General features: G+C 37.2%; 5 protein-coding genes across 5 annotated transcripts; 2 read left to right on the plus strand and 3 right to left on the minus strand.

The window, feature by feature from the left end:
• Positions 1 to 15,118: 15,118 nt before the first annotated feature.
• On the plus strand, positions 15,119 to 16,084 carry LOC107822298 (uncharacterized). The gene has a single exon (XM_016648831.1). It carries the CDS (start codon positions 15,119 to 15,121, stop codon positions 16,082 to 16,084), a length of 966 nt encoding a protein of 321 aa, XP_016504317.1.
• A 5,160-nt stretch (positions 16,085 to 21,244) lies between these two features.
• LOC107822299 (uncharacterized) lies at positions 21,245 to 22,418 on the plus strand. Its single transcript, XM_016648832.2, has 2 exons — positions 21,245 to 21,723; positions 22,105 to 22,418. The coding sequence occupies exons 1-2, from the start codon at positions 21,288 to 21,290 to the stop codon at positions 22,194 to 22,196; spliced, it is 528 nt and encodes a 175-aa protein (XP_016504318.1). The 5' UTR covers positions 21,245 to 21,287; the 3' UTR covers positions 22,197 to 22,418.
• Positions 22,419 to 25,331: 2,913 nt separating this feature from the next.
• Positions 25,332 to 26,969, minus strand: LOC107822300 (transcription factor DYT1-like). The gene is made up of 4 exons (XM_016648833.2): positions 26,403 to 26,969; positions 26,120 to 26,296; positions 25,829 to 26,005; positions 25,332 to 25,650 (listed from the first exon to the last, which is right to left on the minus strand). Exons 1-4 carry the CDS (start codon positions 26,622 to 26,624, stop codon positions 25,579 to 25,581), a joined length of 648 nt encoding a protein of 215 aa, XP_016504319.2. The 5' UTR covers positions 26,625 to 26,969; the 3' UTR covers positions 25,332 to 25,578.
• A 6,695-nt stretch (positions 26,970 to 33,664) lies between these two features.
• Positions 33,665 to 36,321, minus strand: LOC142178490 (uncharacterized). Its single transcript, XM_075248100.1, has 3 exons — positions 36,261 to 36,321; positions 34,041 to 35,834; positions 33,665 to 33,987 (listed from the first exon to the last, which is right to left on the minus strand). Exons 1-3 carry the CDS (start codon positions 36,319 to 36,321, stop codon positions 33,665 to 33,667), a joined length of 2,178 nt encoding a protein of 725 aa, XP_075104201.1.
• A 5,061-nt stretch (positions 36,322 to 41,382) lies between these two features.
• On the minus strand, positions 41,383 to 47,752 carry LOC107784146 (cytochrome P450 87A3-like). Its single transcript, XM_075250346.1, has 9 exons — positions 47,487 to 47,752; positions 47,000 to 47,324; positions 46,730 to 46,876; positions 46,293 to 46,544; positions 46,094 to 46,183; positions 42,780 to 42,858; positions 42,149 to 42,255; positions 41,916 to 42,043; positions 41,383 to 41,816 (listed from the first exon to the last, which is right to left on the minus strand). The coding sequence occupies exons 1-9, from the start codon at positions 47,684 to 47,686 to the stop codon at positions 41,693 to 41,695; spliced, it is 1,452 nt and encodes a 483-aa protein (XP_075106447.1). The 5' UTR covers positions 47,687 to 47,752; the 3' UTR covers positions 41,383 to 41,692.
• Between the last annotated feature and the right edge of the window lie 24,337 nt (positions 47,753 to 72,089).

Below are 72,089 nucleotides of genomic sequence, written 5' to 3' on the forward strand. Positions count from 1 at the left end.
ATACAATTTGGTTGCATTTGTCGAACTGAGAAAGGGAGCTAGCCCTTTGTTTCTAAGTTTATAAATCTCTGGATTAGAATATGTGGGTTGTTTGATTTTCGAGTTTGTAGGTCATCTTTAAACCTTTGAAACTCAGTTTGTTTTACTATGAAAATTGAAAAAAGGGTGTTTAGTATTGTTTCTCTTTTATTGGTCCGAACTACGCAAGGTCTGATTCATGCGGGGTCATGATACGTAGTCAATCTCCATAAGATTCGACCACAACAAAAAAAAAATTTGAAAAAAAGAGAAAAAAGAGAAAAGAAAAAAAAATGAAAAATCGAAAGAAAAAGAAAATACAAAATAGAATAAAATACAGGGGTTCCCAAAGTACTTCAAAGGGGCAAATAAGCAAGCCGGGATGACGCATGTTGTTTGAAGCAAAGCATGTTAGAAACGGTTAACTGCCTAAGAGCATTGCATCCTCAATGTGTTGTTATCAAATCTGTTAAACTCTAAACGCTAACAAGTTTGTTGTTTTCCGAATCTCAAACAGTTAGTTGTTAAAGAATTCTGGCAACACACCCTTACCAAACTATATCCAAAGGACCGATAACAACAAGCATGACTACTTCAGAGAATAGTACCGAGGAAGAAAGGCCGATGAGCCAGTTGTTAAAGGAAGCGATGGAAAAGATAGAAAGGATGGGACTAGAGATGAATGCAATGCAGCTAGCTCTAGCCAAAGCACAAAAGAGCCCTGAGCCATTGGGGCACATGCCGGAATACCCTCACTTCGGCCCTTCAACAAGCCTCCCGAATCACCGTTATCATCAGGAGAGAAGAACCCATGATTTCCAAGCTCCACCACCCCATCAACCTCTCCCAACACCAAATGTTCCCACTTTTGTGGGACCCACATCAGCCACCCTGCAAAGAACGACCAGCGAGCCATTATTTCAGTCTCCTGATACGCAATACTATCCCCCTGAGCCCACATTTCATGCACCAGAACCCCATACCTACAACCCGCACTTAGAGGTACCGGCAGAGATTGAAAAGCCGGTTAAAATCCCCGAACAAGATGAGGTGACGAGGAAGTTCAAGAGCCTGGAGCAGTCCTTCAGGAACCTGCACGGATTGGGCAACCATGTCAGCGTGGCCTACAAGGATCTATGCCCTTTCCCGTACGTCCAACTCCCGGTTGGGTTCAAGATGCCTAAGTTTGATTTATATGAAGGGCACGGTGATCCCATGGCGCATTTGCGGGGATTCTGTAGCAAAATGAGAGGGACATGTGGCAAAGATGAGCTGCTGATAGCTTATTTCGGCCAAAGTCTGAGTGGATCGGCACTAGAATGGTATACCAGGCAGGATTCTAGCAGATGGTACACTTGGGATGATCTGGCGCAGGCTTTCGCAGGTCATTTTCAATACAATCTCGAGATATTCCCTGACCGTCTCACATTGTTGAGGACTGGAAAGAAGCCTGGAGAAAGTTTTCGTGAGTTTGGTTTCCGTTGGAGAGAACAAGCGGCCAGAGTTGATCCTCCCATGAAAGAGGGAGAAATGGTGGACTACTTCTTGCAAACACTGGATCCAACTTACTTTGGTCACTTGGTGACAACGGTTGTGAAATCCTTCAATGAAGTGGTAAAGATAGGGGCCATGATAGAGGAGGGTCTAAGGTCTGACAAAATCCTAAATTACTCAGCGCTCAAGGCAACGACCCAGGCTATTCAGAGTGGTGCGGGAGGTGCGCTCGAGGTCGCATCAGTCGAAGCAGGTACTGGGTCCAAATTCAGAGGTCCTTCCCCTCACTACCAGCCCAGGCCCAGTCATCCAAATTATCCACACACTCCATACAACCTTCCACAACCCTACTACCCACCATCAGAGCCACTCTTTTCAGACCATCATGCCCAAGCCTGCCCCCGAGCTCCATATAATCCGCCTCAATATTATCCTCCGAACAAGGTCCGGTCGCAGGGTCAACCATCAGGTCTCACACGCTGGCGAGAGCCAGCACCACGTAATGCATTCTTGCCTTCACAACATTTCCAAGCACCCAACGACTCTAGAAAATAGGGGCATGGGGGAAAACAAAGGCAAGGAAACAATTTCACGCCAATTGGGGAGTCCTACGCAAGTTTGTTTGAAAAGCTAAAGCTTTCAGGACTGATTGAGCCGCTCCTTGGCTATACTCCATACCCATATGCAAAAGGATTCGATCCTGCTGTACGATGCATGTATCACTCTAATGTCCAAGGACATAGCATTGAAGACTATCGTTCTTTGAAAAAGGAAATAGAAAGAATGATTCAGGAAGGGACAATTGTGATCGATGACAGTGACAGGGAGCACGCGAATCCTCTTGAGAACTTGTTGACCGATGTTGATGATATTGAAGCTGGTAATGGTCTTGGCAGTATCGATGCAAAGCTCAGTGGCTAAGATGCCAGTCTTGATAAAGTGGAAGGACGCTCTGTTCCTTGGTTAACAAGAGAGAAGCTTGTGGTGGCTTATTCTATTGTCATTTCTGTTGTTCGGATCATTAGGATTGTAATTCAGATTGTTTTGTGTCAATATCTTACCGCTTATCTTTCCGTTTTGTCATAGCGGTCTGTTTACGTTTTGTCAGGGTTGTTTAGGATTTTGTTCTGGTTTGTTTTGTTTTGTTATTCAAACCATTTCACCGGTAGTCTAATGCAAAATCCGGTCTTTTATTATTTCCAATTTTCTTTTGTTTAGTCCTTTTATCATTTTATTCAACGTCGATTCTAGTGACATGACATGCGCACACAGTTTGGGCCTAATCTTAAAAGTTAATCATAAAACCTCGGAAAGGCGATCAAAGCATTTAAAGGAAATAAGTACGGTTTGAGATTATTCGGAGCTCGAGTCATGTGGAACTAGGGCAAGTTAAACACAAAGAAAACCGTTAAAAGCAAAGATTCGCCAAATTGGCATGAGTCATTCATAATAATGAGAATGAGAGTGTCGCCCAACGGTGCTTTAGAAGTGACAAATGAACAAACATATGTTGAATATAATTGTTAAGTCCAGCACCATCAGAAGAGGCTACGAATTTAAATTGTGTTGTTTGCACTTGGCATGTTTTGAAGACTGGAATGACGAAGGCATTTTGTTCTGCTACCTAAACACTTTATCCTTCGTTACCCCTTTTGAGCCTTATTTATTTTTCTTTCATATCCCTCGTTCGGAATCAGTAGCAACGAAAAAAAAGAGAGAAAGAAAACAACAAAACGAAAAAAAGAGAAAAAAAAGAAAAGAAAATGATAACAAAGAAAAAAAGAAAGATGAAAAAGAGGAATTGGGAACTACGTTTGACCTGATTCCTCAAAGAGGATACGTAGGCGCTTCACGGCTCGGTCATAGTTTTGAAAAACGAAAAAAAATCAATTAAAATATCCCCAAGCAAGAAACTGGGGCAAAGGTTGCATTTGTTGTAAATAAATCTAATTCCGAAGGTTGTAATTAATAACCCAAAATCGATGCATTTTTGAGCCTTTAATACCCTTTCTTTCTAACTCTATCCAAAACCCACATTACAGTCCAAAAAAAGACCTTCTGATCAGTCTTCAAAAGATGCCAAGTCAGACAAATGAAGAGTCTTACCGGCGAACATAACATTCTGTTCCACAGCAGAAAGGACTCTAATCTCCAACAAAAAGAGTCATACCGGCAACACTCCAAATCCCCAGCTGGAAAGTGATACAAATGAGAGAGTCTTATTGGTGAAAACCTTCACATGCACCATAAGGCGATGAAAGCTGAGAGAACCAAAATAAGAGAGGCTTGATAGTGAAAACTCTTCGGGCACTACAAGTCGAATAAGATTGGGAATCAGATGGGGAATCATCAAGGGAAGGTCTTGAGAGACGATTGACGGCAGAGGATAGGCCACATGTGCATGTCATGACCAATAGAGTCGGTATCTGCGTTTGATAGATTTTTATTTATAGTTTCTTTTGTTAAAGAGTCATCTTTTCTTTTGTCTTTTATTTTGTTTCTTTTTATCTTTTTCCTTTCATAGAAAAATTCCCGAGTAGAGTCTGTTTGGTCAGAACCAGTGGGAAATGACTTCAAAATAGGCCATCAACTATTACATCCAAGTGGTACAAGAAACAGGCGCAAAACCCGTGTCAAGAAGGGTATCCCCATCAAGATGAGATTGATAAAAGGGATGGGCCAGTGTCAGCAATTAATATCATCCCCAGCAAGTTTGATAGCATAATGGAACACAAAGCTGGGAAAGGAGAAAGAGGAAACCATCCCCAACAAGAGTGGCATGACCGCTTACCATGTTTTTAAACTAACAAAATTTTCTTTGATATAGAAACAGGGAAAATGAACGTTATTGATGGCGGAAAACAGGCCATAAAGAAAATCGCCAAACTGGGGCAGAAAATTTTCCTTCCATTTAGAAAATTTTCTGGAAGTCAGGTACCCATTTGGGGAAGAAGAAAGGTAACACCAGTCTCAAGGGAGCTGATCTTTGAACCAGTGTTATCCTCAAGTTTAATAAAGGAAGCTGAATCCTCAGCAGACCGAACAAAAAGATTGGAACTTATGTTTGGAAAGGCAAAGGGCCAGTGTCGCTCCCAACAGGTTTCAGAAGAGGGGATCACCAATTTTGAAGGAATGCAAATCCCCCAGCAGTGTTATCCTCAACAGCGTTATCCCCAGCTCATAACACTTATCCCCCAGCAGGTAAGTAAATAATCCCCAGCAAGTTTTGAGGTAAGACATTTTCAAGTTTTAAAGGATATGTCGGGTTCATCCGCCCTCGAACAGGATATGTCGGGTTCATCCGCCCTCAAATAGGATATGTTGGGTTCATCCGCCCTCAAATAGGATAGTCCGGGTTCATCCGCCCTCGAATAGGATATGTCGGGTTCATCCTCCCTTGAACAGGATATAGTTCGGGTTCATCCGCCCTCGAATAGGATAGTTCGGGTTCATCCGCCCTCAAATAGGATAGTCGGGGTTCATCCGCCCTCAAATAGGATATGTCGGGTTCATCCGCCCTCGAATAGGATTTTATTTTCAAAATTGTTGTTGAAGACAGGCGCCCACCTGAATAACGAGAGGAATACATTTCTGTCTTTTCATTTCTGTTCTAGGTCACCCACCAGTATAATGTGGGAATACATTTTTGTCTGTTCATTTCATATTCTAGGTCACCCACCAGTATAATGTGGGCCTATCATTTTTCATGTCTTTACCATTAGGCGCCCACCTGTATAACAAGGGAATACATTTCATGTCTTTACCGACAGGCGCCCACCTGAATAACGAGAGGAATACTTTTATGTCTTAGTTTAGACAGGCGCCCACCTGAATAACGAGAGGAATACTTTTTGTCTGTGCATTTCATATTTTAGGTGCCCACCTGTATAACAAGGGAATACATTTTGTGTCTTTACCATTAGGCGCCCACCTGTATAACAAGGGAATACATTCCACGTCTTTACCCATAGGAGATGCATTTCCTCCTAAGTTTGTTTTAGTTTCACCCATAGGAGATGCATTTCCTCCTAGGTTTGTTTTAGTTTCGCCCATAGGAGATGCATTTCCTCCTAAGTTTGTTTTTTACCCATAGGAGATGTATTTCCTCCAAAGTTATTTTTACCCATAGGAGAGGCATTTCCTCCTAAGTTTAGTTTTACCCATAGGAGATGCATTTCCTCCTAAGTTTGTTTTTACCCATAGGAGATGTATTTCCTCCTAAAGTTTATTTTTCCCCATAGGAGATGCATTTCCTCCTAAGTTTGTTTTAGTTTCACCCATAGGAGATGTATTTCCTCCTAAATTTGTCTTTACCCATAGGATATGTATTTCCTCCTAAGTTAGTTTCACCAACAGGAGACGCACATCCTAAGTTAGTTTCACCAAGAGGAGACGCACATCCTAAGTTAGTTTCACCAAGAGGAGACGCACATCCTAAGTAAGTTTCACCAAGAGGAGACGCACATCCTAAGTTAGTTTCACCAACAGGAGACGCACATCCTAAGTAAGTTTCACCAAGAGGAGACGCACATCCTAAGTTAGTTTCACCAAGAGGAGACACACATCCTAAGTTAGTTTCACCAACAGGAGACGCACATCCTAAGTAAGTTTCACCAAGAGGAGACTCACATCCTAAGTTAGTTTCACCAACAGGAGACGCACATCCTAAGTAAGTTTCACCAAGAGGAGACGCACATCCTAAGTTAGTTTCACCAAGAGGAGACGCACATCCTAAGTTAGTTTCACCAACAGGAGACGCACATCCTAAGTAAGTTTCACCAAGAGGAGACGCACATCCTAAGTTAGTTTCACCAAGAGGAGACGCACATCCTAAGTTAGTTTCACCAACAGGAGACGCACATCCTAAGTAAGTTTCACCAAGAGGAGACGCACATCCTAAGTTAGTTTCACCAAGAGGAGACGCACATCCTAAGTTAGTTTCACCAACAGGAGACGCACATCCTAAGTAAGTTTCACCAAGAGGAGACGCACATCCTAAGTTAATTTCACCAAGAGGAGACGCATATCCTAAGTAAGTTTCACCTAGAGGAGACGCACATCCTAAGTTAGTTTCACCAAGAGGAGACGCACATCCTAAGTAAGTTTCACCAAGAGGAGATGCACATCCTAAGTTACTTTCACCAAGAGGAGACGCACATCCTAAGTTAGTTTCACCAAGAGGAGACGCACATCCTAAGTAAGTTTCACCAAGAGGAGACACACTTCCTAAGAATAGTTTCACCAATAGGAGACGCACTTCCTAAGTTAAGTTTCACCAATAGGAGACGCACTTCTTAAGTTTACTTTCACCAATAGGAGACGCACTTCCTAAGATTAAGTTTCACCAATAGGAGACGCACTTCCTAAGTTTAGTTTCACCAATAGGAGACGCACTTCCTAAGATTAAGTTTCACCAATAGGAGACGCACTTCCTAAGTTATTACCCATAGGAGACGCACTTCCTAAGTTTAGTTTTTCCCAATAGGAGACGCACTTCCTAAGTTAGTTTTCCCAATAGGAGACGCACTTCCTAAGTTTATTGTACCCAATAGGAGACGCACATCCTAAGTTAGTTTCATCCATAAGAGACGCACTTCCTAAGTTTACTTTTACCCCATAGGAGACGCACTTCCTAAGTTCATTTTACTCATAGGAGACGCACTTCCTAAGTTTAGTTTTACCAATAAGAGACGCACTTCCTAAATTAAGATTTCACGTATAGGAGACGCACTTCCTAAATTATTTTCATTCATAGGAGACACACTTCCTAGTTCAAAATCATTAAGGTTTCACCCATAGGAGACGCACTTCCTAAGACTATTTTACCCCTAGGAGATGCACTTCCTAAGTTTAATTTCATGCACAGGAAACACACTTCCTGAATTAAGTTTTCATTATTAGGAGACACACTTCCTAGTCTGATTCGCTCAGGTTATACTTTTGCTTTAGGAGACGCACTTCCTAGTTTAACTTTTTCAGGTTATACTTTATTTCAGAAGTCGCACTTCCGGAATTGAGATTTTTATTCATAGTAGACGCACTTCTTCGTTCTAGTCGCTGAAGTTTTCACTCTTAGGAGACGCACTTCCAAGTTTAGCTCATTCCGATTCAACCATAGAAGAAGCACTTTCTAGTTTGAGTCATTGAGGTTTTATTTTAGCAGACGCATTTGCTAGCAAGAGTTTTTGGTTTTACTCGTAGGAGATGCACATCCTAGTCTAGTCTTTAGTTTACTCTCATTATTGCATCAGTAGTGTAAATGAGTTACAATTTTGCTAACGACTCACAAATCTTCCCAGTACAAACTGGTTAGGAAATTTTGTTTGTTTTGTTTGTTTTGGTTGTCAGGGACCCGCCTGTAGAACGGAGGTTGTTGTATGTCGAAGATCGAAGAAGTCAGGAGTCTGCCTATAGAACAGAGGAACATTTTTCAAGATCAAGCAGTGACCCACTGGAAAGCAGAAGGTTGCAACAGAAATCCCCAGCATTCAATCCAAGTTAGAAATAGTAGAAGCTCGCCTCAAGAATGTGGGTCAACAGTCTGGGATGACCAACAAAAGCTGGTCACAAAAAACAAAAACAAAAAGAGAAAAAAAAAAAAGAAAAAAAAGAGAAAAAAGAAAAAGAAAAAGAACCCAAAGTACGGAAGTGGAGAACAGATGTGGTCTGCTCAAGAACTAGCACCTACAACTAGCAAGTGTCAAGGTTCAAATCCAAAGTCTGTATGAAGCACCATTCAAGACTCAAGATCAAGTTTCAGAAGACTTATAGATAGGAATCCTTGTAACTAGCAGCGGATAGGTTTAGTTAGCCTTTCTCATTTTCATTTTTGATGTAATGACAGGACCGCAGACCGGAACCTCAACGGAACGGCACCTCGATCGGCTCTCCACCTCGGTACACTCTACCATCTCTCTCTTTTCTGAATTACACGTGGCCTGATTCCTGTATAACCAAGGATATGTAGGCAGCTCAGATACCAGGGCTCGGTCACATTCCCTTCCTTTCCTTAGTGTAGTCCGTCCAAGTAATGGTCGGGTCAAAAACATGTCTAGTCGTTCTTTGTCGGAAAACTCTTCGTGTTTCCAGTCAAAGAGGGGCAGATGTAGACACCTGATTTTTGACCCTCCCCGAGAATTTTCACATTTTTAGCGTGAATATGTGAAATTGGGTCTAGTATAGCCATTTTAACCATTTTTACTTTATTTCGTCGCAAAAGAAAAAATTACAAAAATATATATATAAATTTTTAGTTTATGTATTTCTCATAAACTTGAAAAAATACAAAAATTGTACTTTATTTTTGTACTTTATATAATTTCGATAATTACCAAAAATATATAGTTCTATTAATGTTTTATAGTCATTTTAATTTTGGAAAAAATACAAAAATATTACTTTATATTTTATCTTTATATAAAAAACAAAAATTACAAAAAATAGTTTTATTAATATTTTGTAGCTATTTTAATCTTGAAAAATATTAAAAAAGATATAGTTTTGTTTAAATATTAGTCTTATTTTGATAGCTATTTCGCTTACGTAGGATTAGTCAAACAACGTCGTGTTCTTATTCTCGGGTCCGGGAAAAAGAATAATATTCGGGTTCAAACTACCCAGTGTTAGGCCTAATTTTCAGACCTAGCCCATAATAATCCGAGTCCACCACACATGGGGGACACGCGTGGGGAACACGGACGGAACACGACACATGGGAAACCCCACCACGCGTGGGGGACACAAGCCTTGAACCCCACCACGCGTGGGGCTCATTTTTCTTGGCAAAAGGCTAATTAATACACGAACACGGATTTTGAAAAGGGAGGACTTTTGGAAAATTTGAAAACGAGCACTGTTGATCTTCTTCAAAGAGAAGAACCAACAGAAAACCCTAGGGGAACTTGGAGAAAATTTTGGAGGGCACTGTTCATTCTCCTTCTTCCTCACCAAAAACCTAACAAAAACCCTACACCAACAAACCACCACCCAAATCGTCTGCAACCCCCCAGCTCTGCCATCGTCGACACTGTCCAAAACCAACGCCGAAAACCATCACCACTCCTCCTACTCCTAGCTCCGTCAAACCATTTTCCGGCGAACCTCCATTAAAGCCGTCGAGCAGCAGCTGTTGCTGCTGTGTCGTCGCTGTCCGTCGACCCTACGTCCAAATGCCATAACCAGCCCCAACTCCATCGTCTTCCTCACGTCGAAAATACCACCACCATTGCTGCCTACCACCTCCAATCTCCATCGCGACCACTCGCAGAACCCATCCCCAGCCCGTCAGCTTCCCCGCCATTGCAGCCTCATCACCTTGCCCAAACGACCCTTCAGCCCCCGTCAAGCAGCAACTATTGCTGCTGCATCGTCCAGTGCACAGTAAACTCCGTTCAGCCCCGTCGACCCTACTGTCGCTTCGTCGATCGGGCAGCAGCTGTAGTCGCGTGCTGCGTTGCCGAGCAGCCGTTGTTGCAGCGGTTCGTTTCATCACCTCCATACCTGCTTCTTTCTCACATCCAAGCGATCCCTTCTGCTTTAACTTCTCATATCAATCTGTGGCGTCGAAAGAATAAAACCAGCAGTCAGCCAACGTCTCGGGTCGTCGACAGTCTTGGTCCGAGTTTTCTGTTTCAGTCCGTTGAGGTCGTCTCTTGTTCGTCGAGGTCCGGTACGTCGAGGTTGTTCGTTGAGGTCGATGTAGAGGGTTGGTCCGTGGCTCTATCCGTTTCTGTTTGTTCAGGTTAGTAAACCTCAAGTATTAGATAAGGAAACGTTACGTTGAATGTTCGAGATGCAATATAAAAATTGGTATGGAAATTTTCTGCCTATGTTTCACTGTCTGCATTTTGGTTCATTTTTATGTTATGTTATTCTTGTTTATTTGATGTCATTTAATTAAGTTGGACTAGTCGTTCTATGACACAAGTTTGACGTTAATCTGTTCGTCCTTTCCTTTGCTTAGGTCATTCGGACAAAAAATTAGTATTAGTGCATGCTGTTACTACTCCCGAAACACTCATTCGCTAAACTCCTTTTATTAAACTTCTAACAAGTTATGGGATTTGAGTTGTAAAGAGGCCGTAAGTTTTAGTATTGTTAAAGGCATAAAAATGGCATCCTTTTAAAAATAATAAGTAAAAAAAACGAGACAAGCTTCACCAAATTAAAAATGTACAGATTTCGGAGCCCTCACAAAATATATGTATTAAATACTTAGATTCCGGGGCGGGCCGTTTAACAAATTTCACGGCCTTACCCAAAATAATAATGCGCTAGTTGCTTTAGGCGCGCCTTTAATAATATTATCTCCTTAAACTCGGGTGCACATTTATGTGACCCAAATCCAAGTCTCAACGAAATCGAAATGTGTCTCTAATCACGGGTACATTGATTGTGACGTGGTCTGAGATGCATTTCCATGACGTTGTAAATCCTTTTAATAATGACTGAGACGTGCCTCGACAAACAAATGCACAAGTTGCGGGGCCCTCTAAATGTATATATATTAAAACACCTAGAATTCGGGACATGCCGTTTAGCAAATTTTACGGCCTTCCCCAAAAATAACAATACGCTAGTGGCGTTAGGCACGCCTTTAATAATTTATTTTCCTTAACTCGGGTGCACGTTTATGTGACCCAAATCTAAATCCCAAACGAGTCGAGATATGTCAATAACCACGGGTGCATTGATGTAACGTGGTTCGAGATATATTTTCACGACGTTGCAATTCTCGTAAAAATAATGATAAAAGTGGTTAAAAGGTAAAGTTGGCACATTAGTTCATATTCGTATAAAATCAGATAATCAAGCCGAATATAACAGTTGAGCGACCGTGCTAGAACCACGGAACTCAGGAATGCCTAACACCTTCTCCCGGGTTAACAGAATTCCTTATCCGGATTTCTGGTACGCAGACTGTAATATGAGTCATTCTTTTCCTCGATTCGGGATTAAAATTGGTGACTTGGGACACCCTAAATCTCCCAAGTGGCGACTCTGAAATAAATAAACCAATCCCGTTTCGATTGTCTTTTAATTGGAAAAAACTTCCCTTGTACCCACGCGGGTGCGGAAAAAGGAGGTGTGACATCGTTATGAGGGATTAATATGCCATTTGTATCTGCATCATTGAATGTAATAATGCCTTCTTCTAGAACATGCCGCACCCGTTTCCCTTGGGTATTAGTTATTTTGGAAGTTTTGTTAGCTGCAGTATATAACACACCATTAATGTCTTCACCCCCACTTATAACGTTAACAGTTATTTTGGGAGAAGGTGATTTTGGAGGCTCCTGCCTGTTCTTCATGTAAGCTTGCTTGCCTTTCTCGCTGAACAACTCTGTAAGATATCCTTGTTTTAATAAATGATCAACTTCACTTTGTAAAAATCTGCAATCTGCTATTTTATGCCCATGATCATTATGGAACTCGCACCAATGGTCAGGGTTGCGCCTGTTTGGATTCGATCTCATTTCCTTTGGCCATCGAACCTTATCTCCCATGCTTTTCAAAACAGCTACGAGCTCGGAAGTGCTGACGTTGAAAGTGCTGACGTTGAAGTTGTAACCTCCGAATCTCGCTTTTAAATTTCTATCATCATCCTATGATTCATAGTTTTTTCGCTCGTTTCTAAATCTTGATGAAGAACCCGATTCTCTGTTTCTTGATCTGTGATCGTGCCTTTGATTATCCTGTTTTGACCGTGAGTCTTTCCCCGCAGGTCCCATTTAGGGCTCGTACCTATTTTTACCGAATCTTTTTTCATTCTCTGCACGTCTTGAACGTATATTTTCTTCTTTTTGAGATCGAGGAACAATATCTTCCTCAATCCTCAACTTCGTGCTATACCTGTTATAAACATCGTTCCACATTGTAGCTGGGAATTCTTGAAGGCTTTCCTTTAATCTCCTCGTAGCTTTCGAGCTTTGTTCATTCAAATTGCTTGTGAAAGCTATAGCTGCCCAGTTATCAGGTACACGCGGTAATGTCATTCTTTCGCGTTGAAATCTGTCCACGAATTCTCTAAGCAATTCTGAATCTCCTTGCTTAATTTTGAAAATATCCTCCATTCTTTTTTCCACTTTTTGGCTCCCGAGTGTGCTTTGATGAAAGAATCTGCAAGCTCAGCAAAAGAATTTATAGAATTTTCAGGTAAAAGGGAATACCACGTTAGTGCTCCTTTGGTGAGTGTTTCACCAAATTTCTTGACTAATACCTATTCGATCTCCTGCTTAGTCAAATCATTGCCTTTTACGCCCGTTGTGAATACAGTCCCGTGGTCCCGTGGGTCTGTTGTTCCATCATACTTTGGAATATCAGGCATTTTGAACTTTTTTGGAATTGGGAGTGGGGCAGCACTCGGCTTCCAGAGTTGTTGCGAATATCTGTCCATGTCTACCCCTTTGATTATGGGCGGCACCCCGAGTATCTGCTCTATGCGTTCACTTTGCTCCTTGAGCTGTTTCTGCAAGGTTAGTACTAAATTTTGTAAATCAAAATTAATTACATTACCTGGTTCTCTCTCCTGCGATTTACTGGGGGTTCCACCGCTGCCTGAGTTAACAAACCCGGAACGAGGGTTTTCTATAGTGTTATTATTTGGAGAAGGTGTGGGTGCTACAACAGGTAACTGGTTAACAAGCGCTTCAACAGCTTTGTTGACCTGAGCAGTAATTAACTTCTGCAGAGCTTCATCAACAGCTTCAGCATTTTCAAATTGAGCATACTCGTTTATTTGAGATCCATCGGGAGTACCCTCACGAGATTGTCGTGGAGAGTCCTGCGGAGTAGGAACTTGAATGTTAATGTTCTGTGGGTCTCCCTGACTTTGTTGGTTCTCTTGGTTTCCTGGGGTGTTGTCATTGTTATTCGACATAATTGATGTAACAAGGAAGGTCAAGTTAAAAGAAAATAGATTATCAGATTCCCGGTAACGGAACCAATTTGTTTAACCAAAAAATAGAATTTCAGTCAAAGCTAGAATTTAGAAGAACGCGGATTACTGATAATCAAAAGAATATGTAGAAGAGAATAATTTGGAGTAACCAGAATGTAATTAGGAGAAAAACAAGTGAATTAGAGTATATTTCAATTGTGTCTGTCTTTACAAGTGACTAGATACCTCCATTTTATCGGTGTCTTGAAGATATGCGTTTCCTTCAAATCATAATGAGGCTATTATGAATAATTAAAAACATTGAATGCTACATTACACAATCATTGTAATCAATACAAATTCTCTAACGTATCCGGTATTTAATGTCTATCGAATTCTGTATCTGCTCTTTATTATGGTCAGATCCGTTCCTTTTGATAAATGATCTAAATAGGTACGGGTGCTGAATCCTTCCCGTGCCTCTTCCTTTGCCTTTGCTCGTTTCTATTGTTGCCCGTGACTCTTCACTAATTATAATTCTTTGACTATTTGACCAGTCCACGTGTCTCAACATATATAAATTCAATTTTTTTCCAATACACTCATCCGCTTCACTAACCGCTAGGCTGTTTTTTCATGTCGATGTTATTAGCAGCCAAAGCAAAGAATGCACATCAATAATAAAAAGCAGTTCACTAGTTTGGGTGGAAGCAGGATGGATCTAGTCATGTTTTCTCATCTGCGTCATTTGGATAACTTATTTGTCTTGACACATTCATGTTGAACATGTGTCTTATAGGTGTTCATACAGTTCTTTGAAATATATCTAAAATTAGAAAAAGACTGCATATTCTTATATATTATATGAAATACTTAAATTAGTTACATATACCCATGTCAGGAAAAGAGAGTTTCTAAAGAGTCTTGATCCGTCTATTTCATAAGGTCCACACATGCTTCCACTGCACAAACGTTTCAACTGTTGCATACCAACGAGCTGATTAGTTCGAAATTTACTGAACACCCTAGGTACATAAATTTCTTAGAAGTTCAATTTTTTTTTTAACTGACAATATATAATTTTGTTCCACCATTATGCTTCATCAATTTTGTTTTTGTTCCACCATTATGTTAAGTTACATGTAAACAATAGGTAACTGTTTAAAACAAGCATGATCTTACAACCTGAAAAGAGTAAATAACTTGCAATAATAAGTCAAATTACACTAAATAATGTTTAAAAGGAAAAGAATTACACTGCTTCCAGTATATATATCTTAGACCGTACTAGTATTATGACCTATCTCGTTCACACTTTCATAGCACTAAATATTATATATATATATATATATATATATATATATATATATATATATATATATATATATATATATATATATTCACACTTTCATAGTACTAAATATTAGTCCAGTATCAATCATGTGAATTTGACGTGCTTGTCTTTGTTCATAGAGTAAGTGCAGAACAGTCACACACTTCCTTTTTCTATTTTCTTATCTGCTTGCATTATTATAGCATCATCCCAACCAACCATTATCCAGTGCCCATGTTCTTCCTTTCTCTATCAGTATCCATTTAGCATATGTGATATGGCTGAAATTATATTACCTTAATAATATGCGTATTCATCAAATACGAAGCAGATAAAACTATCAAAATTTGCAGTCTCCCTAGCAATTGTTCTCAGAAATTTGAAGGGTCCAATAGATGGCTTTCTATGACTACAATGGTGATGCTGGTGAGTGCCACTTGACTCCTTATTTCAGTGCCCTTTATGATTATAATGCTTTTCCAATTCAGTCTTCAATATCATATTCTTACTATGGATATAGCAATTCAGAGCAAATTGAACAGAGTACTAATTACAATTACTACTACACTACTCAAATGCATCCACAATTAAGTTACTCTGTTCACAATTCTACTGAGCCAAAACTTATCCACTATGAAAAGGCTGCTAATTCTTTGGAGACGCGATACATAATCTCTGATTCAACTAAAGAACATGATGACACTCTGTTTGAAGAATATGATCCAACCCCTTATGGTGGTGGCTATGACATGGCTCAAACCTATGGCAAATCCCTTAGCCCCTCCAATAAAATCTGTTATCCTCGATCGGTTCCTAAATCTAATGGACTTAAAGGATTCGAGTCTTTCGACTATGGATCAATTCCTTCACCCTATGTAAGCCACAATAATCAGCCAGAAGAACCTCAGGATCAAAGCAAAGAGATGGATGTCAAAGATGAGCGAATGCCTTTATCTGGTGTCAAAGAAAAACCCATTCTTGAGGATGACATTCTTGAAAAACCAATAGTACCTCTTCAACAAGATAAAGATTTTGTTGCTGGAAATGGAACTATAGGGGAATATGGATATGATTATGGGAGGCAATTGCAGCAAATTCCTTATGGTTCAGGCTTGGAATCTATGGATTTATGTGAAAGCCTATTTGGTTACTGGCCCTGCTTAGCCAAACAAAACCAAAGAAGAAACTTGAACTATATAAACAGTTCTGAAGATAGCAGCAATGAACAATGGCAAAGTACTGCAGATTATCTTTTTGGGAATCCCTTTGGATATGGTGGTAATGAAAGATATGGGAATTCAGCTTATAGCAATCAAAATTACTACAATCAGCAACAACCTTATTTTATGAGTGATTGTTAAGAAATACCTTATCCAATTTGTTCAAGAATAATTGTAGCAAATGGCCACACTTCATTTGCAATTTAGTACTAGTTCCTTTGACAGTTCTGTGCTGTTTGAAACATAAGGCTGAAGTTAATGTGACTCAAGGGCTAGTTTACAAAAACAAAGTATCCAGTAATTTCCATTTTCCTCGCCCCCAGAGCATTTGTTCAGCGGTAATAATGCAGCACGTATGTGTTAGGTCAAGTGTTCGAACCCTGTATCAAACAGAGGCTGGTATTTAAGCCCACAGGATAATGAACAACACTTCATTCTCTCTCCAAATAATAAGATATTTTACAAATTGCTTTCTTGTGTGAATCTTGCTGTAATCTAGTCTCTGTAGTTTATTTATTAATTAATTAATTAATTTATTTTGTTATGCTGTTATTGTCATTTAGTTACTGTTTTATATCCTGATTGGCCAAGCTGGCCAATAGTGCTTTTTTTCTCGAGATCAATTTTTTTCCCCTAACTTTAGTTGTTTGGCCAGGCTTCTCTGGGGGAAAGTACTTCTGGGAAGAAGCAGAAGTAGTTTCTGAGAAGCAGAAAAAAGTAACTTACTCCCAAAAGCAAAAGCAGAAGCAGTTTTGTTTTTTCTTCTTACCTAAAATACCTTAACAAAATATAATATATACCAAAATAACCGTTAAACCTAATACTTAGGATATTAATGTATAAGTATTTCTTCTTATTTTTAGATAACTTTCTAATATAGAATGACTTTAGGGGTGAATGCTTTTGTATTTGTTGAATGAATTTTAATATATTTAATTTATATTAAAAGAATTAAATACTTTTTTATTTTATTTTCATTTTGTACTTAAATAAAATGAAAAGATTTAATTATTGCCTGTAATAACAAATTTTTGAGATTATTTATTTACTTATAATATTAACTATTAAGTAAAACTATTCATATCCTTATTCGTAATTTGTTACTTAAAAGCATTTTCTGAAAATCTTGGTCAAACACAAATTATTGCTCAGAAGTGCTTTTTAAAGTGATTAGCCATATACAAATTATTTCTCTCCAAAATTATTTTTTTCAAAAAAACTTTTGAATTAAGCACTTATCAAAATAAGCTGATTTCTCCACGTTTGCCAAACACGGTATTAGTTATCTTGGTCCAATTTTATTTATCTAGATATAAGGTACGTTTAACTAAAAGGAGATATTCCTTAGGTGAAACCTCTAAGCAGACATGAGATTAACTAATTATGAGATATTAGCAGGACAAATAAAAAGCAAAAACATATAATAGTAGTTTAAATCTAGTGGTTGAGAGCTGGAGCTCATAAGCTCTTAAGCTCACATGAGCTTCACACAATTCCACTTTGGTGGACCTATGTGTAGGCTAACAATTTTTAAATAAAAAAAAAAATATCTAGCCATCTAGGAAAATAAAGTTGGCATAGATTCATAAAAGCAACAATAACAAATTTAGTGTGATCCCACGTAATTTGTCTCTACTTTATGAAGCTAGAGAGATTATTTCCGATAGACCTCGGCTCAAAAAAAAAATGAAAAAGAAGCAAAAATAACAAATAGTAACAACAGTAAAATAGGTGATATAAAGACAGAATAACCGAAGCAAATGAGCCAATATATAGTAAAAGAAACTTACGGATAAGAAGATAAAAACATACAAGACTAATACTAATGTAACCGGCATGAAAAGGAGACACTCACGCATATATACTAACCTTCTACCTTAATCCCCAACCTCCATACTCTCCTATCAAAAGTCATATCCTTAGTAAATTGAAGCTCCGCCATGTCTTGCCTAATCACCTCTTCCGAGACACAGTTAGCATAGAAGAATTACTATTATTTATTGTCCTGCTACAGATTAAAAGAAAATTTAATCATGATTTGCCTGAAAATGCAATGATCAACCTTTCTCTTCTTTCAAACTCAACAGCTGTTAAACTTTCTTTTTTATTTATTTACTTTGACAAACTGTTGCATTTTCTTTGACATGTCCTCTTTGTCTTCCTTTGATAATAGCATGGTTTGCTGACTTGCTGATTGTACTACCACTTAACGTTCTTAGGAAAAAGATTTTAGGGGAAATTTAATGGAATAACTAATTTTGTATTATGAAGCAATTATTATTTCTGAAAAATATAAATGAACGATAATAATTTACCAAGATTTTTTTTCTTCACACAGTCATTGATTTAATAGAAGTGGGCATATTTTTCATGATTCAATATTCTTTGAACGTAAGCTCTTCAACAACCTTATTGGAGACGAAGGGATATAAGGTTCTAAATAAAACCATAGCGAATATAAATATATTGTAACAAGTTTAGAGGTTTGGAAAAGTTAGAGCAATGTCACAAGGATGAAACATTAAGAATAGCTAATTATATTTTTTTATTAATAAAGAATGGAATGAGTGGAAAGGAAAGTCAGGTTTAAGACAAGCACAAGACATTCCAATCACTACATGCACGAAAAATAATTCGGCGAGGCATAAAAAGTCATAAAGAGAAAGAAAGTGGTTGCCTAGAATATCATTACGAATCATATCTTTTATTAATTAAGATTACTAGCCCCTTGAAAAAGCTATTTTTTATACCATGGCATTTTTTCTCTGTCCCATGCTTTGTCTTAATGCCCGCGATTTTGGGTACTTTGTGGCAAAAAAATTTACCCCTTAATACCCCTCCCACGACCTTGACCGTCTATGAATTTGTCTTCTATTTTATTTTATTTGTTATAATAAATAATCGCAAATAAGTATTTGGTTCTTTACAAATTTGATGCCAATAAATATGCAAATCTATGCCGACAGTTTACACAATTTTATACAAATAACATGTATTACTCATGTAAGGTTGATTCAGAGTGAAATTTGAACATTTTTCAAGTGAATTAACTTCAATACGGATTTAGTTTTCTTATTCATTTTTAATACTTTAGAGAGAATATATAATAATAAGAATAAATGAGGAGAAAGATTCAAAGTAGGTGGAACCTCGTAGTTTCCGTCAAAAGAGATTTTGATGAAAATAACAGATAGCAGTTCTAAGTTGTAATTTATGCAATTCTACTTGTGCCCGTGGCAGCTGCAACTGCTTCTTTCTGGCATGATTGGCTATCACACCATGTATTACTAACCTTTAACCCTAAGACAATTGTCTGGTGTCGCCTATACTTCTTATTTTAGTATGTACCTTTTCTGCCCTTTTCATGTCAGCCATCTAAGAATTGGATTTGAGTGTAATTGGGTATAATTACACAGTTTAGTATGTTTATTTGGCCAAGTAATTACTTGGTCAGTATAAAATTGGGTGTAATTGGAGGGGTGTAATTACACTCTCCAATTCTCAAGGGGGACTTGAGAATTGATGGTAATTACAAGGTTGAATTTTAGTTTCTTTCCCTTTTATTTTAATTTTAATTTTTTTTCTCTATAACTTTTTATTTATATTTTTAAAATTTTTAAATTTTATTTTTACTTTTAATTTTTTGTTTTAAATTTTAAAATATATTTTCTTTGTGCATTATTTATATTTTATTTCTCTACCTTTACTTCTTGTGATCCTATGAAATTGCTTATATTTTATTTATTTTATTATTCTATTTTTTGAAATTACACCTCCTAATATTAGAAATAATGAGTCATTAACAAACTTGGATAATGAGTGATGCAATTAAAGTGAAATTTCGTTATTGAATGTGGTTATAAACTTAATATATTTCCTAATCTTAAGTTGTAGTGGAACTTACTATTATTATGTTGGAATTTGACATATGTTAAACTATTTTTTGTATTTTAAAATTATATTATATTCATGGTTCCAATTTACTTGTTTTAGTAGTATTGGCTCATATTGCATGTTGCTCATTTTTTAGTTAGAATTGATAGATTAATTTTGTCAAACATCTGAATAATGTTATGACATTATATTTATAAATATTAATTTAATTTATCAAAAATGAATTCCATGTTATTTTACAAAACGTATGTTTTTAGTTCTTGTAAGTATCTAAATTAAATATTATTAGTTTTGTAAGTACCTAAATTAAATATTATTTATTTAGAATATATATAATAATTATTTTTACAATATTAGTTATAAATATATGATTACTAATTAATGTATATTCACGAAAAATATACATCTTAAATACCAAATATAATATCATTTATACTTACAAAAATTTGTAGGCATATATTTATTGTATTAACTTTTAAGTTTTGATAATTACTCCATTTAAAATTTTATCTAACTGTGTTATTACACTAGTGCAACCAAACAATAAACTTGTAATTACACTGTAATTACACTATGACAAACAAACATGTAATCATAATTACACAACTATGTAATTACTAGGTCATGTAATTACTACCCTAATAATTACACCAATTCCAATTAGCTGGTAGCTTCCCAAACAAACCCATATTATGCCCTCTTGTCATGGCCCCATCTCATTTTTTTTTAACCCTTTTCACTAATTAAATGGTTACCCCACTTGAGTTATTGACCAAAATGACCATAGCCGCCACCTCAGAAGATTGTGAATTCTGATTTAGTACTTCATACTTATATTCTTTTGCCTTGAATACATCATACATGACTGCTTTGAAAGCTGAAGAACATTAAAATGGTGGACAGAAAATTATCCCAAAAATGGTATGACACAAGTTGAGAGATTTATTGAACCTTTTTTAGATTAAATGAGATCCTATTATACTGGATCTTTAACTTTTTACTTGCTTAAACGGGTTGATGAGGAATTCCTTATTTTTGTATTAGATTATTTCGATACTTACAAATAGCACGCAATTGTCCATTTGTGAATGTATGCATTGTAACAATAACATTGATAATGAATCTCAGTTGTCTATTTATCAATGCATTAAAAAAATGTATAGACAAAACCTCTCGAAGTTCAAATTATCCTAGTAAGTATATGTTGCTAACAAATGCCCAAATCATAGTGACCAAGAAGGTACTTTGGGAAATGATTGAATTTATATTCTTTTATAAAATACAACACCACATTTATAGGGACAACATCTTGAATTATTAAAAAGGGTAATATGGTAAATTAGTCAGACATAATTGAGGATATGGCCCACCTTCTCACACCATAAACCTTGTTAAAATCGACCCTTTTTTCTTCCTTCCTTTGAACCATTTTTACACCACTAGCTAATCCATGGCCAACCTTCACAGCCTCCTCAAGATATATACACTTTTTCTATCCATTTTTCTCTTCTCTTTCACCATTTCCTCAGCTTCAATCCATGATCTTCTCAGAAGCAGGGGCCTCCCAGCTGGGCTATTCCCAAAGAATGCTGTAAAATCATATGATCTTGATCAACATGGTCATCTTCAAGTCTACTTAGACAGTCCTTGTGTTGCAAAATTTGAGACAAGGGTGTTCTTTGACAGTGTTGTGAGAGCTAACCTTAGCTATGGTGGATTAATTGGAGTGGAAGGTCTTTCTCAAGAAGAGCTGTTTCTTTGGTTGCCAGTGAAAGATATCATAGTTTATGATCCTTCTTCTGGTTTGATCTTGTTTGACATTGGTTTGGCTCATAAACAAATGTCCCTTTCTCTCTTTGAAGAGCCTCCTATTTGTAGTCCTCAAGGTACCCTCTTTAATTTCTTTCATTCTTTATATAACGTTGTCAAAAATTCATTAATTCTTGATTCATTAGTTTGTCTTCTCTGATCTCCTTTTATCACAACTACTAGTTATTGTTTTTCAAGAACTTGTTTTTACCTTCTATTATGTTTGGCTATATAAGTGGTCGGAGCATCCAGAATTTAAATTTGACGAGTTTAATGTTTATGTTACCACCACTGAATTCACTGCATATGTTCCGTTCAGTTGAATCCCTCGGAACTACGCAACATCCGCCTCTGGAGTGGTGCTAATATAATTGGATCTGAAATTTGTTTGTTCTGAACCTAATAGAAGATGCAAAATATGTGTTCTTTCTAACATCTAAGCTTAAATTTCATTGCAGGAAATGCAGGTGTGTTAATGAAGAAGGAAGGAAGGAAAGAGACTGGATTTCAGATTGAAAGATATAAAGATCTTCCAGTCAGTGGAATCTGATATGCTTCCAGTTTTGGTTCTGTTTTTTAAATTTTGGCTTTGGCTTTGTCTCAATTTGAGGATGGTTGAAGACTTGAAGCTTGATAAAGATAAAGTGCATTGAGGTTCTCATTTAGGTGCTTGTAGGGTTGTATAAAGTGGAAACTAACAGTATAAAGTTTTGGAATGAAACTGAGAATTTTGAAATCTTCATTTTAAATAATACTTGCCTGTTGAAATTGATATATCATGAGTCATGAAATACCCAAAGCAGAAATATATCGTGTGAGCATATATGGTATACTTCTGTCCTAAAATATTCACTTCCAATTCAAATCATTGCCTGCGTTGGCTGCTACAACCATTAAATCCTGGCCTATCTGACTCAAAATGAAGACAAATATAACATGAATAATTAAGGTAATGACATTTATGACAGTTAATTTCGAGAATGACCAGACTTCAAATAAATTTGGTCATAGTCAAATGGAGTATAAAATAACACATGTGATAGGGGCGGATATAGCTTTTGGCGGCCGGAGAAGGTACGCCAGCCAATTGCATATTTTCATTATACTAGAACTGTGTGCATATATGGTTGAAAATCCGAAAAGACTATATTTGATCATGTCATAAATATTCTCCTCCCTTTTCAGTGCCTATGACAGGAGTCCGGTTAAACAACATATTTTTCTGAGTTTTTAGGTATTTTTAAAATAAATTTTACATATTTTAAAATTATATAATAGTATTATAAATCACAATAACTAATTAAAATATAATAAAGTTTAAAAAAAATGTGATCAAGGAAAACTTGCTTTACATGATAGTGTCACAGTATGCAGAGGAAGTGACTAAATTGATACATGGTCCAAGCTATGGTCAAAGATAGAAATACAATTTATCTCTCTATAACAATACTTCACTATAAAAACCAAGTTTTTCCGGAACCAACTATGTTTTATATAACAAAATTTTACTATAACATTAAAAACTATTCGGAACAAACAATAAAAGAGTTCTGTTATAGAACTGTAAATCATGTTAATTATGTTGTAACTCATTGTTATTGTGCATATGTAGAATTACCCGTGAGTTAGACATAACTTGTAGCTAGGTAGGGTCACACTAATGTTTAGGGCACTGGAAGAAGAAATGAAAGAAAATCTGTAGCACCATTTTAATGTGTATCCATTTCTGCAGCAACATGCATGATGAGGTTTATTTGCATTGCTGTAATTGCATGACCTATTATATCAATTATGAGGGGCAATGTGGGCCACAGAAATAATTTGTAATCTTTAAGCTTGAAAAGACCAGGGTGGCCTGTAGATCCATGTGTTAATAGTATCAATTTTAGACTTTATACTAAACTTTTGCTGACCAGCTACTAGCATTGGGTCCACAGGTTTGGTCAGATTATTAATTTTGATTGAATAAGAAAAAATGTTAAGGAAGATAGTAATTATCATAATGGATTTCAAGTTGATTATTAAGCTTCTTGAAGAAAAAAGAGAGATCCTCCTAAATCAGATTTATGCTATTGATTTATGAAAGGAGACAATGAAAATGATATAGGTGGTTAGAATAGCGTCAAGTTTGTTGTGCAATCTTTTTTCATCTTCCTATCTTTGTCCTCTATATCTACAAATATACAATTTCCATTATTGTAGTTTTGGATCTTGTGTAAAATGACTTTGTCTAGAGCTGAAGCTTTGCTGGTTAAGACTATTTTGTTTTTTTATTCGCATTATTGAACTTTAATTTGGATCTTATGTCTCTACGGTTTCCAATATTGAAGTCTTGGATCTTATGTAAAATGCCTTTTAGAGATGAATCCTTCGCAAATCAAGGACTCTTTTGTTTTGTTATTTTTTCATTTCACAAAATAAAAAAGTTCGGGTTAAATTTCATAGACAGTCATTCAATTCTATATTTATTGCATCAAAGTCATAAAACTAAATTTGTTCCATAAATACGAGTAAGAAGTAGAATTCACGAGAGCCATAGGTTCCCCTCATCTTGGCACTTGGGCTTAGGCATGTGGCTTGATGGAAAAAATTTGGTCATAGACAAATATAACCTTTGTTAAAATATCTTCAACAGTTTTACCAAACTAAAATACTATTAGCTAGATATATGTAATTAGATTAGATTACTTAGCCATCTAAAATAAGCAAAAGCTTGTCATATATGTGAGTAACTTAACATTGAACCCTGTAAATGTCTGAATTGGAAACCAAAAGGAGGAACAAAATCAGAATGGTATGTCTCAGCCCTGAGTATGTTCAGTTCTTCTTCGTGTGACTCGAATATAACAAAAAATGGAAGCAATAAGGGCAATGGCAAAGCCTTCCAAGGATCAAGTCTCCACCGGCCATGGACTTGTCAAAAGAGTGATGAGTCCTTATATGTATGATTGTCGAAGCCTGATCACCTTTTCCTCCCTCAAACGGCGCAGGAATTGGGGCTAATATCAAGGTGTCTAATCTACTAAGCGCGTAAGCATTTAGCATAAGCAAGACCAACTGAGCTAAAACTAGGCAAATGTGGAGAAACCTGAGCCTAGCCATAGGAAATATGAAGCTTGGACGTAGGAGATTTTGCCAAGTCCTAGTTGTGCAAGTATTGAATCCTATTAATAGAGGAAGACAGACTGAGAGAGTCTCTTTCGTGTTAATATTATAAAAAGGGTAGGTACACTTTCCATGGTCTTAAATTTTGAAAATTTGACGTCCAATTTGGTTTTCCAAATGGTCTTTGTTGGATTCTTGACCTGTTTGGGGATGATTTTAACAAGGGCAGGTTATGTTTGAGGCAGGTTTGTTTTTTGAGAACGACACTGGTCAGAGAACAGAGAAGAAAATAAGACAGACAGTGTTCACACGTCTAATATTGGTGTCTGTTCAATATTTTATTCCAACCAAGAGCATACTTCACTGGTCTTATTTAACTGTTTCTTGAGCTGGAAGTGACCAAAAATACTAAACATATTTTCATATCTAGAAGCCAAAAAATGTGAAGTCTGGATCCCACCATGGAATATTCAAGTCAAAAGCATATTATATTCAAAGTTGAATTAAGTCAAACTTGACTGCACGAAAAGCTATAGACTTAAGATAGAAGAAAGTGATTAGAAACATATGATATGTTGCTTCAGCAATATTTGGATGAAAAATAAAAGAGTTCACACAAGCTCTTTTCAGACAATTTGGATACAATGGATTTTCATCTTTTAATGATGGAAAACATGATTAAATCCTTTTGACATTCATAACCAAAAGTTAAAGGTACTCTGGCATTTCTCCAAAAAATCTAATTCCTATTAGAATATATGGTAAAAGAGCACTCAAATGAGACTAATATTACTAATAATAAGGAACTTATGCTGCTGCTAGTTTCTCTAGATGCCGCGGATGATTTCCAGCAAGATCTCTCTGATTTGATGAGCATCAATTAGTCCTCCGCGAACCACCTGAAATACATAGAAAGATAAACAAATTGGTTATGTTCTTATATTGCAGGACACAGAGTACAAAATATTAAGCAGGATATCTTTTCTGTGCTATTACAAAATCTTGATATCCTTAGGTAATGGTTGTAAATTGCTACTAAGAATCTTACTTTTTAAACAATATGATATGTTTGCTTACCTCCACAGATGAAGTAACAAGAAAAGCTCCTTTAGATGCAGTGACACTGGTGTCATTGAGATCAAATCCAAGAACATTCATTGCCTCCATCAGTTTAGTAAATCCACCTCTTTTCTTCTGGCAGACTATCTTCATCCAAAGCTTATTTGTACCAATGTGAGCCACTTGAACTTCAGGCTGTTTTATGAAAAAAATAATGTGTTTAAATGTCTGGTACTAGTAGATTAGGAAATTAAAGTTAAACTGAAGAATTAAAGATTGTAACTTTGGTTTATAAATAAAGTTGCCTACCTCTATGCCCCAGTTAGCCATCTCCTCAGCAGTATCAAGAATCTCTTCACTTTTTCTCTCCAATTCCTCTCCATGAGTTGCCTCCATTTCTAAAAGCTGCTCACTTAGGTTGTTTACATTCGTTTGTAGCTCCCTAATGTAAGTGATGGCATCAGTAATTATGGTTTCTTTTGTCATCTGAAATCAGAAAAGAATTTAAGATTTTAGAAAATGGTTTAGATACATTCTTTAAAAAAATGTCACTGGGATTTATATATTAGAATGAAGGGTTTTGATTCATTGCATTTGTAATGTTTGGGACCAAAGAGCGCAATTCAAGAAGCCTTTCACTAAGTTTTTGACGCCGCCTCCTCTCAGCATCAAGGTTCTTGGATTTGTATTCTCTAACTTCTCCCTCAATTTGCTTCCTTTTATCCATTTTCCCTCCTATTTTACTTCCTTCAGATATGTTTGAATCATCAAATGGAGTGTTAGGGAATTCCATTTTATCACACTTAATTATCATTTAATGCAAGTCAAAAAGAGAATTGATCCAGTATGTTAAAATGGATTCCTAAAATTAGAAAGGAAATCTAAAGAGGGAGAGCAGGTGCTAATGATTAATCTTGAGTGCAGCACAAAAAAGAGGCACTGCACTGGTTTTTGTTGAAGGCAGGCAATAGGTTTATATAGGTGCTCCTCACAACAGAAACATTTCTTGGTGGTGGGAATCTTCTTGTTGCAGTTTGTTGGGCATTTCCTAATTGATCATAATGTACTTGGGGTGTTTTGAAAGGACTCATTTTTGGCATGAGAAAGAGTGTGTGTGTGGAGGTTCAGGCACTACAATATTGCTTTTTTGGCCTTAAAACTTTTCAATATTGCTGAACTATTGGAGAAAACTCATATGCTACTTCATAATTAACTAGTGATAACAGTGACTGAATGGAAAGGCCGACATACTGCCGAACAACTATGCCTTGATCCCAAATAGTTGGGGTTGGCTATCCTCATTAGTCACTATTTACGCGCTAATTGTCAACTTATCACAATCCTTTTCCTTTATAAGGACTTATATAATTAGCTACTGCTCCTGGGGGTGTAAGCATACATTTTTAGGTTCGAACCTTTGATCTCCTAAAGCAAAATCGCATGACACCGCTTTATCAAACATGCATCCGTCCTTGACTACTCCCTCCATTTCAATTTATGTGATCCTATTTTCTTTTTAGTTCGTGCCAAAAAGAATGACCACTTTCCTTATTTGGAAACACTTTACCTTTATGTAACAATTTATAACCAAACAAAATATATGTGCCTTATTTTACACCACAAGTTCAAAAATCTTCTTGTTTTTCATAAACTACGTGTCCAGTTAAATAGGTTGACATAAACTGAAATGGAGAGAGTATAATTTTTTAGATCTTTACATAAAGAGGTTAAAGAGTGGCAACTAAAAAAAGAAAGAAGAATGGAAGGGCGGGAGTGTTGTTCGTTATGTTTGTGACTATTATGTGGTTGTTACTAGTATTAATGGCACAAGAAAGTACAAATGAGTGACCAGAGCTGCTTTAAGCAGGAATTTTTATTCTCATTTCACCTTTTCACTACTGACAAGAATAATATTTTAAGTACAACCTGATTTTGTAAAGCATTAGAAAGAGTTTATGTTATTCCAAGCATGTATTCTGTACTTTAACCGGTATATCTTTGAACTTCACTATCCATTTTCAGAATATTTACATGACATGTTCCACTTGGTAATCAAGGTTTATCAGAAAACACGATATCGCTATTTTGTGGGTTAACCAAGAAAATGAGGGATTTTTAGTCCTGATTGTTACTCTTTTTCTTTAAAAATTACAGCTTAATTTGTTCCAAATACTATATGTTATTTTTCCGCTTTTATTCTTTTCACCTTGCATTTATTAGCAAGTCTAAAGGCAAAAGGAGTTCAAATTTAAAATACAAAGAATTTATTTCAAAGAACTGATGGTGTAAAAGAATTTACTCTATCAAGCTATCGAAAAAATAACTACAAATAATTATTGATAATACATAGAATTAGTAATGTGAAAATTAGGCAGGTAACTATTAGACAAGTTAAATTACACTGATATACAAATATTTTTTAGATTGAATGCGAAATTAAATTCATTTCAAAAATCTATTCACATCACAAAAACAAAGAATCGCATGTAAAGTAAAAATTCATTTATGCAAAAATTACATAAAAATACTACATGATGCAATACTTACGTTTGATAACCATAAGGTAAGAAATGGTAACATTGTAGATCAATTTGGCGAAGTGGTACTCAGCGCCAAAATAAGCAAATCAGATGTCTACTTCTTCACCTCTCCGCTGTCTCCTCGCCGGAAACAACAATGCACCCATCACAACAACAAAAGCTACCATTACTTCTTCAAGACCCACCTGTCGCACACCCCAAGCAATTGTAGATTATTTTAAAAGATTATCGGAATGCCCCAAATTCCGACGCCAACGCTTCCATTATGAAATTACCGTTCGCCAACTTGCCGATGCCAACCATTTCTCCGGCATTGAAGATATTATCAACAACGACAACAACAATATCCCAGTATAATCCCACAAGTGGAGTCTGGGGAGGATAATATGTACGCAGACCTTACCCCTACCCCGAGGTGCAGAGAAGTTGTTTCCAGGAGACCCTCGGCTCAAGAAAGCAACAAGAGGCGATATATTAGTACTCTCAATAGACTCATAATAAAATAACATAACATAACATAAAATACATAACATAAAATAACAGAATAACAACAATATAAGAAATATAGAAAATACAAAAAAAAATGGAAGGTATACTAATATCCAACAGATAAAGCCCTGCATCAGTAGCTGATCAGTAGCATCCTAAAAGTAACTCCTAACTGGCTAGTCTCACTCTAGTGCGCTGTAGAAATATTCACAACTTCTCTCTAACCTACAACCTTAATGCTCGAACTCCACAATTCCCTGTCAAGGGTCATGTCCTTACTAATCCTAAGTCGTGTCATGTGATGCCTGATCACCTCTCCCCAATACTTCTTAGGTCTCCTTCTACCTCTCCTCGTGCCCACCACAGCCAGTCGCTCACACCTCCTCACTGGTGCTTCAGTGCTCCTCCTCAGAATATGCCCGAACCATCTGAGTCTTGCTTCCCGCATCTTATCCTCTGTAGCAACCCCTTTGGGAGGGTACTACTTAGGAAAAATCTAATTTCCTACTTACAAAATATTAAAAGAGATATTAATAAAAATATTCAGAATAATTTTAGTAGCGGAAGTAGGCCCATGCGAAAAGGTTCAAAGTGCAATATATATATATTTTTTGAAAATACACCATAATTTTATTTTAGATGAAATACAATGTCAAAATATTAACATATGGTGATATAACCCTTCTGGATTAATCAACAGATTAAAGCAACTTCCTAACATATTTATACAATCATTCAAAATCACTACAAGTTTATATTGTACATAAATTTTAAACTATCGGGTATATATAAAACCAAAGGCAACTAGTTTTCTCCTTTTCTACATATTTACAAGACAAAGTGTAAATTCGACATATTACAAGACTTGAGTTATTAAAACACCCTAATACAATAAAATAGGTTACAAATTCAAGCTACAAGATTTTGGTCTTTAAAATCCAACAAGCCTCCAAATAACATAAGTGTGACATATATATATATATATATATATATATATATATATATATATATATATATATATCCTGTATATCATGTATATCATGTATATCATGTACATGTCCCAAAACTATGCAAACCAAGGTGCATATGCAAATGTGATCTCCATAAATTCTCCCAAAGAGACTACTTCACCCTGGCCATCTTCAGATTTCATCCCGAACATTTCCTACGATAGAAAACAACTATCGCTAAGCATAAAGCTTAGTGGTGTATAAACTTTAGGCTTGGAGTCATTAAATTCTCCAATTCCCCTTTTCAGTCATAGTTAGCTCAATTTAACATAATTTAAAACAAGTGAACAAATATATCAAACATATCAATATCAAACTTTGAAGTGTTTCCAAATATCAATAACAATGTTCAAGAGTCTAGAAAGTGTATACTATCAATTTAAGAGAGTATACCAAATATCCATTTTTCGCCCAATATGTACGTCATGCCATCACACTAAGCATAATCAGATATCAAGATGGACCGAAGCCCCAAATCAAGTAGGGTCAAAACCCAATAGACAAGAGAATCAAGAACCATATTAAAAATGGCTTCCTAGTTCGTACTTAACACGGACAAGTTCCATAATTCAAGACGAACTACAAATCCAAAGTCAAGATGGCAAAAGATCCGAATCAAGAGGCATGCTAAGATGAGTGACAAAGTCACTGCCACAAGAAGGACAAAGTCCCAACAAGAATGCAAAATGATCAAACAATCCGTACGAATGAGCGATTTAGCAAATATCTTACAATACTTGATATAGTACGAATATAACAATATAAATTGAAGCCAAGAAAAATAAAATATCAAGTTATTTCAATATATTCCAGCAAGCAAAAAGAGTACAAGTTTATACACAAACCTTGGTGTTTTACCACGAAACAGTTCAATCACAACTTGGGGACGTTCGAATCGTCTACGCCGTAAACAAACCAAATCTGTCCACTCCCTCAAACACTTCCCCTTTGATTTTTTTTCAAGGGTTTATATACCTTAAATACATAATCAAATATCTAAATAAGTTCAGTGATTTAGCAAGTCAAACTAAATATGATATTGGTGAAAATTACTCAAAAAAGTTTGAAACAGAAATTCTGGAAAGTATCACTGTTCCGAGTTGTGACTCAGTTTTGAAGATCTAGACTTTCTGGTCTTCACAAAAGTTGTAGATCTATGTCTTACTGTTTCAAAATATCTTGCATCACCTCCATATCAATTTTGAACAAAAAGTTATGCTAAAATTACTAACAGCAGTACATGGAGTATTTCTAAAACTGAAAATCTGGACAGCACCTGCCCTGTATTTCTGATCCTTTTTCAGGTAAATACCTACAAACATAGATTTTGGTTCCTTCATAAGAGTTATAGATTTATGAAATACCTTTTCAGAAAGTCCTGGATCACTTAAATTGGAGCTCTGTACAAAAAGATATGTAGATAATTCTAGTAGGTGTCTAGTATAAAAACAAGTTTAGAAACTTACCAAGAGGAGCAACTTGATCTTCACCAAAAATGAAATTTGCTTGTTGATTTAGTAGAACTCCATGGTTTTTTTTTCATGAAACTTCAGATTTTCAAGTTTCTACGGAGGAGAGATATAGAGAGAGATAGAGAGAAGGAGGGATAGATAGAAAGAGAGAGATGTATTCTTTGTCTTGAAGAGTAGAAACAAAATGGTTACCCAACCACTAAATATTCTTAGATAAATACAAAAGGTTGGAAACCAAAACTTAATTATATATTATATTTAATAACAACTAGTCAAAATAATATTAAGTATTACATATAGCATCATGAAACTTCATTGCCAATATTAACACAACCTAAAGTAAGAAATTTTCATATATTGACCATTTCACATTTAGGAAGTGCAAAGTAAAATATTTCCTCGTTATAAAAATGCTCAATCAAGAATGCAAATATTATAAAAAATTTGGGGTGTTACAACTCTCTCTCCCTAAAAAAATTTCGTCTCGAAATTTACCTTGTACTAGTCCCGAAACAAATGTGGATATTGAACTCGCATATCCTCTTCTCGCTCCCAGGTAGCTTCTTCGCCTGAATGATTTCTCCAAAGAACCTTCACTAATGGGATTCTCTTATTTCTAAGCTCTTTTATCTCACGCGCTAAGATTTGGATTGGTTCTTCTTCATATGTCAAATCAGGATTAACCTCAATAGACTCAATAGGAAGAACATGAGATGGATCTGAGCGGTATTTTCGAAGCATAGAAACATGAAAGACGTTGTGGATCTTACCTAATTCAGGTGGCAAAGCTAGCTTATATGCAACCGGACCAATTTTCTCAAGTATTTCATAAGGTCCAATGAATCGAGGACTAAGTTTACCTTTTTGGCCAAATCTCATAATCTTCTTCCATGGAGAAACCTTTAAAAATACCTTATCGCCCACCTGATGCTCAATTTCACGCCTTTTAAGATCAGCATAGGACTTTTGTCTGTCTGAAGAAATTTTCAAACGATCCTTGATGATTTTTACCTTATCTTCAGTTTGTTGCACAATCTCAGGACCCACAAATTTTCTTTCACCAACCTCATTCCAACAAAGAGGCGTTCTACATTTTCTCCCATATAAAGCTTCATAAGGAGGCATGCCTATACTTGATTGGTAGCTATTATTGTAAGCAAATTCTATTAGGGCTAAGTGTTTGTCCCAACTACCCTTAAACTCAATAATGCAGGCTCGAAGCATATCCTCCAAGATTTGTATTACCCTTTCAGACTGGCCGTCCGTTTGTGGATGGAAAGCGGTACTAAAATTCAACCTGGAACCCAAAGCTTCTTGCAAGCTAGACCAAAATCTAGATATAAACCTTGGATCTCTATCAGACACAATACAAACAGGGATTCCATGCAGCTTCACAATTTCATTAATGTACAATTCTGCTAAACGTTCAAGTAAGTAGTCCATTCTGATTGCCAAGAAATGAGCACTCTTAGTTAGTCTATCTACAATGACCCAAATTGCATCATGATTTCTTTGAGTGCGTGGAAGTCCAGAAACAAAGTCCATCGTTATCCTTTCCCATTTCCATTCAGGTATTGACAAAGGTTGTAGGAGACCAGTTGGGACTTGATGTTCAGCCTTTATTTGTTGACATACCAAGCATTTAGAAATGAACTCTGCAATGTCTTTCTTCATACCACTCCACCAATAGTGCTCCTTAATGGTCCAATACATTTTAGTACCTCCAGGATGCATTGCATAAGGTGAACTATGTGCTTCAATTAAGATCTGCTTTCTCAATTCATCATCATTAGGAACACACAACCTAGTTTTATAAAATAAGGTACCATCTTTCCTTAATGAAAAATTTGATTCTCTTCCATTTTGGACTTCTTCAACCCGTTTCACAAGCTTCTCATCTAACTTTTGTGCTTCTTGGACTTGCTCAAGTAAGATTGGCTTGACTTGAAAATTAGCAATGATAGAACCATTAGAATTAAATGAAAGACAAACATTCATGGCTCTTAATTCAAGAAGCAAAGGCAATGGACTTAGAGTTAAACTTGCAAGGGAATTGCGACTCAACGCATCTGCAACCACATTGGCTTTACCAGGATGATAATCAATCGTGCAATCATAATCTTTGATGAGTTCAAGCCATCTACGTTATCGCAAGTTTAACTCTTTTTGTGTACCCAAGTACTTCAAACTCTTATGATCAGTAAATATGTGACACTTCTCTCCGTATAAGTAATGCCTCCAAATTTTTAAGGCAAAAACAATGGCAGCAAGTTCAAGATCGTGAGTGGGATAATTCAACTCATGTGATTTCAACTTTCGAGAGGCATAAGCAATTACTTTCCCTTATTGCATCAAAACACAACCCAAGCCACGATGAGATGCATAACTGTATACCACATAATCTTTTCCTTCAGCTGGCAAAGAAAGTATTGGAGCTTGTGTCAATAAGGATTTGAGCTTTTCAAAGCTCTCTTGACACTTGTCATACCATACAAATTTGGCGTCTTTCCCCAAAAGTTTGGTCAAGGGAGAAGCTATAATAGAGAAGCCCTTCACAAACCTTCTGTAGTATCCTGCTAAACCCAAGAAACTTCTTATCTCAGTTGGAGTTTTAGGGAGTTTCCAATCAGCAATAGCTTGAATCTTACTAGGATCAACCTTCACACCTTCAGATGATACAATGTGCCCTAAAAAGCCACTTCATTCAGCCAGAATTCACATTTGGAAAGCTTCGCGTAGAGTTGTCTCTTTTTCAGAATTTGCATGACAATTCGGACATGCTTATCATGATCTTCTCTATTCTTGGAATAGACTAAAATGTCATCAATAAACACCACCACAAATCGATCGAGATAAGGCTTGAATACACGGTTCATTAGATCCATAAATGCAACAGGAGCATTTGTCAAACCAAATGGCATTACCAAAAATTCATAATGGCCATACCTGGTCCTAAAAGCAGTTTTAGGAACATCTTGCTCCCTCACACGCAACTGATAATATCCAGACCTCATGTCAATTTTTGAGAATAAGCTGACACCCTTTAGTTGGTCAAACAAGTCATCGATTCTAGGCAGTGGGTATTTGTTCTTGATTGTTACCTTGTTCAGCTGTCGGTAATCAATAAAAAGCCTAAGAGTGCCATCTTTCTTTTTCACAAATAAAACAGGAGCTCCCCAAGGTGAAATACTGGGACAGATAAAACCCTTCTCAAGAAGTTCTTGCAATTGAGCCTTCAACTCTTTTAATTCAGCTGGAGCCATTCTATAGGGAGCGATAGAAATAGGAGTAGTTCCAGGGACAAGATCTATAGGAAATTCAATCTCCCTTTCTGGAGGCAACCCAGGAAGATCATCAGGAAATACATCAGGAAAGTCGCACACAGTTGGTATGTCCTTAAGACTTGGACTCCCCAATCGTGTATCGACTATATGAGCAAGATAGGCATCACAACCTTGACAAATCATCTTCCTTGCCAACACCGCAGAAATAATATTAGATGTCAATGATCTTTCTCCTTGAACTACCATGTGTGAATATGCAGGAGTTCTAAATGTCACTTGCTTCAACCTACAATCAACCAATTCATGGTGCCTATGGAGCCAATCCATGCCAACAATAACATCATAGTCTCGGAAGGGCATTTCAAGCAAGTCGACAGGGAATACCAGATTTTGAATCATGAATGGACAATCTCGGTAAATCCTGTTAACAACGGCCTGATGACCTAATGGACTCGTGACCAGCACATCAAAGTCAAGTCTCACAGATTTAACAGTATCGGGAAATGCAAGTGATGAGCAAACATAAGAGTGCGAAGATCCAGGATCAAATAATGTAACAACAGATATGCCAAATAAGTGAAATTTACCAGCAACCACGTCCGGACCATCCTGGTCATTCTTCTGTCTCATAGCATAAACTCGTGCAGCAGCTCTCGACCCACCAGCCTGATTAGCTACACTCGAGCCCGCTGCTTGCATATTTCGAGGTCTAGCACTACCATTAGCTTGAGAATGAGTAGTGATGGGCTTTTGAACTGATCCTTCTGTATGTGTATAAGAAAGAGGATTAGGATTAGGACAATCCTTCACTTTATGATCCATACTTCCACAATTAAAACAAGCACCAGAAGCTCGTCTACATGCACCATAATGATTCTTCCCGCACTGTGCACAAGTAGGTGTATGAGTTTTGCCTTGGCCATAACTTGGAGTACTGGCAGTAGAAAAATTTGACTTATTCTGCTTATGATGTAATGATTTATGTGTACTCTCGGTCTTGGAATAGTCAAACTTTCCCTTTTTGGATGGACCGCCATATTCTGAATTACCCTTCCTAAACTTGTTTTCTCTCCTACTAGCTTCTTCCTTGTCAATTCTTTCCCAAGTAAGTGCAGCTGAAATCAGCTTGGAAAAATCATCAAGTTGTAAGATTGCCACTGATTTTCGAATGTAACCATTCAAACCTTCTTCAAATCTTCTGCACTTGTCTCTTTCACCATCAATAATACCTTTAGTTTAATACATGTTTTAGCCTATGGTTCAATTTTAACTTTATAACCGCTTTATTTAAATATTTTTCAGGAAGATTCAACGTCATGTAAAATACATCTTGAACCACGTCACATAAATGCACTCGCGGTCCACGACACATTTTATTTAACGTTGTTGAGATTTGGATTTGGGTCACATAAATGCACATCCGAGTTTAGGGAAGTAATTTTTAAATAGCGCGCCTAAAATAACTACGCATTTTCAAGTTTGCGAGGGCCATGGAAAATTCAACTAATGGCGCACCTCAAATTTAAAAGAGTTCATATTAATTATCCGAGGGTCATGGGTTATGGAATTATTTGTGGGGAAAATGTTATGAATTAGTAATTGTCTAAATATGGGTCAACTCATGAATTGTATATACGTTGGGTCATTAACATTACTCCTGGACAGTGTAGAAGCTAAAGAAAATGCCAAACACATTTCAACCATAAACGACACCATCAATATAATCATGCTGCAAAGAATTAAAAGAAAAGACAGAAAACTAAAAAGAACATCTCACCAATCACAAAGATAACAACAAAATATTTCACGAAAACATCAAACAATCCATTTGATAATATTGATATTTCCAACAGATCTTCGTAGTAAGAAAATGATAGAAAAACTTAAAAAATAAACCCACCTCTTTGTTCATTAACTCCACAAAGTGCAGTCCACAAAAAAATTGTAAAAAAATCTTTATATTTTCTTTGATAAAAATTAGTGCTAATATCTCATTAAATCCAATTAAAACTAATAATACTGAAAGAAACAAACACATATTGAGAGGAGAAAAATTAAGCTAACATTGTAAAGGCACTCAATCATTCAACCAAATACGTCAAAGCTTCAAAATCATCCGAAAACATACAACGTAATGAGAGAGAGAATGAACCTTTAAAAGCGGGAAATTCCTTTAAACAATGCCGCAACTACAGATGCACGATTGTGCAGCGAAGTGAGAAACAGAACTTCGCCCAAAAAAAAACTCGTTGTGAACTAGAACGGAAATCGAACAAAACACACGACAGGAGCACTCGAACGGAAACCTCGATGATTTTGACGGACTGAGATGCTTTTCATGGCTGGCTTTCGTGGCTTTGTTGTTGCATTTTTCTGTTGAGTTTTGGAGTTGTTTTGGTGATGCAAATGGGAGTTTTCAAAGGCTGGTTTACATGGCTTCAAAAAGAATAAATTGGATCTGATTTTGTGAGGAAGAAGATGACTCAGATCCCTCCTCCTTCACCTTCCTTTCTCTTTTGATCTCTTTTTTATTTTGCTCTCTTTTTGTTTTTGTTTTTTTCGATCTCCTCTGTTTTTTTTTGTTCCTTTTTGTTTTTGCCTCACTTTTCTTCTGCTTTTCTTTGTGAGCTCCCTCCCCAGATTTTTTGGCGTTTTTTTCTTCCTTCCTTCTGTGTGTGCATGTGTTATATATAACGAAAAAAAAACTTAGAAAGGAAAGATTCCCTAGCTCTAATTTTTGTCCTCATTCCCCTTTCCTCATGTGCCAAAAAACATGAATGAAAATTAAAAGGGGTGCATGTCAGTTTGTTATGGGGAGTTGATAAGAAAGCATCTTTTGGCAAGTTGCACAATTTATTATCTCTTGTTCTTTAAATTTTTTTTCTTTTTTTAGATTTTCTTTTATTCTAAAGATGAATTAAAAATAGCTTTATAAAGATACTAGTATATTTAAGATAGTAAAAATATTTAGAGAAGACACATAGCTACTATATTAATGAAATTTAAATACTACTCAATATATACTAAAATGTAAAATATTTTTTGATCTTTTTCTTCTCATCTTTTTTTTTTTTGGAAAATAACATGACAAGACTATTTTGTATTTTTTTTTTTTCAAAATATCAACTAGCTAGGATAAGGAAAAATATTTTTGTAGTTTTTTTTTGATAAAATAAAGTAAAGAGAGCGATACTAAACCTAAACTGAATATTTACGCTAAAATATGAAAAATCTTGGGGAGGGTCAAAAATCACATGTCTACAATTGTCTTTGCTATTTCAGCCCCGTATGCTGAAATTATGCGAAAAAGCGGTATGTTTGCAATTGTTTTTGCAAAGCGGGCACAAGTTAAAACGTGACATAAAAAGCGGGTATAGATGCAAATTTCCCTTAAAATGGTCAGTTCAATCCATCCCTACATGGGTTACCAGGCCCCACGGGCTGGTTTATCATTTTTTAAAATTATTTTAATATTTTTTAAATTTAAGTTTTAACCTAAAATGTAATATATATAAAACATACTAGTTGTTGGATAAAAAGTTTCGGCAAAACTTAATAATTTTGACATTGTTCTACTAGATTACAATAAAACACAAAAATGAGGACATTATTTCATTTATTAAAAGTCAATATTCAAAACAAACTACTCAAAAATATTTTCAAGGTACTCGTGGCATATCCCAACATATCATCTTCATCAAGTACGTTTGAATTCTCTTGTGAAATAAAAATGTCTTAAAATCTTTACTCTTATCTAAATATATAATTATATGCAATGTTAATTAGTTAAACATTATGAAATAATTAAAATTTTAAGAACAAAAAATATTTATATCCGCATAAAAAATATTATAAGTTTGAGATTACATAACTCTTCTTGTTATTTTCAGTTCCCTACATATTTTTAATTAAATACGTTATTAAGCCCACGGACCGGCCTAGTCCAGCCTCGTGGGACACTAGATTACATGGGCGGACTTAAAAGCCTCGTTTTTAAATGGGTTTCAAAAATCTTAACACAACCCTATTAAATTACGAGTTGGGTTGGGCCGGCCCAACGAGGCAAGACTATATTGACGGCTCTAATGTGATTTGCAAAATGTTCTACCTATTAGTAAAAATTGCACGGGGCGCCCTATTCGGTCGCCCTCATTTAACCTATACCCATTTTTAAAAAAAGTTTAAACTTGTACCCATTTTTAAAAAAAGTTTAAATTTGTACCCATTTTTAAACAATTTCAGCCCCTTTTCTCCTTCTCCTCCTCCTCCTCCTCCTTCTTCTTCTTCTTTTGCTGCTGCTATTGTTGGTGCTGCTATGAAACTTCAGTTCATGAGATGATTGCCATAAATATATTTATCAGATTATTTAAAAATAAATTATAAATAATTACATAAGTTAGTAGACAATAATTTGTGAATATTCCACGTACTAAAAGTTTAAGGTCACACTTTAATGATTCTTTTCATGATAATTCTGTTCTTTTCACGTTTATTGTTTTCAAAATTTATGATTTAGATACTGTTGACAATCTGATTATATTAGAAAGCTTTTTCAAAAACTTCAGCTTATATAGTGCTGAAATTTTTACAAATGAACTAAATCAACTTCTTCTTCCTCCTCCTCCTCCTCCCTCTTCTTCTTCTTCTTCTTCTTCTTCATCTTCTTCCTCTTGTTCTTTCACTTCCTCTTCCTTTTCTTCCTCTTCCTCTTCTTTTTCTCCTTATCCTTCTTCTTCTTCTTCTTCTTCTTCTTCTTCTTCTTCTTCTTCTTCCTCTCCCTCTCCCTCTCCCTCTCCCTCTTCCTCTTCCTCTTCGTCTTCTTCTTCTTCTTCTTCTTCTTCTTCTTCTTCTTCTTCTTCTTCTTCTTCTTCTTCTTCTTCTTCTTCTTCTTCCTCCGTCTTCTCCTCTTCCTCTTCCTCTTCTTGTTCTTCTTCCTCTTCTTCTTCTTCTTCTTCTTCTTCTTCTTCTTCTTCTTCTTCTTCTTCTTCTTCTTCTTCTTCTTCTTCTTCTTCTCCTTCTTCTCCTTCTTCTCCGTCTTCCGCTTCTTCCCCTTCCTCTTTCTCCTCCTCTTCCTCCCCCATTCTTCTCCTCATTCTCTTCTTCTTCTTCTTCTTCTTCTTCTTCTTCTTCTTCTTCTTCCTCTCCTCTTCCTCTTCTTCTTATTCTTCTTCTTCTTCTCCTTTTCTTCTTCTTCTTCTCCTTCTTCCGCTTCTTCCTCTTCCTCTTCCTCCTTCTCCTCCCCCTCCTTCTTCTTCTTCTTCTTCTTCTTCTTCTTCTTCTTCTTCTCCTCCTCCTCCTCCTCCTCCTCCTCCTCCTCCTCCTCCTCCTCCTCTTCTTCTTCTTCTTCTCCTTCTTATTCTCCTACTTCCTTCTTCTCCTTCTCCTTCTCCTTCTCCTTCTCCTTCTCCTTCCTCTTCTTCCTCTTCCTCTTCTCCTTCTCCTTCTTCTTCCTCTTCCTTTTCTCCTTCTTCTTCTTCTTCTTCTTCTTCTTCTTCTTCTTCTTCTTCTTCTTCTTCTTCTTCTTCTTCTTCTTCTTTTGCTTTTGTTGGTGCTGCTATGAAACTTCAGTTCATGGGATGATTGCCATAAATATGTTTATCAGATTATTTAAAAATAAATTATAAATAGTTACATAAGTTAGTAGACAATAATTTGTGAATATTCCACGTACTAGAAGTTTAAGGTCACACTTTAGTGATTTTTTTCATGATAATTCTGTTCTTTTCACGTTTATTATTTCCAAAATTTATGATTTAGATACTGTTGACAATCTGATTATATTAGATAGCTTTTTCAAAAACTTCAGCTTATATAGTGTTGAAATATTTACAAATAAACTAAATCAGCATCTTCTGCTGAAATTTTTGAAAAAGCTTTATGACAAAACTAATGAATCCGGGACAAAAAAACTTCAGCTTATTTAGTGCTGAAGTTTTTACAAATGAAATAACTTCAGCATCTCTGCTGAAATTTTTGAAAAAGCTTATCCACGACAAAAAACTTCAGCTTATTTAGTGTAATGAACTAAATAATTTCAGCATCTTCTGTTGAAGTTTTTGAAAAAGCTTAATGACAAAACTAATGAATTTAGGACAAAAGAACTTCAGCTTATTTAGTGCAATTACAAACAAAAACTTCAGCAAATAGAGAACAAAACTTCAGCTACTATGCTTAAGTTAAGCAATTACAAACAAAAACTTCAGCACACTTGCTACTTCAGGCCCATTTACTAGAATACTGAAGTTTTGCGTGATTACCTTTGCTACTTCAGCCCCGTATGATGAAGTTACGCGAAAAAACAGATACGCTGCAATTTTCTTTTATAAAGCGGGCACAAGTTAAAATGTGACCCAAAAAACAGGTAAAGATGCAAATCCCCCTACCTATTGTCATTCGCATAAAGTTGGGGTTAACTAGGCCTCGCTATTACAAAATTGGCACCTATTTGCTCTTATTTTGTAGCTCAGCTAACAGAGAGAGAGAACAACCCTTTTGAGTTAAGTTTATGGCAAGATAAAATGATGATTAATGGTTTCTTCAAAAGGTAAGAAAAGGCCTCAATTATTTCCCTTTTATCAACGACGAAAGGTTGCTCTCGTGAAAAGAGAAATCACAATGCCTCTTTTTTTTCCATTAAGTTTTTGTTTTCAACTTCAGGTCATCTTTTTTTTTCTTCTTTTATGATAGTTTTTTCCCTTTCAAATTCTAGCTGGTAATTATCTTCTTGGTTTGATAATATACATACAAGCATCTTAGAAATATCAAAAAATGACGACGTTTCTTTGTCAACGAGGTATCTCGTAAATAATATATTGCTGAATGAAAATCGGGGAGAGCTGAAAGGCTCTTTACATTAGCTAGCTTAGGAAGACTAAATATATTTTTTTATTACATCGGAAGAGGGAGAGTGGGGATTGGGGATTGGGGATTGGGGAAGAGGAAGCTACGCTATTGATGTGGAAGGCAGGGAGCTCACCAAGTGAGCTAACCCTTCTACTTCATTACATATATCATATTACTGTTCATATTAGAACGATTTATTCATATTTATCAGCGTGAAGTTTTAATGAACATTCATATAGAACATCTATCTTAAACAATAATTTCGAATATTTTTTTCTCCTTGATTCTTGGATATTTCAATGTGTAATCCATTATTGAAGATCAAACCGGGTTTTCGTATAACATTCCCTTCATTTGTCACTTTCCACCTGAAATTTTAAAGAAAATTATACCTTAAATTTTTTACGTCGTGGTAATTAATTATTTTTAAAAGTATGTTATTATAATATGTTTCATCGAATTCATACCTATAGTTTGTCAACAAGTAATGAAGGAAAATGGCCGTTTGCATCTTTGAAAGATCAGCTCCAGCACACAATCTCAGTCCTCCACCAAACGCCATGAATTTTTTGGATCCCTTATGTAGCTCTTCACCCTTTTTAATCCCAATATAGTTGAGAAAAGGACGTTTATATTATGAATATATGAAAGTAGAAACCTAAATGCTTGATTTTTACTAATTAATAAAATATTAACTGACCTTCCATCGCCAAGGATTAAAAGTAAGGGGATCCTCGTACTTGTTTGGATCCAGATGAACCGATGAGGGACATACTACGAAAGTCCATCCGGCAGGAATTGTATATCCTGTGATTATTCTTACTTGAGTACTTCTATGAAAAAAACAAAAACTAAATAAATGGACTGTTATAAAAATAATTATATTGTGGATCCAACATATTTACCCAAGAGTTCTCCACATATACATAGTACACATTTTGACTAATTTTACTTTGAATTTTCCAACTCATGTTAAACCAAATAAAAAATATCTTTATTAATCTAGGAGTATTTCTTAAGCTGCACTATTTGGCAAGCTAAGAGTCTCATATTGCGAGACCATAATTTATTTTTATTTTATTCTTTTTTTACTTTTAAAATTTTAAATTATTAAAATTCTTTTTTTTATATTCCTCACTTCTCATTTCCTAATTATACTTCTGCAACCAAATAATATACTTGTAATTGTATTGTAATTAAGTTAATATGACAAACAAATAGGTAATTAATTACTGAACTGTGTAATTACTACGCTAGTAATTACACTTATTCTATTACATGGTGACTTTCCAAACAAGACTCTTAAAAAGACCTAAAAGTTAGATATTTACCTTTGATTTGCACATCTTTTAGTGTAATTCTGAAAATTCCTGGGGCGATATTGGCAAGCCTTACTGTTTCATTTATAACCTGCACTCAATTATTTTTATTTTAGAAACAATAAAAAAATTACAGTTCAACTAATCTATATAAATATATAAAGCAGGGGCTAAAAAAGGTGATGTGGCACCTTCCTAGGCCAGTATTTATATTTATCTATTCCCCCCCCCCTTTTTTTTTAACTAATTTCTCTTTTATTCTTATTCTACTAAATCGAACAAGCAAAACAGTTTCGATTAATAAACACCCCAAAAGACGCCTTTTCATATTCCACCAGAAAAGAGCCACATTTGCGATTATCTATCTTCCTGATTAAACGATCTCTCTCCATTGAAACTGATGGCTTGACTTTTTTTCCCCATTGTAGAAAACTGATTTTTTACCTATCTCTTAATCCGGCAGAGGACAATCAGCAAAGCCACACTTAATCTTCAACAGAGTAAGCACATAATATCAGTCGACAGTACCTTCTCTCTCTTTGCTACTGCTTCTTCTTCCCCTTTTCCCGTTTTCCTTTTCCATTTGATAGTTCTATCTATTTGCCTTTTCATGTTCTCATTGTTCTGATTACAGTTGCAGATTTTATTCATTTTTTCTTTGTTGTGTAGTACTTAGCTTTTGGGGCTTTCTTTATTTCACAAATCGTTGTTTTTCTGCTTGCAACTTTGCGTGCAGTTTAAATTTGTCTAATTGGTTTGCTTAATAGAACCACTTATTGGTTGATTCTCATGTTGATTTCCTCTTTTAGGTTTCAACATTCGCCCTCTATGATCAAGTTTCATTTATTTACGTCAACGATTTTGAGCAAAGCTATTCTCACCCGTTTGTGTTGTATGATTTTAACTGCTCTTTAAATTTATTTAACTATTTTGGTGAATTACTTCGCTTATTCGTTGTTATTGCATTGATTATTCCCTCTTGTATTTTGATTATTTTTAGTCTTATAGCAGAGATGTGGCAAAGTGCAGAACCAGCCCTACAAAGGTCACTCTTGAAATTTATGGTTCATTTACAAATGATGTACTATATTTCTTTTGCCTTTCGATTTACTTATGTCACAGTTGGGTCTAATGTATGGGTGAAAAAATGAAATTGTCCTTTTAAAGTAGATGTATTACAAGTATGCATCAACAACTTGCCATGATTTCATAGAGCTTGCTTCGAGAGGGTACTATGATATGTCAAATTTCACCGAGTCATAATAGATCTTTATTTATACTATTTTTTGGTAGGATATCTTTTTTGGGTTGGAGATCCATTCGGTACTGGAAGAGTTGGAGAATAATCTATTTATCGCTATATTGTGGTCTAAATGGATTTTTGACTACTTCTAGCAACACCAGTTAGAACTACTGGTGAAAGTTGATTTCCAGGTGCTAAGTTTCATAACAATTCATGTCCTTTGAATGCTGACTTGCTAGAGCGTGTTACGATTTTGTTTTAGATTTTTCTTCTACTGTAGGTCTTCAATGAAGGCATATGACCTTCTGAGAAAAAGTAGCTACTAAAGAATCTAGCCCAAAAAAAAAAGGTGTGTTGATAATGTCTCCCTTTCTTCCTCTTCTTCCTCCCAGGTAACACATACTTTAATTACATGCATTACTTGTGTAATGCTTTTATAGAGTTTAGGTCCTTAATGAGTATGCTTCTTATTGTAAAATTGTAGGGTTAAGCGAGCGTGTTTAACATTCCTAAATTTTAGGACCCAAGTTCAGAGAAATAACAATTCCATTTGCTATACACAAATGGGCTACTTGGAATCCCATTCTCCTTTGGTCATTCTTACATAGGCATAAAGAGCAGGAAAGCAAGAAAGATAGAAATTTCTATCATGATAGCAATTTTGACTAAAGATATTGAATTTGTACTTGTGCATTTGTATTACTTTCTTTTTTTCATGAAAACCTTTTACTACATTGTATAGAGAAATTATTTTTGACGCTTTTAGGGAAAACGACTTTTTATTGTTAGAAGGCAAATTTGTGGTTATCGGCATCAAGTGTCGTCCTCTTAGGTACCCAAAGATAGAGTACTATGTTATGTTGGCAGCGGTTGAGGTCCACCATTATAACAGAAGTGAATTTATCTTCTTATATATGTGCTTCTAGATATCTAAACTCTGTTTTATGTCATGCCGGCTTTTATGTATGGTAAGAGTTGGTGTAAGAGGACAGATGCTTCTTTATCTCATACCTAATTTTAAATTAATTTGTGTAATCCCTTTCGCCTGAAATAGTATTAGTAACACTTTTATTGTCATTTTCAATTGTTCATTGTGGAGCAATGTGTCAACGGGTTGCACGACGAAATATGTTTTCGAAGTAATTGACTACATTGGAGAAGAGAAAGATGTGTTTCTTCTAACAGAGCTCATCAAAACTCATAATTCTCAATATTAGAGTAAAAATGTCTTGGTCTCTTAGTGGCATTTTGGATTGACATCCATTGGGAAAGCTAAATGCATTATCGCGATAGGCTAACACAATCCGATTCATTGCATCACTGAGTGTTTCTAATTACTATATAATATTTCATATTTGCACAATCATCTCAATATTAGAGTAAACGGCGGATTTTGTGCAGTATAAGACATATGTTTCGGCATGATATATATGTAAATAGTATCCCTTTTTCAATAACCACCTTTAACTAACCATTCTGCTCTTTTGTATTCCATATAATACATGTAAGCATTCACTTCATATTCTGCGTTTGCATTACTTTTATTGAACAAGATTATATTTTGCACATTAAAGTCACAACGAAGCACTTAGTTCTTCCGGAGCTCTAGAGAGCTAGACATATCTATGGCACTTCTTAAGGTGTTGAAATTAGTTGCTTTGTTGTTTGTGGTTTGTCAAAAGAGTAGTATAATGTAGGTCATTAACAAAAGAGTAGGCTTTTGTCTCTCAGAGAACTATTAGAACAGGTACAATAATGTAGTGTGCCAGCCTTCAATTTTCCAAGCTAATAGACATGTACTGATTATATTCGTAATTGATTAAGGAATGCTTCAAAAAATATAGTTGTAAAAAAATCTGTTTTAACTTCTCAAAATTTTGTTTAATTTAGAAAATAATTGTTTGATATCACTAATGTTCTTTAACAACCGCGCGCCTCGCGCGGCAAATTCACTAGTTTTAAATATATCAGGGGAGGGGGGAAATAAAAAGTAATGTGGTGATAATAAGAGCGTGTGATCTGGAGGACACCTAAACTCTTAACTAATTACACAATTAGCGATCACGCAAGAAAATAAACTTACCATATTTGTGAAACTCATTGATTTGTACTCAAGCCACGAAATTAGAGCGCCTTCGTCTGTTCGACGTTTAAGAATGCTCTCATGCTCTTCCTACAAAATATACGACTTTTTATAGGGTTTAGGAAAAGAACTACTCGAGATTCATTAAATAAAAAAGATTAATGTTTCAGATAGCTAGTAATTAATTAAGAGCACAAACCGTCAGCTCTGTCAACACCTCGGGATGACTATTCAAGTATTTAAACAATAGTGTAATGGAGGAAGAAGTGGTTTCATAAGCAGCGAATAGCAGTAACAGAACTAAATCCACTGTAATTTCTTCAGTCAGCAATGATTCCTCATTTTCTACTTCTTTAAGCATGTGATCTAAGAAATCTTGATTCGCCTTTTCCTTGGATGACTGCTTTTTCTTTAAAATATCTTTGATCACCTTAACAATATTTTTACGCCCCTGCATGCATGTTGAAATTAATTAATTCATAGAATGTCATGATCTAAAGGATAGCCCGTGCACAAGATATTCCGCATTCAGGCATGGTCCGAAAAATGGTCGCACTGATCCAGGAATATTGATGGCCTGATCATGCAAGCATTAATAGATGCATTTTACTTTGGTATATATTGAAAAGAAGATACCTGTAAGCAGGCATGGTAAGCTGTTCCAGGCACATTGAGAGGAAATGAGAGAAAACCACCAAAAAAAGCTTTGTAATGCTCTCTTAGTTCCAATGCCTCTTGTTCTTCTAAACCAAGGGTCTTTTTCGCAATAAATGTGAATAGCATCTAAAAATAGTAGTAAATATTTTGAGTTATATAGTACTCCATATATATGTATATTTCTGTACTGGAGTAAAAAAAGATATTAGTAAGTTAATAAGTAATCATAGGTGGAGGTGAGAGAATCACAATTTCAACTGCTTCTTTGACTTCGATCTTGCCGCGCTCAGCCCACCAATCTAAATGCTTACGAGTAATTAAATCAATTTCAGACATCAAATTTCCCTTTAAGCTTTGTTGGCCGACAAGAAACAGAACTAAATTCCTAAGGTATTTATGGACAGCTCCGCCGTGGACATTCAAGCCTTGCTCTCCAAGGAGATCAGAAGCACTCTTTGTGTACCAGCATTGGAAGAGGTTATTTTCTTGTTGGAAGACATAGTAATTGATTTCTGGGTCAGTTGATATCACCACTGGCTGCCCAAGTATACTTGTTTTAAATAATCCTCCGTACCTGACAAAAAGTTCAAGTTCATGTTATATGTAACGGTTTCATGCAAGAGAAATATGACTCATATATTTTCAAGACCAATAATTTAGGGATGAGAAGAACAAATTAAAGGAACTGCAAAACAAAAAAGAGAGGAAACGCAACCCATTAACAAATTAAATAAACCTTGCAGTCCTTTCGGCAATAAAGGGTGGAATTCCTTCATAGGAATGAGAAGAGAAATATTGAATGGACTCTCCAATAAAGGGAAGTCCCATGGAGCCAGGTGGCAATACACCCTTGCATTTGGGATTCCTCCATTTGTATACCCATCTACTGATTCCTACAACTATTACTGCTACTAACCATAAACCAATGTTCCACATTTTTTTCCTTTTAAATTAAATTAAACCTGTAGTTTTATTCCTACCGGCCACCTCACCTTAGTGTTCAAACTCAGAGTATATATGCACGCCTATTTATAGAGCTGATTACTAAGGCTTGCTTAAGTGAATGAATTTCGCTCACACTTGTAAACTACAATTAATGTTAAGCATTGTAATTGCGTGTCGGGAATTGTAAGGACTTACGTGTCTGAATCTCAATACATGTCAAAAAAAGAAAAAAGAAAAATTCCCATTCCATCTATCTATAATATAAATTTATTTAAAGCCTAATAAATATAAAAGTCAAATTAATTACTTTCTCTATTATGTGCCACATTTTCTTTTTACTTTGTCCCAAAAAGAATAACATGTTTTTATAAAGTATATAAAAATAATTTAACTTTATACTATAAATTTTTTCTCGAATGAAAAGGCCTATTGTATATAGGTGAAACCGGACCCGTAAGACGACCCGATCTCCGAAAAAATAAATCGAGTAACAGACGTGATTGTAAGGAGCCGGAATCGAGGTAAGGGAGTCATCGAGACACATTCCTGGGGTACGATGCCCGCCCCCGAGAATATCGGGGCCATGACCCCGGATCAGTTCAAATCCTAAAAGACTTCAGAGAGCGTTATCGAGAAATCGAACATGATTGACATAAGGCCGTAATATCCGTGACCGACCGGATATCATGACGTGAATCTCGGCACATATCGATAGAAAATTGGTGATTAGTTAAATAGATAATTTTTTTTACCTTTTATAGAATTGTATTTAAGGTAAAACTCCCCTACTATATAAAGGGGAGTCTAATTATTCATTGAAAATATTGTAACACATGCATAACAAGGCAATATACTATTATTTTCTCAGTCATTGAAAGTTCTTATTCTTGTTCATCAGTGTTGGCCATTGTGAGTCCGGATCGAGGGTGGATATTTCATTGAGGATGGAATCCTCCTCCTCACGTGGTTTGAATTTACTATACCTTTATTTGTTTAATCTAACGCAAGTTATCATCTATATCAAATTAATCCGTGTAGCCTACCACTTACAAATTTAATGGTTATCTATTTTTTAGGGTAAACAGTTTGACGCCCATCGTGGGGCCAAGGATAATACTGGCTATTTGATACAAATTTTCACTACATACTCTGAGGTCTTAATTTCAGGAAACTTAAAGATATCAAACTCTCAATCTGCTCACCTTAACGTTGATGCTGAATTTGGCCACTACGGCGAGAACAACAATATAGTGAACAACAACGAGGTTCACCCTGCTGACCCAACAGGGTCCCGATAGTAATCCAATCCATGCCAACTCCCATGTGGTCATCGACACTAGCTTGCCCATAGACCCAGAAAACAGTATTCGCGGGGGAGCCAGGTCGGGAGCCAGGGATATGCACGGTGGTGAAGGCGATGGGATCAACTTGCGATTGATCCTCAAAATGCTACACGCTTAACATGCAGTGATAGCCCAATTACAGAGCCAAATCCGTGCTCCCAGTAGAGTTGGGCCCGGACCATCTTGGAAAAACACCCGCAGAAATGAACCAGTCACAAAAAGGCCAAATAAAGCTAAATCTGGGACCTACCCCGAGATAGTAAAGACGCTCAAGGAATTGATAAAACAGGTTGAATCGGGAGAAAAGAAAATCGAAGCTAATGACAAAAAGGTGGAGACCTACAACTCCAGGGTCGACCAAATCCCAGGAGCACCATCGATACTGAAAGGCCTAGATTCTAAGAAGTTTGTTCAGAAACCTTTCCCTTCGAGCGCAGCTCCGAAGCCGATCCCAAAGAAGTTCTGCATGCCCAAAATTCCTAAGTACAACGGAATAACTGACCCAAATAAGAATGTGACCTCCTACACGTGCGCCATCAAGGGGATCGATTTGGAAGATGATGAGATCGAATTCGTCCTGCTAAAAAGGTTTGGAGAGACTTTGCCAAAGGGAGCTATGATATACTATCACAACTTACCTTCCCCTTGATTCTATTGACTCATTTACGATGCTTGTAGATGCCTTTGTAAAAGCACACGGCGGAGCCATCAAGGTCGAGACCAGGAAGTAAAACCTTTTCAAGGTAAAACAAAGGGATAATGAAATACTCAGAGAGTTCATGTCAAGGTTTCAAATGGAACAGATAGATCTGCCACTAGTGGCAGAAGATTGGGCCGTTTAGGCCTTAACCCAAGGACTCAATAGTCAAAGCTCATTGGCTTCATAGCAGTTGAAGCAAAATCTGATAGAGTATCTAGCAGTAACTTGGGCCGACGTCCATAACCGGTACCAATCAAATATCATGGTCGAAGATGATCAGCTTGGGCCCCTTCTGGGTATGTTGTTGATACACAATTTTTCTCTCATATATGTCAAAGTGCATATATACTTTCAAATAGTACATGAGCATCAACCGGTATTTTTTCATAATTTTCCTGTAATTTTAAAAGGATTTTAATTAATTTATTCTAGCATTTTATTATATAAATAATTACTAATAATCACAAATGGTTTTATGATAATTTTATTACTTAATTTTATCATTTATATTTGTACTAAGCTTTAATTATTCCATGAATAGCCATATGTACATGTTAGGGTTATAATTACAATAACTTTACAATAATGGCCCATGTGTGCATTAGTACCTTATTTCACAAGAAAATAACCTTTTATATTTTTATAATATTAAGTAATTATTTTAAATCATTGTCACGCACAGATGATATTTCTATCATCCATAAATTATTTTATAAATTTATTTTATTAAGTTAATTGAGTATTTAAATAATAGCCCCTTTTTCTTAATCAACTTCAGACCCCAGCCCAATTAAACTTTAGCCCAATACCCTAATCTAACCCAAATGCCCTAGCCCGATTTCCTATGTGAGTCGTCTAATCCCTCAGATCAAATCTTGGTCGTTGATCTCAAAAGATCAACGGTCCAGGATCACCTTCCTTATTTAATTACTCACAACCCCCAACCCTACTCATTTTTCAATTATACCGCCTCTGAATCCCCACCTCGTCTCTTCTCTCTCAGACGCTCCCCTAACCCTAGCCGCCATCACTGGAAAACCCTCCGTTCCATGGGGTTTCCCTTCGATTTTAGGCCCTAGCCGGCCTCTTACCATCACTCGTTGTTCGATTTTGTTGTTATCTGAAGGAATCTCGAAGAGATTTAACTCAGAGTCGACCTAAACTCTTCATTACTTCGATGAACCCACCTTGTGTTCATTACTGTGACTATGAGTAGTGTTATCTTTATGTTTATGGCTTGAAACTTCGGTTCTTAATCAGATTTTTCTTACCTCGTTCCTTTCTTCAAAACCCTCATCTTTTCCTACCCGAGTCAGTTTAAATCCTTGTAGATCTGAAATAATTTTAAGTTTATCTAGTATTTTTCTTCAAAACCTTCTGTTTCTTCCTTATTATTAATCGATTTTAATGTTTTTCTAAAATATGGGGTTTCATCTTTAAGTTCCTGATCCAAGGGGATAAAATCCACACCAGACTAGTCATGGTAGCCAAAAACTTGATGGATGGGATCGAGGGGAAAATATATACCATTGTCCCTATGATCATAGCAGACATATACCAAGCCTTAGAGCGCTGTCAGAAGGGGTACAAATACTTCAAAGGTTGTAATCTGCTGTTATAAGTTTGGTTGCTAGAGCATCTCAAAAAAGGTCAATACCGTCAAGAGCTTCCGCGAAGGCCGTGGATTGACCACATAACTTTCCATCATCCTAAGAGAATGAACTATATCCCAGACAAGTTTGCTCAACCCGAGAGTGCTATAGGATGGGCACAATTTTTCAGCAATTTGACTGAGGATCAGGTTCAATGGATGTTCGAATGATTCCCTACCGACGAGTTCATCATCAGATCTAGGGATGTTCCACACTTGGTACTGATCGGATTAAGGGTCATATACCCTTATGATTCCATCAGGGTTATGAGACAGGCAGGCATGAAGCAGGTCATACCTCGAGTTGCTAAAATGAGTCACTATAGTGCAGATTTTCAGGATGACGACGTCCCATACAAATGTGAAACTCAGCATATGTGGCATTTGAAAGTTATCGCAGAAAAGGATACCATCGAGCCAGATCGATATCATACTGACCATGTGTACTTTTACCCATCATGGTTAGAGGATAACATAACAGGAATATTCGAGCCAAAGATTGGTCTAGGAAATAGAGTCATAGATGAAGTTGTCAAATCACAAGTGAAGTACAACAAACTACGCAAAAGAGTTCACGAGTCCGAGGCCGAGCACATAGAGCGACACAAGACCGATATGAAACTAATTAATGAATGGAGAGAGATGGCTGTTAAATCAAGCGAAAGGTTGGAATATCTGGAGTACAGTCTGATGGAATTGGAAGGAAAAATGAGGAATGGAGTCATTGATTTCCAGAACACTAAAGGAAGCGAAGGAGGACATTTAGCAAGGGCATACCTACTGCTGAACCTACGAACTGGGGAATATGATCGACAAGAGCATCCAGCCTGGAGAAGGTCCTTTTGGGACCAAGTGGCTTAGGTTTATTTGCTTTTCAAATGTAATAAGTGCAAGTGCCATTAGTGACTTATCTTATTTAGTGTCTTTTTAGATTCATCTATTTTTACATTAATGAAATGAGGCAATCATTGCCACTGAAATTCTCCAAATCTATCTGTCGCTAGGCCTACCTCGGGCACATCGAGGCTCCCAAATTAGGATGCGAATTTGCATTCCCGCAATATATGTTTTAAATACTGCAAACACTTTCAGATTCCTTACTGACTTGTTTACCTTTTATTTTTCTTTATTTTTATTATTCCCATCCCCTAAGGTTGGTTTGCACATACTGGCATCATCATCATATCACACCAGATTTAGAGTCCCTCCACCTCCTCCTCCTCCGAATAATCCGAAAAGTAGAGGACAAGCTAAGACGGATGATTTGAGTGGTATCCGAAAAGAAAATACTGAGAATATTGAAACTTCAGATGATCGGAGTACTCCAGCCTAGAATGATGTGGTCCTATGACTAGAGCAAAAAATACTGGAGTTACAAGCAGAACTTGAGTAGGTCCACAACTTAGCAAACCTTTCCCTCACTCTGAACGTCCCGTACATTAACCAACAAAATGCTCAAAACCCAGCACCTCCTCAAAACATGCCAAACCAACGTCCACAAAATCCTCCCGTACCCCATCAGTACGCTACACCACCTCAAAACCCTAATTCTCAACCGATACCAACTCCTCCACAACACCATCATTAACCAACCCAGTACCCACAAACCACTACCTATCACACCCCTTAGAACACACCACAACCTATTCTTGATCCTCAAAACTCAACCAACGACCACCACTACACCCAAATCTCTGTCACTCACCAAAACAACCCCATATACATAGAAACCTTACCTCACTCCACTCAACCAATCTCCTATACACTAGAATCCGCTAAGAATGACCCGCCCATCAAGAATATGGCCGAGGAGCTCAAGAAGTTGACAAGTCGCGTTCAGGGTGTTAAAGGAGGAAAAGGGATAAAAGGTCTGAACTACGAAGATTTATGCATACAACCAGATGTGGAACTACAAGAGGGATACAAACCTCCGAAGTTCAAAATGTTTGACAGAACGGGTGATCCCAAGGTTCATTTGAGAACTTATTGTAACAAGCTCGTGGGTGTCAGAAAGGATGAAAGGATTCGAATGAAACTCTTCACGAGAAGTCTTACCGAAGATGCCCTGTCCTAGTACATAAGCCAGAATCCTAATGGGCTAATTGGGTGAGCATGTCATCAAAATTTATGGATCGGTTCACGTTTAATACAGAGAATGCACCGGATGTCTTATATATCCAGAACCTAAAGAAGAAGCCAACTGAGACTTTATGTAAGTATGCTACTCAGTGGAGGTCGGAAGTAGCCAAGGTCAGACCATCATTAGATGAAAAACAAATGAACAAGTTGTTTGTCCGGGCACAAGACCCACAGTATTATGAATGGCTAATAGTTATTGAGAATCATAAGTTCTCCGATATCATCAAACTCGGAGAAAGGATTGAAGAGGGCATCAAAAGCGGGACGGTGACAAATTTTGAGACACTGCAAGCCACGAACAAAACATTGCAATTAGGTGGCATATCAAAGAAGAAAGAAGTAGGGGCAGTAATGGTGGCCCAAGGTCCAAAATCTCCAGTCACATACCAAACACCTCCACCTACATACCAACCCTCACCTCCCAGATATTCTCAACCCGCCACCGCCTATCACACTTATAACACCCAGCCAACCTACTATCATTCACCTCCAGCTCTTCCAAATTATTACAAACCCTGACCTAATTTTGATCACAAACCACCTAGACAGTACACTACCATTGCTGACCCATCGACCAACTGTACGAAAGATTGAGGGTTGCCGGTTATGTTACCCCTATTCCCGCTGTGGCAATGGAGAATTCATCTCAATGGGTCAACCCGAACAAAACCTGTGCATATCACTCCAGTATGAAGGGGCACACCATTGATGATTGCCGAACATTGAAAGATAAGATCTTGACCTTGATTGATAATAAGGTCATACATGCGAAGGAAGTTGCACCCAACGTCCGCAACAATCCTCTTCTAGATCATAGGGGCGAAGGGATCAATGTGATAGAAACGGATGAGGAGTGGGATCACGAGGGATCAATTGGACTTATAAAAGAGGGCGACAATCCTAAGAAGCCCGCAATTACGCTCAATCCTATTGTGGTCTCGGTACAGCCTCCAGTTGTGGTTGAGGTTACCGCATTAGTTCTATTTGAGGTAGAACTAACACCACCTGCAGCCACACCTGTTCTATTTGAGGTAGAAGTGGCCATACCTTTCACAGTGACAGTAGCAACTACGCCTCCTTTCAAATCTAACGCTATACCTTGGGATTACGTTGCCGAAGGTAGCCGAAAGGGAAAAGCAAAGATGGAAGAATCCGGTGCCGCACATGGAATGACCAGAACTGGAAGGATATATACACCCCAAAATTTAGGAGGATCAAGCAAAGAGGCTACTACCAAACAACCTGTCATTGAAACTGAACCGGAAGATATTTGGAGGAAAGTACAAGCGAGGGAATACTCTATCGTCGATCATTTAAATAAGACCTCCGTTTAGATATCCATCCTGTCACTATTTCAAAATTCAGAGGCGCATAAGAATGCTCTGATAAAGGTGTTTAATGAAGAATATGTTCCCAACAATATCATCAGTGGAGAGATGGCCAACATGGTAGGTAAAGTAGTGGAGAGTCACAAGATCACCTTCCACGAGGATGAACTACCGCCTGAAGGGTTAAGCCACGATAGAGCACTACATATCACGATATAGTTTGAGGACAAATTTATTGCTAGGGTCCTAATAGATGGGAGTTCAAGAATCAACATTTGTCCATTGACTACTCTGAAAAGATTGGGGAAAGATTCATGAGATACGGGCAGGAAGTATGAATATGATAGCATTTGATGGGTCTTAGAGGGCCACGATTAGGGAGATTAACCTTTGTCTACAGATGAGACCAACTTGGTTCGATATTGAGTTCCAAGTACTAGACATATCAGCTACATACAATCTTCTATTGGGTCAACTTTGGATACATGCTGCTGGGGATGTGGCTTCCACGCTACACCAGGCCGTGAAGTTTGAATGGAACCATCAGGAGGTAATCATTCACGGAGATGGGAGTAACCCCATTTACATCAGTCAAACTATTCCAGTTATCGAGAATAGAAGGAGACTGGGTGGAAAAATTTATCATCACATTGAACATGTCAACGGGATTGAAAAGGACAAGTAGTGGAGTAACAAAATAGAAAGCATACTGGCATGGTCTGGGTATGAACCCGACAAAGGGCTTGGAAGGAACTCCAGGGCATTACCAAACCGATACAGTTGAAATGTCACGGCACAACTTTTGAGCTAGGATATCCATACACCTGGAAAGAATATGGATTGGTCGCCTCCATGATGTGGTCCTTATTACCCTCTTGAGCAGTTAGTATCACACTTAAGTCAGAATTTTACCAGGCCAATACAATATGGGGATCTGCAGAGGAAAAAGCTTTGGTTGGGTTGAGAAAATTGTTCCTAGAAGACAAGAATATGGATTGCAATGTGATAATTGAGGAGGAGGAGGAAGAAGGCCTCACCATTCAGACTGTGGAGAAGGGAGTTATTCTTAGGAATTGGACTGCCACACCATTCCGGGCCCGCCGAGTTCCTGGGTATCTTGGCAATTAGCCTAATTTGTTTTATAGCCAAGCTAGACATTTAATATATTTTTAGTAACTTTGTTTTAAAATACGCATTTTGTTTCGAAATAATTGCTCAAGTCATCGGACCGTACTTGTTTTGGGATATTTTCAAATTTAATCAATGCATTGCTATTTATTATTCATTATTATCTTTCACATTTTCTTTCTACAACGTTTTTGTTACTTTTCTCGATGAACCGATGACTATGATATGTAATGAGACAACACAACAATCAGAAACCGGTTAGGTAACTAGGTCAGAATTTTGAGAAGGATTCTCAAAATTCTGGAGCAGATCCAACAAACTTTGTTGCACGCAGAACGACCGAAGGATCACTTACTAAACTGGGGCAGAATTTTGAGGAGAACCCTCAAAATTCTATTGCAAGAAAGCTGCAATGTCTTTAAAAATGTTACAGTTATTAGTTCATCTAATTTACTTGATATGACATATCACTATGTTTTATAAAATAAAATAACTCTATTTCACCAATTAAGTGCATATTTTCGAAAACCTCATTTCTATGGCAGCCAGGTGTTACCCAGGGTAACTCAAACGGGGCCTCCGGAACAAAGCAAAGCAAAGCAAGCAGACGAAGGCACGAACCAACCTCCCCTGCAAAACTCACGACTTTTCTTTGAATGCAGGTACAGTGAACATGACAGGAGTATTCACAAGTATACACATCACTATCCTCATAATGATCAGGACATCGGACACAATATATCTCCAGATAAGAAATATTCTACTCCTATCTGCTATTTGTTCACTGCATAAGGCTAAGCACTGCCTTCTATTTGCATCAGACTAAGCCTTGTCTCAACTCTTGCATGAGGCTAAGCCCTACCTCCCTATTTGCATAAGGCTAAGCACTGCCTTCCATTTGTATGAGACTAAGACCTATCTCAAATCTTGCATAAGGCTAAGCACTGCCTCCATATTTGCATAAGGCTAAGCATTGCCTTCCATTTGCATGAGACTAAGTCCTGTCTCAAATCTTGCATGAGGCTAAGCCCTGCCTCTATATTTGCATAAGGCTAAGCACTGCCTTCTCTTTGCATGAGACTAATCTCTGTCTCAAACCTTGCATGAGGCTAAGCCCTGCCTCCATATTTGCATAAGGCTAAGAATTGCATTCTCTTTGCATGAGACTAAGCCCTGTCTCAAATCTTGCATGAGGCTAAGACCTGCCTTCATATTTACATAAGGATACTGCATTCTCTCTACATGAGACTAAGCCCTGTCTCAAATCTTGCATGAGGATATACCCTGCCTCCATATTTGTATAAGGCTAAGCATTGCCTTCTCTTTGCATGAGACTAAGCCCTGTTGTCGCACCTCCTTTTTCCGCACTCGCGAGGCGTTTAGGGAGTTTTCTCCAATTGAAGTACAGTCAAAACGGGATTTATTTCATTATTTCAGAGTCGCCACCTGGGAATTTTAAGGCGTCCCAAGTCACCGGTTTTAATCCCTGAATCGAGAAGAATATGACTCTGTTTGTTATTCTGCAAACCAGAAATCCTGAGTAAGGAAGTCTGTTAATCCGGAAGAAGGTGTTAGGCATTTTCGAATTCCGTGGTTCTAGCACGGTCGCTCAACTGCTTTTATTCTTGGCTTAATTATCTTGATTTTACTAAATACATTTTTATTGCATGATTTTACTACCGCTTTTACTTATTGTTTACAATTATATAAACGAATTACGCGTACGTATATTCGTATTATATACCTTTTATAATTACAGGGGATCGTGCCACGCATACGTGTACACAATAAAATTGACCATATTATATTTTTGTTAAAACTCTCATATGTTCAAAATTTAAAATAAAATTAAGAACATCGTCACCCTTGTATTTATACAATGAACTGCACATCTCGGGTTACATGAAATTATTTTGACATCCTCGGAGAAATCCTTTTTATTAAAATGTTCATTCGAAGTTGCGCGAACGCATAATTCGAATTGCCTTTAGAAATATAATCAGGTTACGCGAACGCATCCCTAATTACGCCAAATATTCTTAATGGTATTATGGATTTTCCACGAATTGTTTATTATATCTACACATTTTATATGAAAATCCTGAGAAATTCACATTTTAGGGATGCCTTTAAATTCTTTTAAAAGGATTCACAATTTATTAAATATTGCCCGTCGATTATAATTTTCGAGTATAAATTATATTCATCCAAACTATTCAAATTCAAAGAAAAGAATAAAAATATGATTAATACTATTTTTAGCAAATACAACATATATATATGCCAAAGAATGAATTGCATATGAAACTAAAAAAAATGATTTATGAAGGGAAGAAGTATTTTTGAACAATTTTTCATTATTTTTATTTGGTGCAGATTCTATTTCTACTTACCATTGATATAAAATGTTGCCATTCATGCTTATACATAGCATCTCATTCTCATATGCTTGTTTTTAATCCAAAATTATAATTGCTTAGTTAATTTGTTTAAATAATCAAATTGATGAGAAAAAGGTTATTATTCGAATTGATTCAATAAAATTGCATTACATGCAACGTAGTTGTGCGCTTAAACATTTATAATATTCTAACATCGTAACGAGCTATATCACCTCACCTTACTCATATGATTATATATATACCTGTCATCATGCCATATATGAACATATAACTTATATCAATCTAAACAAAATCATATTTTTACAAGATATACTAATAATGTAACTTCTTGATACTTCCATTCTACTTTACATTTAGCTAAAGACATTATGGGATGTAATCAATGGCCCCTTTTTATGCCATATTCCCTATTTTGATGATTCCAATACAACTTATACTGAATGAAAATTCGAAATGAATAACTTCGCTATAACATTTATACAAGCTTCAAAAGGGAATACTTAACTAATGGTTATCATATCAAGCACATTGTCATATTAGCCCATACGAAACAAAACAAAAGTTTGAATTACTGAATTTAAACAAGTGGAAGACAAAAATTATAATTCTCAAACTTCAACTATTCATCATGTTGGAGCTTTTCACCACATGATTTTAAAAGATAGGTACCTGGAAATGAAGGTAAAAGGAGTAAATTTCAGCAGTAGCAGCAGTAACAAAATCAGCAGAATATACCAATAACACAGCAAGTCTGAACAAGACCCGTTAACCCAGATGAACAGTGACAGAAACTCGAGAAAAAATTTCAGATTCAAACTGAACAATATCCACAAACAAACAACGGACAGATTCTAGAATAACATTTTTCAAATTTCAGTTTCTTTCCTATTACAAATTCATATTTTTGATTTTTCTGTTTCTGCTTTTGTATATGTTTCAAATTGTGTGTGTGTGTGTGAATATTCTCTTTTTATTTCTTTTTCTGTTTTCTTCCTCTCTTTCTCTTCTTACAAAATAATCTGATTTCTTTTCTTTTTCTTCAAAATCTGAATTTCAAAATCAGTCTCCTAAAAATCTGCCCCTCTCTTAAAAAAAAACTCTCTCAAAACTCCTCTTTAGTCAGTCCCCATTCCTCCTATCTTATACAGGTCTGCCCCTCTTTTTTAGCCTACTGTCCGGACCCCTTTCTTCTTTTAAAAATCAGAAAGTCTCATTAAAATCTGCTTTTAAATACTTTAAGTGATCTTATCCTGATTTTAAGCAGCCCCATTACCCTTTGTTTCCCATTATCACATTAAACTATAGCCATTAACATTCCACTTTCAACCCACTATTATTATCAGATTACCTTCACTGTTTTTTCCCAGAAATGCCCCTGAAATTTTGATGTTATTACTGTTTTTATACGAAAAAAATCAGAACAGATTCTACAATCTGTTCTCACAGCTATAACCAATCCTATGATTTGAGACAATATATCACATTTCTAATAACTGATTGACAAGAATTGAATTTAAACAGGGGATTCTTAACTGAACACTGAACCTGAATAAAACACACTAACATTACACAGAACATGCAGGATTATTTCAACTGAAATTCAAAACTGAACTAAAAGCAAACAAATACAGGAGCAGTGTCAATATACTGACAATGCCCTGGAACCAACTGGTTTAGAAATCAACATACACGCAGCATTCTTTTGACAGACTCATTGAAATATAATCGAGGATGATTTAACTGACGAGTATTAATCAAACTGATTATCTATAAAAATTGTCCACAAACGATAGGTAAACAGATTGTTTCAATTAGCATTGTCACAAACGGGAATTCATAATGTAACTAATCGATGAATTTAATCGAGTCAATTAAACATATTGGGAACAATCATAACCAATAAAAACAATTCATTTATTTGATCAAACATACAGGTATGAGACAAAATGACAGAATTAATCAAACAAAAAATATGAAAAAAAATTAACAGGTTATTGAAACAAACAATCATACATGTAGGAAACAAAAAGAAATAAGAAAAATACCTCTAAATCTTTAAACTTCATACGGACTCGAACTCAACTTGGATTCGGGCTTTTTGAAATCAAACAGACCTTAGTCGAAGTATTTTCAACTGAAAATACTTTGACTAAGGTCGATTAAACCTCAATCCTTCGTTTGAATTGAAAAAGATTCCAAGATTGGAAAATTTAGGGTTTCAGATCTTGGATTTTAAATCCGAACATTTCCGGGTAGATTCGAAAGGAACCAAAGACGACACAAGGGTGAGGGAAGCCTAGGGGTGATTTGGTGTTAGTTTAGAACAGATCTGGGTGAGTTCATGTTTGGCTCGAATCTTCAAATGAAGATTTGAGAAGCTCTGAGGTGATTCGAGCCAAACAAACACCGGATCCATAGCGAGGCAGGCTAGGGGGTGCTATGGTGTTAACCGTGGCTTGGTTGATTTGGATATGAGTTTGCCTCGAATCTTCAAATGAAGATTCGAGAAACTCCAGGGAGATTCGAACTCAACGGTTATCATATTCGGATAGAGGGTGGTCGGGGGTTCAGGGGTGTTAAGGTGGTGACCGGCGGCGTTGTTGCCGCCGGGTTTCAGGCGGTGGGGAATGAGAGCGGCTAGGGTTAGGGTGTGATTTCGGAGGGGATGATGAACAGTAAAGAGGAGGGGGGTGTTTAGTTAGGGGCCGGGGTAGGGGTTTGGGCCTTATATAGGGGTGGGGTGGATTGATCTCATCCGTTGGATCAATTAAGATGCACGGTTGAGATCAATTCACTTAACCAAACGACATCGTTTGGTTTAAGTTGGGGGAAAGGGTTGAACCGGGTATTGGATCGGGTAAGGATTATAGGTTAGGGTGATGAGATCTCAGCCGTTGAATTGATCTAATCTAACGGCCCTTGATGAATGATCACCAAACGACATCATTTGGCATAGCTGAATTGGACCGGACATGGGCATTTAGATTGGGCTGTGGGACAATTGTTTTATTTGGGCCTGGATTTCAATCCAGGTCCTATTATTTTATACTTGAAGCCTATTTTCCATTTCTCAATTTTATTCTTAATTAATAAAATCCTAATCAAAATTATAAAAACAAAATTATCATTACAAAAATACTAATTACCTTTTAATAATCATTAACACATAGATAAAACATTAATCACACAGTGAAACATTTGAAATAGAACCAATGCATATTTTTGTGATTTTATTTTGAATCAATTATTAAATGCATAATTAAATCATATATTTTTATTTTAATTTTTATTTTATTATGACAAAGTAAATATTTACGGACATAACACAAATATTTAACACCACGCAAATTCAAAAATTGCACACTAAAAGAAATTTATTTTATTTTTGATTTATTTTGGAGTAGTTTTCGTGAGGCAAAAATCACGTGCTCACAGCTGCCCCTCTTTGTGCGGAAACTCGAAGAGTTTTCGTGCAAAGATAAAGTGAGCGGATACGAGCGATTTTTGCCCGTTCAAATACTCCGTGGGAAGCATTTTTTGAAAGATTTGACCGAACCTCTGCTTTAAAGGTTTCCTACATATCCTTGGCTATAAAAGAATCAGGTCAATGTAGTTCGGGAAGTTTTGGGTAGCTGGGACTACCATGGGACTGTGATGTTACTGCTGTTTCGTGCTGCTTTTACTGCTTGCTGACCTTCTTATTACACTTTACTTCAAAGGTAATATAAAAAGCTAAACTAGACTATGGTACATGAATTATAAAATCTTATCTAGATCATGCCTTTGCATTTCTTGTTGTCTTGATATCTTGGTGACTCTTGGGCATTTGGCTTATTCCGTATTCCTTTTCATTGTGTCCCGTATTTTCTTCATCTGTTTGGGACTCTTGTCATTTCCTGCTGGGGACTTTGTTGGACTCCTCTGCTTTATTGACTCTAAATGTGCTCCTTTCTCATATGAGCGAGCTTTTGACTTCAACACTTCAATTGTATTCCCTTGTTCTCCAGGTGGGTGCCTGACTTCTGCTGTTTTAATTGTATTCCCTTGTTCTCCAGGTGGGTGCCTGACTGCTTCTTTTCTTTCTTCATCCTCATTCTCCAGGTGGACGCCTGACTTCTTCAATTCTTTGTCCTCATTCTCCAGGTGGACGCCTGATTTCTTCAATTCTTCATCCTCATTCTCCAGGTGGACGCCTGATTCCTTCAATTCTCTTCATCCTCATTCTCCAGGTGGACGCCTGACTTCTTCTTTAATTCTCATCCTCATTCTCCAGGTGGACGCCTGATTTCTTTAATTCATCCTCATTCTCCAGGTGGACGCCTGATTTCTTTAATTCATCCTCATTCTCTAGGTGGACGCCTGATTTCTTTAATTCTCATCCTCATTCTCCAGGTGGATGCCTGACTTCTTTTTAACTTCTTCATCCTTATTCTCCAGGTGGACACCTGACTTCTTCAATTCTCATCCTCATTCTCCAGGTGGACGCCTGATTTCTTTAATTCTCATCCTCATTCTCCAGGTGGACGCCTGACTTCTTCAACTCTTTGTCCTCATTCTCCAGGTAGACGCCTGACTTCTTCAACTCTTTGTCCTCATTCTCCAGGTGGACGCCTGATTCCTTCAATTCTTCATCCTTATTCTCCAGGTGGATGCCTGATTTCTTCAATTCTTCATCCTCATTCTCCAGGTGGACGCCTGATTTCTTCAATTCTTCATCCTTATTCTCCAGGTGGATGCCTGATTTCTTCAATTCTTCATACTCATTCTCCAGGTGGACGCCTGATTTCTTCAATTCTTCATCCTCATTCTCCAGGTGGACGCCTGATTTCTTCTTTAATTCTTCATCCTCATTCTCCAAGTGGACGCCTGATTTCTTCTTTAATTCTTCATCCTCATTCTCCAGACACAAATGTTGTTTTTGCCCCTGTTTTAAATCAAAGAAAACTTCGTTAGTTTAAAGTAGGGTGGTTAACTGGGGTATTCTTGCCGATGGTGGGGCTTCTCTTCGTCTTGTTTTATAGCCTTGGAATGGTTGAAAAGACTGTTTTGTCCTTGTAATTGATCCTTGACTATAGGATCACCAACTGTTGTTTTTACTTTAAACCCTTTTAATCGTAATCATATGTCTCTCCTGACATTGCTGATCCACTTTTGATTTCACTTTTCTTCCTCCCATATCTTATTATTTTTATCTCCCGCCTTTCATGGCCGTATTTTGCATCATGTAATCTTGAATCTTGGTAGTATACCTTGACATTCCTTCTTATTTGTTTGGAATAAAACTTATCTCAAAGCTTTAGAAAAGTAAGATTATTAGTGACGAAACACGCTGATTTCGACAATTATAGAATGAAAAGAAAAATTCAAATTTGGATGACTGTTGGAGAAGGAATAAAAACTTATCTGATTGGAGTTACTGGCGTCAATGATCAGGGTATGCATTTCGGATTAATCAACCCAGTCTTTTAATCAATCTCCTTTTAATTGTCTCATTTTTGTTTCCCCAAAATTTCCATAACCCAACTTCATTTTTCATTTTATAGACCTGTTTGACTTGCAATATCTCAAAGAGTTTTCACCGACAAACTTTCTTCATTTGTTCATTTCTTACTTCCTTTTCGCCTTATAGTGCCTGCGAAGGTTTTCACCAATAAGACTCTCTCATTTTACTTTCTCTCAACTTATGTCATCTTATGGTACCCGTGTGGGTTTTCACCTATAAGACTCTCTCATTTTTACTTTCTTTTCTTGTTTGTACCAGAGTGTTATGAACCATCTTCATTTTCTTGACTCAGCATTTTTCTAAGATTGATCGAAAGGTCTTTTTGGTATGTGGTTGGAAATGGAAAAGGTATCAAAAGCTAAATAGTTTTGGTATGGGTTTAAAATTACAACTCTTGGAATCTTTTTCTTATTTCCAATACAATTCTTTGCCCCAGTTTCTTGATTGGGGTCTCTTGATGTTTCTTTTTGTGCACATTATGCATATTGTGCACCCTATGACCGAGCCGTGAGGCGCCTACGTATCCTTCTTTGAGGAATCAGGTCAAACGTAGTTCACTAAATAATAGTGATTTTTTTTATTAATATTATTTCATATTTGATTTTCATTGATTCCAAGAGAGGGTAGGAAAGAAACAAATATGGCTCAAAAGGGAAAGCAAAGGGTATAGTGTTTGGATAGCAGAATAAATTGCCTTTGTCATTCCAATCTTCGAAATAATGCTAAATACAAACATTCAAAAAGTTATGCATAATATCTCTTTACCGCGTCAGAATTGATCGCCATGTCTATGCGTTTGCCTTCAATATCTGTTAAGCATAGTGCACCATTCGATAATACTCTGGTCACAATGAATGGTCCTTGCCAATTCGGGGCAAATTTTCCTTTTGCCTCAACCTGATGTGGAAGAATACGTTTCAGCACATGCTGACCCACTTCAAACTTCCGTGGACGCACCTTTTTGTTGTATGCTCTTGCTATTCTTCTTTGATACAATTGACCATGACATACTGCGGCCAATCGTTTTTCATCAATCAAGTTTAACTGTTCCAAACGGGTTTTGACCCACTCATCATCATCAATCTTTGCTTCGGCGATGATCCGAAGGGAAGAAATCTCAACTTCTGCAGGAATTACTGCTTCAGTGCCATATACCAACAAATAAGGAGTTGCTCCTACTGAAGTGCGAACAGTAGTGCGGTATCCCAATAATGCAAATGGTAGTTTTTCATGCCATTGTCTTGAACCTTCTACCATTTTCCGAAGTATTTTCTTTATGTTTTTGTTGGCTGCCTCGACTGCTCCATTCGCCTTGGGCCGATATGGGGTTGAGTTGCGATGTGTAATCTTAAACTGTTGAAATACTTCCTTCATTAAGTTACTGTTAAGATTAGCACCGTTATCTGTGATGACCACTTTTGGGATCCCGAATCGACATATGATATTTGAGTGGACAAAATCGACCACAGCTTTCTTGGTCACTGATTTGAATGTCTTGGCTTCAACCCATTTGGTAAAATAATCAATGGCTACTAGAATGAACCTGTGCCCATTGGATGCTGCCGGCTCAATTGGTCCAATCACATCCATGCCCCAGGCAACGAAGGGCCATGGTGCCGACATTGTGTGCAACTCGGATGGTGGAGAATGAATCAAATCTCCGTGTATCTGGCATTGATGACACTTGCGCACAAAACTGATACAATATCGCTCCATGGTAAGCCAATAGTAACCAGCTCGGAGGATTTGTTTTGCCAACACATATCCACTCATGTGGGATCCGCAAACTCCAGAATGTACTTCAGACATGACAGCTGTAGCTTGTCTGGCATCTATGCATCTTAATAATCCAAGGTCTGGTGTTCTTTTATACAAAACTCCTCCGCTTAAGAAGAATCCATTTGCCAATCGCCTAATGGTCCTCTTTTGATCTCCTGTGGCTTGTGCGGGATATATCCCCATCCTGATATTCTCCTTGATGTCGTGGAACCATGGTTCACCATCAAATTCTTCTTCAACCATATTTCAATAAGCGTGCTGATCGTGGACTCGAATATGTAGTGGATGCACATAAGCTTTGTCTGGATGGTGCAACATTGATGCCAAAGTAGCCAATGCATCGGCGACCTCATTATGGATCCTTGGAATATGCCGGAACTCCACTGATTGAAACCGCTGACAAAGATCATGTAGACATTGTCGGTATGGTATGAGCTTCAAGTCTCGGGTTTCCCATTATCCTTGAATTTGATGTACCAGAAGATCTGAATCTCCCATGACTAAGATTTCTTGGATACCCATGTCTGCGGCTAGCCTTAACCCCATAATACAAGCTTCATATTCAGCCATATTATTGGTGCAATAAAATCGCAGTTGAGCCGTAACAGGATAGTGATGCCCTATTTTAGAGATGATTACATCTCCTATCCTGACTCCTTTCATGTTAGCGGCTCCATCAAAGAAAAGTTTCCAGCTAGGTTTTTCAATTCGCTCCACCTTGTCGATATGCATTATTTCTTTCATCAGGAAAATAGGTTTTCAATGGCTCATACTCCTCGTCGACCGGGTTTTCAGCTAAATGATCAGCCAGTGCTTGGGCTTTCATTGCAGTCCGAGTCACATAGATGATGTCAAATTCTGTGAGCAATATCTGCCACTTTGCAAGTCTCCCTATTGGCATAGGCTTTTGGAAAATATATTTCAATGGATCCAGACGAGAAATGAGGTAAGTAGTGTAGGATGACAAATAGTGTTTCAATTTTTGAGCTACCCAAGTCAGGGCGCAACATGTCTTCTCCAGATGAGTATACTTAACCTCATAAGCTGTGAATTTCTTGCTAAGGTAGTAGATGGCCTGTTCTTTTCTGCCAGTGAGGTCATGTTGCCCCAATACACAACCAAATGAATTTTCCAAGACCGTCAAGTAAAGAATCAGAGGTCTTCCTGGCTCTGGCGGGACCAGCATGGGTGGGTTTGACAGGTATCCTTTTATCTTATCAAATGCCTCCTGACACTCGTCGGTCTATTCGACCGCAGCATCCTTTTTCAACAATTTGAAAATAGGCTCACAGGTTGTCGTAAGCTGAGCAATAAACCTGCTGATATAATTCAACCTTCCCAACAAACTCATTACTTTAGTTTTGTTCCTTGGAGGTGACAATTCTTGGATGGCTTTGATTTTTTAGGGGTCTAGCTCGATGCCTCGCCGACTGACTATGAATCCCAGCAACTTTCCAAATAGAACTCCAAATGCGCATTTGGCAGGGTTAAGCTTGAGGTTGTACCTGCGAAGTCTCAAGAAGAATTTCCTCAAATCCCCAACGTGGTCGGCCTGATGCTTTGATTTTATGATCACATCGTCCACGTATACCTCAATCTCCTTGTGTATCATATCATGAAACACTATGGTCATCGCTCTCATATAGGTTGCTCCGGCGTTCTTCAAACCGAATGGCATTACCCGGTAGCAATAAGTTCCCCATGGTGTGATGAATGCCGTCTTTTCTGCATCTTCTTCATCCATTAGAATTTGATGATACCCGACATAACAATCCACGAAAGATCCTATATCATGCTTGGCACAATTGTCGATCAAAATATGGATATTGGGTAATGGGAAATTATCCTTCGGACTTGCATTGTTGAGATTGCGGTAGTCGACGCATACTCTAATTTTGTCGTCTTTCTTTGGTACAGGAACGATATTAGCTAACCAAACAGGATATCGAGTGACTCGAATGACCTTCGCTTCCAACTGTTTGGTAATTTCTTCCTTAATTCTCACACTCATATCAGGTTTGAATTTTCTCAGCCTCTGCTTGACAGGAGGCACCGTTGGATCGGTGGGCAATTTGTGAACCACTAAATCAGTGCTCAGGCCCGGCATGTCGTCATATGACCATGCAAAAACATATTTGAATTCTATGAGTGCTTTAATTAACTCTTCTCGAATCTTTGGTTCGAGATGGACACTTATTTTAGTTTCCCGGATATTACTCGTGTCCCCTATATCGATGTCCTCGGTATCACTCAAGTTAGGTTTGATTTTTTCCTCAAAGTGAATTAACTCTTTACTAATCTCTTCAAAAACCTCATCTTCATTATATTCTGATTCATAATCACAATATATTTCTTGAATTATTACTTCGAAACTAGATTGATTTTTAAGACTGGGCTGAGGATTCCTCATGCATGCCATATCATTAGAGCCAGCGTAAAAAGAACTGTATAGAAAACAAAGAAAGGGAAAAAGAAAACTATCAGGAATGATAAAGGAAACTGTATTTTATTGGATGCTGAAAGATAACAAGGTTTGCACACTTCAAATAAACTGTAAGATAAGCATTGGGATTACAACCCTGAGGTAACCCAAACAAACTGAAAGAAAATCAAAATAAACTACCAAGACTCCTTTCGAATGGGGAGAGGAGTGGCTTTCCAATTATTAAGCTTTGTTTTTGGCCCAACGAATTGAACTTCTGCGTTGCTACACCCTTCTTCGCTTTCCAACATATTCACATCATTAAACAATTTCTCGAATCTTTCAATTAATTCCTCCTCAGGATTGACCTGTGATTTAGGAATTGTTGTTATCGGGCGATTTTTAGCACCGATCTTGACAAAAGACTTTGACAGATGTGGGACTGGTTTTGGAAGAACCCATGACTTGTGTTTCAACTTTCTGGCCTTTATCACGTCATTGATAGTGGGTATGAACCCCACACCGAATGTTCCCCAGTTCTCGGGGAGAGATACTGGTTGTATAATTCCTTGCAAAGATGAGCCCAGACCTTTGCCGGGTATAAAACCATTTTTTAACATTTCATAAGCTACCATGACTGAAGCAGAGGTTATCTTTGGATTCGGAAGGTACTTCCCTTCTGGAATTTTATCTACCGTCACTGTGTCGGACACTTGGTATACCCATGGTCCCTGGTCATTTTCTATTCCCTCGACCGGTACAATGGCACTGCTGCGAGCATTTAAACTTTCTTCCCCATGCACAACTATTTCTTGATGATCCCATTCAAACTTGACAGCCTGATGTAGTGTTGACAGGACTGCTTTAGCAGCATGGATCCATGGTCGACCCAACAACAAGTTGTAAGAAACAGTTATGTCCAACACTTGAAATTCCATTGTGAATTCAACTGGCTCTATTGTTAGTTCCAACACTATGTCGCCAAATGAATCTCTGCTTCCACCGTCAAACCCCCGTACGCAGATACTATTCTTCTGGATCCTCTCCTCTTTAATTTTTAATTTGCTTAAAGTGGAGAGAGGGCAGATGTTTGCACTTGACCCGTTGTCAACCAATACCCGGGTTACTACGGAGTTTTCACATTTCACGGTGAGGTAAAGAGCTCTGTTGTGCTCAGTACCTTCCATAGGCAATTCATCATCAGAAAATGTAATTCTGTTTGCCTCAAAGATTCTGTTGGCTATTCTTCCCAAATGATTTACAGAGATTTTTTCAGGAACATGAGCTTCATTCAGGATTTTCATCAAAGCCAGACGGTGCTCCTCTGAATGGATCAGTAATGACAACAATGAAATTTGAGCGGGCGTCCTCTTCAATTGATCCACAACAGAATAGTCATGGAGTTTCGTTTTTCTTAAAAACTCCTCCGCTTCTTCTTCCGTCACAGCTCTCTTTATTGGCGTTGGATTATTTTTAGTTTTTCTTAACTCTTCGGGAGTAAAACATCTTCCCGAACGAGTCAAGCCTTGCACCTCACAGACTTCTTGCTTGACTTCTTTTCCTTTGTACATTACAGTCACCCGTTCATAGTTCCATGGAATAGCTTTGTTGTTGATCACTGGTAGCTGGGTTACGGGTTTGATAATAACCCGATCTGTACGGGCTCCTTCCATGAATACAATGGGTTTGTTGGCAACCCCTGGTACTATCACTTTCGACCTTTCTTGTTTTGTGGAAACTTTTCTTGATGATCCCTTCTCGACTATCATAGATGGTTCATCACCATTTCTGTTCTGCTTAGGTACTGGCTTCTCCTCTGTTAACTGCTTATCTGGCTTGGCTTCATAAGACCTGATCATCATGACAGTTTGTGACGGTTTCTTTGTCTCTTCATCAGCTTGTATGATTTCTATCATATTGGCCTCTTGATGGGCTGGCATTGGATTTCTATTGATATTGGGAGCTTCGGGGGTTTGAACCTCGATTTTATTAGTATCAATCAGCTCTTGTATTGCATTTTTCAAATGCCAGCATTTCTCCGTATCATGGCCTGGTGTACTGGAGCAATACTCACAACTAATGGTGTAATCCAGATTCTTTGGAGGAGGATTGGGTAGCTTGGATTGTATTGGTCTTAGCATGTCCAGCTGTCTCAGCCTGTGGAGCAGACTGGTGTATGACTCTCCCAATGGAGTGTAGGTTTTCTTTTTCTGTTCCCTTTCTCTCCTGAATGCTGGCCTCGGCCTGAAACCTGGTCCGGGATAGGCTCGTGGGTAAGTACCTGGTATGGCAGGAGCACGCCAATTAGCGTGAACAGGTGGCTGATTGTATATTTGTGCATGGTTAATGGAAAAATGAGGCTCTGAAGGGTGATAGTAGTGTTGGGATGAATCGTGGTGGTAAGTTGATTGGCGAGGTCGTTGTTGATTATAGTAAAGCGGTGAACCTCTGGGTCCTGACCAAATTCCTGAATCAACTACTGCTGCTTCCTCCCTCTTCTTTCTTCCGATTTCTCCTACCCCGCCTTGAATAGCTTGAGTAGTTGCCTTAATCGCTGAATAGCTCATGATTTTATTTGTCTTGAGGCCTTCTTCCACCATACCTCCCATTTTTACTACTTCGTTGAATGATTTCCCAACTGCTGAAACCAAATGGGCATAGTAAGTTGGTTCCAAGGCTTGGAGGAAGTAGTCTACCATTTCACTCTCCTTCATAGGAGGATCCACTCTTGCTGCCTGTTCTCTCCACCGGAAACCATACTCTCTGAAACTTTCATTGTGTTTCTTCTCAAATTTTGTCAAAGATAGTCGATCTGGGATGATTTCCAGATTGTATTGGAAATGGTATGCGAATGCCTGTGCCAGGTCATCCCAGGTGTACCATCTCCCATGGTCCTGGCATGTATACCACTCCAAAGCTGATCCGCTTAAACTTTGACTGAAGTAAGCCATCAATAATTCGTCCTTTCCCCCAGCTCCTCGCATCTTGCTGCAGAAACCCCTTAAGTGGGCTACTGGGTCACCGTGCCCATTGTATAGGTCAAATTTAGGCATCTTGAAGCCAACTGGTAATTGTACATTTGGGAATAAACACAAATCCTTGTAAGCTACACTGACTTGCCCACCTAATCCTCGCATGTATCTGAACGATTGTTCTAGACTTTTGACCTTCCTGAACATCTCTTCTTGTTCAACATTTTTGGCTGGCTTGTCAATTTCGGTTGGGAGATCAAAATAAGGAGCAGTTGAATGGATTTCGGAGGCTTTGAGGGTGGGCTCCGGGGGTAATATTGGTTGTCCTGGGCCTGGAATGTAGGCTCACTAGGAGATTTGTGGAATGTAACCGGGGAAGGTGCTACGAAAACAGGAGTCATAGGTGGAGGAAAGTATGGAACTGGTTTCGGAGGTGGAGACTGCGGTGTCTGAGAGGTGGTGCCTCGGTAGTGCTGGTAAATGGGGAAATTTGGGGATAATTCAGTGGTAATATTATCCTGAGTTTGGGTCATTGATGGAGCAGGGTTAGTCGGGTAAGATGGGGGCAACTGTCCTGTAGACCAGGCTTGGTACATCTCAGCCATTTGCTATTTGAGTTTAAACATCTCTTCTTTCATTTTCCCGACATCCATCTCCTCTAGCTCAATACCTGTGTCAACATCTGGGATAGACATACTTTCGGGTATTGGTCCTTTTGATCTCGTGTGATAATGATAATATGCCAGTATACTCTTTAGAGAAACTAACTGCTTGAATTCTGGAAATGAACAAACTTGTTAGTCTTGAGAGTTTAACACATATATAATTACACGTTGAGATGCAATGCTCCTAGACAAATATCCCCTTTCTATTATGCATTTGCTCGGCCGCTTGTGTCGTCCCAGCTTTCTTGAAATTTTTATTGTTACTCACTTTTATTTTATTTATTATATTCCTTTTATTGTGGTGGTCGAATCTTATAGAGATTGCCTACGTATCATGCCCCCGCATTAATCAGACCTTGCGT

The sequence above is a fragment of the Nicotiana tabacum genome, chromosome 3 (assembly GCF_000715075.1).
Source record: "Nicotiana tabacum cultivar K326 chromosome 3, ASM71507v2, whole genome shotgun sequence".
NCBI classification, from domain to species: Eukaryota; Viridiplantae; Streptophyta; class Magnoliopsida; order Solanales; family Solanaceae; genus Nicotiana; species Nicotiana tabacum.

Excerpts from the sequence above, each read along its gene's own strand:
- LOC107822298 (XM_016648831.1), top strand. The coding sequence starts at position 15,119 with ATGGCTTTCTATGACTACAATGGTGATGCTGGTGAGTGCCACTTGACT.
- LOC107822299 (XM_016648832.2), top strand. The coding sequence starts at position 21,288 with ATGGCCAACCTTCACAGCCTCCTCAAGATATATACACTTTTTCTATCC. Across the intron at positions 21,724-22,104 it reads TCCTATTTGTAGTCCTCAAG|GAAATGCAGGTGTGTTAATG; the intron begins GTACCCTCTTTA and ends ATTTCATTGCAG.
- LOC107822300 (XM_016648833.2), bottom strand. The coding sequence starts at position 26,624 with ATGATAATTAAGTGTGATAAAATGGAATTCCCTAACACTCCATTTGAT. Across the intron at positions 26,297-26,402 it reads TGGTCCCAAACATTACAAAT|ATGACAAAAGAAACCATAAT; the intron begins GCAATGAATCAA and ends TTCTGATTTCAG. Across the intron at positions 25,651-25,828 it reads TTGTTACTTCATCTGTGGAG|GTGGTTCGCGGAGGACTAAT; the intron begins GTAAGCAAACAT and ends TATGTATTTCAG.
- LOC142178490 (XM_075248100.1), bottom strand. The coding sequence starts at position 36,321 with ATGGTGTCGTTTATGGTTGAAATGTGTTTGGCATTTTCTTTAGCTTCT. Across the intron at positions 35,835-36,260 it reads AGCTTCTACACTGTCCAGGA|GTATTATTGATGGTGAAAGA; the intron begins GTAATGTTAATG and ends ATTAAACTAAAG. Across the intron at positions 33,988-34,040 it reads CTACGCGAAGCTTTCCAAAT|GTGTGAAGGTTGATCCTAGT; the intron begins GTGAATTCTGGC and ends TATCATCTGAAG.
- LOC107784146 (XM_075250346.1), bottom strand. The coding sequence starts at position 47,686 with ATGTGGAACATTGGTTTATGGTTAGTAGCAGTAATAGTTGTAGGAATC. Across the intron at positions 46,545-46,729 it reads CTTACCATGCCTGCTTACAG|GGGCGTAAAAATATTGTTAA; the intron begins GTATCTTCTTTT and ends ACATGCATGCAG. Across the intron at positions 42,859-46,093 it reads CAATGAGTTTCACAAATATG|GTTATAAATGAAACAGTAAG; the intron begins GTAAGTTTATTT and ends AATTGAGTGCAG.